This window comes from Phacochoerus africanus, chromosome 1, assembly GCF_016906955.1.
Source record: "Phacochoerus africanus isolate WHEZ1 chromosome 1, ROS_Pafr_v1, whole genome shotgun sequence".
Classification (NCBI taxonomy): domain Eukaryota; kingdom Metazoa; phylum Chordata; class Mammalia; order Artiodactyla; family Suidae; genus Phacochoerus; species Phacochoerus africanus.
Window position 1 is genome coordinate 183,332,468 of NC_062544.1, and position 72,089 is coordinate 183,404,556.

A 72,089-nucleotide genomic window follows, 5' to 3' on the forward strand; every position below is an offset into this window, starting at 1 on the left:
TTTTCTTTTATTTTCAGTGTTATTTTCCATGATTCAGTGAACTTTTTGGTGTTAAAAAGTTGACTTTCTTCAGTTTTCATTATTATTTTGATTATTTTATACCTTTCTGTCCATTCAATTTTGTACTCTGGAACCACATTTATATGTATTTGGATGTTTTGAGTCCTACGTGTCATGCCTTTGCACTCAGTACTTTAATCTCTTCTTTGTGTGTCTTCTACATTCCACTAGACTACCTAAAGTTGTTCTTCCAATTCAGTCAGGATTTAATATTATCCATTTATTTCTCTGAATTTTCCCCATTATTGCGACCACTATACATTTTATTTCTCAAATAATTTACATTCTCCAAATTTCTGTATTAATTGCTTGCTGAGAAAAGTGGTTGGAGTTGTTTTTTATCACTAAGCTTTATCATTTTTTCTGTATTCATCTTTTTAAAAAATATATCGCTAATTGTCCTAATTAATCCACTTAAATAACAGCTCTTCAAAAAATTTCTGGTTTTCCTTATATTCCTGGTTATTCATTTTTCAAATCAATCTCCTTTAGGAAAAAAAAATGCCTGGAATGATATATACTGGTAGCTTGTTTAGCATCCTTTAAGAATCATGTCACTGTGTTCTGAGGGACAGGAATAACTTTTCCATTTCAATTGGTTCATACGTAAGCTGAAAAAATAGTGAATGGATCTTATTTTTATCTTCCTAAATCCTTTAGCACAAAGTAAATAGAATATAATTTACATAAGACAATCAATAACTATGATTAAACCTATTAATTGCTGATGACAAAGTAAACAAATCTGTTGTAGTAAACATTTAGTGGGCTGGTGTCACCCTCTTGTCTTTAAGGCAGGATGTTCTCATTGTCCTGGCATTTTTTTATTGGAATAATTGAGGCTGTCAACAATTAGAAGGTTAATTGCACATTTTGGACCATATATGCTGATATTATTTTGCAAATGTGTTTGTTCCAAGAAAGTAAAAGTGACACACTAATTCTAAAGGACATCATCAAGATGAACAGAATGTTCAATAATCCAATCCCACCCTTACTGGTCATTTTTTAAATATTTTTCTTCTGAAACAAGTGTTTTCTTCTCAGATATTTTATCTATTCTGTTATGCACACCTGAACTATTGTCTGACTGCCTTATATACCTTAATTAAAAGGAAGTTAAATAAATGTTACTGGATTTATGTAATATACAAAATTTTACATTATCCTTTTAAAAATCATATTGACAACTTAAAAAATATATGTAAACTAGATATTTTACCTATTTCATCATCCTCCTAAGCTAATCTATGAAAAAGATCACTTTCCTATCCATTCTGATTATCTACTTTCAGCTACTGAATTGTTACGAGCTTTGTCCAACAGTACTTTTTATGTGTGTTCTGGTTGATTTTATGATTAGCATGAGAGTAGCCTACTTGGAAGATTTCCAGCATATGGGAACTTCTTTTTTCAAACAGGATATTGGCTATGGAGTTCTTTAAATGATATGATTCCTTTTACTTTGCTTTTCACCCCAAGTGAAACCTGAGTGTATGTAAAGCTTATAGTTAGATGAAGCTTATAATTACATGTCCAATATATTGGTTACTGGAGGAGATCCAAATGTCTTGCATTTGATATCCCTTAGTGTTTTCCAGGCCTCCCAATCTTCCATACTCTGTGAAGTGTTAGAGTTGTTTATGAACAGTTAGTCTTTGTTCCCGGATCCAATAGGAAAGAAAATACCAGATGAATCAGGATATTTTCCAAATATGCTAAATCAATTTTTTCCAAGTTTTATTAATGGTATCCAAATGTCTGCAGTAATACATCTCTTCCTCTCTTTGTCTCTGATACCCACATTGACAGATTTCAATGACATATCCCTCGGTTCATTTTTAAACTGTCCTTGGCAAATGGGAGGGTACCAGATAACTTGCATGGGAATAGCTAGCTCAAAATCAAATCCTTTCTCTTTCTGCCTTATTACCCAGCTTTCCTTTTTTCCAAACCCTCCTACTATGAGCTTTGATTGTTTTCAGGTCTCAGTTTAGAAAATCTGCTCACTTATTCCTCCAGGTTTTCCCCTTCTGCCAGTTTTGAATCAAAGGCTGTTCTACACTGATCAGCTTTGTTCTCCATCTGTTCCCATCTGCTTCACGTCTTCCAGAAATTCCTCAAAATTCTGGTTTATTGAAGACAGCTTTTCCTGTGTCCAAGTGATATTAAGATTTTTATTATTTCCAAATTTAAGAGGACAAAAATATGTGTGCTAAGTAAACTTTTAAAAGATAGTTGAATTTCTCTCTCATGTCCATGTTTCTGTATCTATTTTGATTTATTTTCTCCTCTATTTTTGTTTCTATATCTACTCTATAGTGTTTTACATAAGAAGACAGTGATGAGAAATCTCAAATGCTGTTGTTCAGAATTTTTCCTGAGGAAAATATCTCCATTATTCCCAAATTAAAGGGTATGCCATTGAAAAATATGGAATTTTTCATTTAATATTGGTCTTCCTCTGCACTTTTAATTTTATTATACAAAGAAATAATATAACCTTTTCTTTTTCAATATTCCTGTTTGCTAATTATGCTTTATGAGGTAGATTTTCCTCATATTTAAAATCTCACAATAATCTGTATTTTTAATAACATAAGGAAGTGATCCCAGAAGCCAATAAGAATGGTTTTCGTGATGACTATTTGTATATTTTTAGATTATTTAAAATATTTATGGGTTTTCTATCAAGGCAGTTTAGAAGCCTATTTGATGAAAATGTGTATGTATGTGTATTTGAGTGTATAGTGTGAGTGTATATGATTTACCACAGAAGTTCTATCAGGGAAGCAGAGGTTGCAGGGTTGTATTCAGTGTGGAAATATTATCTCTAGTATACCCAATTCTAATTGTAGACTACAACTACACTTTAACTAAGAGCCGTTTCCCTGCTAGATCTTATTGTATTGACTTAAATATTAAAAAAAACCCTAGAAATATTGAAGAACAGTATGTACAAGTTTATTTACTTATTTTCTACCCTCCTACTTAATTGAAAGTGCCATAGATACTGATCTTTGATACACTTTGAGAGGAGAAAATTAAAATCTGGAAAAATAAAACTATTTATTTAGACTAATATGATGTACAAGTGACAGAGCTAAGACTCATAAACAGGATATTTTTACCCTTAGTTTTCAATATTCTTTTCATTACTAAAAATAAAAATAATTTCAACTGAATCTTAAAAAACTGAAAATCTAATAAGTAATAAATATCTACTTGGAGTCCACAGAAATAATAGAGCTTAAAGGTGATCAATCTATAGAAAAGTTTGGGTGGTAGGAATGAAGAAGAAAAGACCATAAGAGAAACCAAAAATCTTGGCTAAAATATCTAACTAAGGAAATTGAAGTGTAGTATTCAGCATGAAAAATAGAATTCCCCCAACCTGTGCCAGGTAAATGTTTACTTGTTCAGGATTTATTCCCCGAGGTCTGCCCTCCTGGAAATCTCTATGGTAATGGTTACATGTAATGCATAAAACTATTGGATTTAGTAGATTGACAAGAAATCCATTCAGGCCATAGGTCATTTTGGTATGAACAGGTCAATATGCCATCTGGATTCCAAATTCCAGTTGATTCCAGAGAGAGTGAGACTCCTGGGACATAAAAGCTAAGTGGCTGAACATAAATGCTAAGGAGGCAATTTTCTGCTACATGACACTGATAATGGATATTAGCCTCTGATCTCACATAGAAGGAGGTCCTGGTAGTTCCTTCAATATGCAATATAAACTTCCATAGTCCAAGTGTTCTTTCCATACTATATCTCATTGTAATGACTTAAAAACAACAACAACAACAAAATAACTGGGGGATCTACACATCCAATCATTGATACTCAGTATATTAACTTTCCTTAATGATTATGTACCCTCTGGGCTCGGTGTGGATGCAGGCAGGTTATTTCCCTATATCTGTTCAACATTATCACAAAGCAGAGTTGAGTGTTATGTGGGAGAAAATGTTGATATACATAAACCTGAAGTTGGAAATGAAAAATTAAAATTCTTATCTAACTGAAAATGAAGATTTTGGATTTAACAATTTTGATTATCTATTTGTTGCTTCCCAGCTCTAAATTTACCCCATTCTGCTCGCTTTGTAAAAATGAATCTTGATCTTTTAAATATTTTCCTTTTCCTAGCTGGCATTGAACCTTTCCTAATTGAAAGTACTGGGGAGACATTGCAGGAGGAAAGGGTTTTACTTCTGTTTTGAGCACGCTCATTTTGCAGCTTCCTGCAGCATGTTGCTTTCTTTAGTACCAGACTCCTGAAATGCTCTCAGCTTTTCTATTGTTTGGCTTTGACAGGGAATGGTGGCCAGCAGCACACAAGTCAGTAGCAGCCAGGTAGCACCCACTGAGGGCAGTTTCCTAGAGGAGTACCTGCAGATTGTACACAATTTCCACCTTTTCTTGCTGCAGTGTCCATCCTGCTACACTGATAGCTACTCCAGTGCCTAGCTCCTGCAGTGCATAAGTCTACAGCAGCACCCAGTAGTCAGTAGCTTTCTCCATCTCCCTCTCAAACAGTTTTGTAGCAGAGTTTATTTGGTAATAGACTACTTCTTAAACATCTTTCTTAAGCACCATGGAAAACATATTTCCAGCAAATTCCAGATGTACTTTTTCTTCAAGATCTACTGACATGGTACCACAGTGACTCTCTCTAGCATTTACTGAGCCACAAATTCCCTCTCTAATAACATCTGGCTCTTCATCCAGGGGGTCTTTTCCTTGAGTTCTATCGTAGCTATGGGGTAGTAATTGCTCTTTATATTTCTATACTTTTAAATTTTTCTTCAATTCTATTAGCCAAGTCCTTATCACCTTAATCTCTTATTGGGGATATGATTCTTTATATTAAATTTTTCCTATTCAAAGTATTACTTGGTTTCTCATTCATGGTTGAACTGTGACTGATATACATCAAAACCTAAATTAAATACACAGCTCTGCTTGGGCTAAATGCATTAAAATTTCTGAGTATATTTACTCTTATTCAATATGTATGAAAATAATAAAACCTCCTATAAGGACTAAGGTAATATTATATACATTAAGGTTTAAAGTAAGTGTTCAATAAATGTTACATGAACGATGAATTAAATCTGGATCTGAATTAAATGCTTGTATTTAGAAAGGTACTGAACCTGAATTTAAGAAGTTAAGGAAATTAGCTTTAAGAAATTTGTCAACTAAAGACTAGGAATATTTGACAAAATTATCAGCTAGGTTAAATGATTTTGTATTTTGTTTTATTATAGTTAAGAACAGTAAATAGGGAGGTCCCCTCAGTGGTTAACAAACCCAACTAGGAACCATGAGGATGTGGGTTCTATCTCTAGCCTTGCTCAGTGGGTTAAGGATCCGGTGTTGCTGTGAGCTGTGGTATAGGCTGCAGACAAGGCTTGGATACCACAAGGCATAGGCTGGCAGCTGTAGCTCCAATTAGACCCCTAGCCTGGAATCTTCCACATTCTGCAGGTGCAGTCCCTCTCACCCCCCCAAAAAGGAACAGTAAATAGAAATAGTAAATAGAATGCAGAAGGGAAGAATCCAGTTAAAAAAGAGACTCTAAGGATTTCCAAAAGAATATATAGCATATGGATAAGTGTTCTCTAGATAATGTATTTGAAACTGACTATAAAGATCATATTAATTATGTGATATATACCAAGCAGATAAAATTTAATAAATAAAAACCCATGACAAAAGATAATAAGGTAAATATTAATATGTCAACAGTATCTATGTCTTTTAATCAATATTCAAAGTTTTTTATTCTGATATAACCAGAGGCATTTAAAACATTAACAATTTTCTATTAACAGCCTAAGGGTATTTCAAGCAATAATAATGAAAGCTAATATTATGTGCCCTCATTTTATGATAATTCTTACAGTATTTGTTTTTAAAATAATTAACTTAATGTTTATAATCAAAGATAAAAAGGAGATTGTTATACATCATAATTTTCATTAAAATTTTTTAGTAAAAATTATGAAGCATTCTACAAACATTAAATATTATTTATAAACTAGATTTCTATTATTAATACATGTGTGAAGGTCAAAGTTTGACTTAACATGGTTGTAGCTTTTGGTCTAAATTTGCCCAATTCACAGCCAGACCATCCTTCTGGAGTCAGAGGATCAAAGAAAACAGAACAAAATAAAAAATGAAATAAAACTATAGACAAAAATAAAAAACTACACTTGTTTCATCTCCTTAATTTCTTGCTTTAACATCACAGATCACATCCATCAGATCAATCAATAAGGTAATCTTTAGAGTTCCCCTGTGACTCAGTAGGATTGGGGAGCTGAGCGCAGGTTCCATCCCCAGGTTTGATCCCTGGCCCAGCACAGTGGTCTGGGGATTGGACATTGCTGAAGCAGCAGCTTGGGTTACAGCTATGGCTCAGATCTGATCCCTGGCCCAGGAAACCCATATGCTGTGGGACAGCCAAAAAGGAAAAAAAAAATAATCTTCATTATTCAATTTGATTATTTTTCACTGCTTCCACAATTAACATTCTATTTTAACCTTATTATCTCTCTCTAGAAAACGGCAATAAACTGTTAATTGCTCAATCTTTTTCCTCCCTTTTTCACCTTAGTCTTTTCTCAGTATAATAGAATTAGTTTCATTGAAACATATCAGAGGATACCACTGCTCAGGACAAAAGTGTCTAATCGGTTCCCATCTCATTTTGATTTAAATTTTATTTAAATTTAAATTAGTTGATTTAAAATTAAATATGCTTATAATATCTTACAAGGTCCAACATAATCTAGCTTTTGTCATTTATAATCTGAGACTTGAGAAGAAATAGATTCAATGTGGCTTTAGGTGTAGCTAAATTTTCACATCTAAAATATACATTTCAGTATTTTAATTTCTTTAATAAGATTAGGGTTTATTAGAATATGTTATATTAATTTATATCAAATTCTGTACTTTTCTGTGTATTAAAAATAATTCAAAATTATAAATAAATTTTGAAAGAAAAACATCATCTCTAAATTTGGTGGAAAAATCAATTCCAGCTATGTACTTTAAAACCAAGTAAATATTTTGTTAAAGGGAAACTGAAGTATTTATATGGACAGGTCAATTGACTTAAATACAGTTAAAAGCACAAAACTAAGGTGAAAACTGAGCAAGATACTATAGTAAATCATTAATAGTTATGACTATATAAAAATAAAATTAGTTGGTAATCACTGCTGGTATAATGCAAAGCAAAGGAACATTTCTTTACAAATATTCTGTTAAAACTTAAATCTGACTATTCATTTGTACATGTTTTCATGGATGTCTAACATCACTAAACTTCTGTTGACTAGGTTATAAAATAGACACTGGCCCAATGGTCAATTGTTGTAGTTTCTGGCTTATATACTTAAGGTGCTAGACACATGGTAGGAATTAATTAATGGTATAAATCATTGCATATGCACATTTTGTTTTATTTCCTCAATAATACCTCTACTTAAATGTTAAAAAAATTTTCCCTTATGTTCTAAATAAGAAAGAAGTCATTCTTTTAGTAGTGGGGAAGAAAATAATTAGTGTAAAATAAATGTGATTTTGACTTTTAAGAAAAAAAATTTTCCCTTATGTTCTAAATAAGAAAGAAGTCATTCTTTTAGTAGTGGGGAAGAAAATAATTAGTGTAAAATAAATGTGATTTTGACTTTTAAGAAGTACTATTTCAGTCACTAGTTGAGAATTATTGATAGATACTGAAGGAGCTGATCAATTATTTCTTTGAGTTATGCCTTACTACTCAAATAGTTCTACATGACTTATTTGGGTAGCATATCAAGCATAAAGCGTTAGGTAGCAATTTATGTTGATGTAAACCTTTTGTGTGACCTTTGGTAAGTTATTTGAACTTTTTATATGACAAATCTTATAACACATGCAAGAGGATTATATTTATTTCATGTTTTGTTGTGAGGATTAAAATAGATAATGTGGTGATTCCATTTCCCCCAAATAAAGTAGTTTTTTTTTTTTTAATTTCTATTTCAGTTTGAAGCAATCATCTTCAATTAGCCACATTTCTTCCTGAGGAATTCTTTTCTCAGTGATTTTTTTTCACTTGTAGTCTTAATATATGATGCCACTTGACATATCTTACTTTTAAAAATTAACACTCAGATATGTCTACATCATTAGGACTCAGAAATTAGATGTAACTAATAGAAATTCAATGGATACCTATACAAGATTGTTTCATCATCTTACAACTTCTAGCATCCTTGCATTGCCTTGAAGAAACACTAAATATTTTGATAAATTAATCTCTTCCTCTTTGTTTCCAGAAATTTTATCTTTTATATTTCTGTATTAGAAACAGGTTGTATACTCTCAATTCATATCTTTATACTTTATGACATAACTGTATATCATATATTTGAAGTCACTTTTTTTAACTGATTTTGCAACTATGATTTCTTCTAGTCAAACACTCTTATGGAAGAATTTTTTTGAATTCCAGTTTATGATTTCTGTTGGTTTTAATTACACTGTTTAAATTGTTGTCAAAGTCCAACCAGGATATATCTTCTAAATGTCAAATAATTAAATTTTTAGTGAATTAATTTGTAAACATTACCTGCAAGCATTGAATATTCAGATCCTCTTATATACTATGGAAAGGGCTATAAAATTTTAATGTATCTTTTAGTAAAATTTTAAAACATAATATTATTTAAATTATAATTAACATCTATTTTGTAATTACTCTTTGTCAGGCCATGATTTACACATAGTTAAATGGATAATCCTTACAATGCTATGAAGTAGACACTGATGTCATCTTAATTTTACAGATGAAGAATCTGAGACCTAGAAGGGTTAAAAAATATGTGCGAGGAGTTTCCACTGTGGCACAGTGCGTTAATGATTCAGTGTTGCTGCATCTGTAGCATAGGTCATAACTCTAGCTTGGATTTGTTCCCTGGCCTGAGAACTTTCATATGCCATGGATGCAACTGAGAAAGAAAAAAAAATGTGTACAATGTTATGAGGTGTTGACCTGAAACAAATAGACTTCCACATATTTTTCCAGTGAATATATGTTCATTTGGAATCAGAGGAGAATTGCAATTAAGTATCTACAACCATGGCAAGCCAGGTGCAAGTCCCCACAGGGCAAGGGAAGGAGGAATGCTTTTATAGAAAGGAAAAGGAAGTTGGGAGGGCTATGATAAGAGTCCTCTGGCTTTTCATTGGCTGATTCCTTGACCGGAAGTAAAAGGAGTCTTTCTTCTTCTTGGGTTCCTGTTATCATCACAGAATATGAGGGTTCTCCTTTATTTCACTTAATTAGGCTTTTGTTTATTAATTTTTTGTAGATATTATTAAGTGACAAATCAGGAATCTGAAACAAGATCATATGGTTCTAAGTTAATAACTCTAAATAAACAGACATTTTTGTTGCTAAAAAGGATAAAGAGTTTTAATATTTAACAATTTATTCCATGCTATAACATTTAATATAAATATAACATTCAGAGTTAATATTAACATATTTTAAATTCAGCTCAGTTGCGTATCCAAAGAACACTAGTTATAGAAGGGTTTTTTTATCACCTAGTATTCTTACTAATTATAACAATCATTCGGTAAGCATGTGTAACATGAAAGCCATTGGCCAAAGAATTTTATGTATTTTAACTCATTTAATATATGTACTTACCTCATATGATATGTGATATATTTTCTTCTTCTAAGATACTGAAAATTATCAAGAATAAAAATATGGTACCTGATTAAATTAATTATAGACCAAAAGTAACAGTGTATCTCAGTTATTTTACCTTGCATTCTTGCATTTGTATACTCATAATTTGTAAACACTTTTGTAATTTTATATTTTGCTAACATTTGTAACATTTGAAACACTGAAAATATTTTTGTACCAAATAAAAAGCACTGTCTTTTGCAGAGGATCCAAGAAATATGAATATGGATAGCTATGTCTAAGGCTATTAATTATAAAAAGATACAAAACAGTATATATCAAAACATATGGTTCAATCATCATGCTTAAAACGGTAAATCTGTATGAAGAAATAGTATTTGATTTCTATCAATGTTGGCTTCACATTCCTGATTCCACACCACCCTCTTTATCTACAAATCATTCAGTCAATTGTCAGTTTATCTAGAATCCCTCTTTATGGCTTCTAGTTTTCCAAGAGAGTTTGGCCTACAGGATGTCCACCCACCCACCATCTGCCATGTCAAGTTTCCTCTATTCGTTACTTAAGAAAAACAACTTGTACAATTAAAAACAAAGTGTTCTGTTCAAATTAGGATGTTTTGACACATGGTGTTTACTTGAATTTATGAATATGAGATCATAGATTACCCATATTTTAGAATTTGAATAAAATTAAAATTCAAAGTAAATTATCTTAAAACCACATAAATCAAATATAAGCTTAAAATATATGTAAATAAAGCATGAGCAAGTGGAAATTTAAAATATTCTTGAAAATAGAGATGATGCACAAGAGTTTTTAAAACCAGAAACACAACTCTTGACCATTTTTACAAAAGTGACCTAGATATTTACACATAAATTCATATAAAATTTTATTTTAAATATCCTACATAAAGAGTCACAGATGTTTAAAAAATAAACCGGTAGAAACAAAAGTATAACAATAACATACTGAGCTTATGCCTGATGTGTCACATGAGTTATTTTAATTTGAAGTTATGTATCAATGTAGCAAGGGCTTTACAGACAGAAAACCATAAGTATTGTTAAATTGTGCTCCTGTTTTGTGCACATTTTAAAGTATTTGACCAAGCAAAATACTTAACATTGAAAATCACAGTTTCCTCGTTTCTCAGTGAGAACAGGACTCTTTCTATCATTTAAATATCAAAATTTAAGAATATTTGTCCCAAGATCTGAAGCCAAGTAAAGATCTACTGAATATGAAGGCACACAAAAGATCATCCTTGAATTTTATTCCTCAAAGCTGGTGTAAGACTGATACGATTCCATCTGCCAGCTTCCTTCTGGGCACAATTGCAAGCAAGGATCTTGCTTGGCAGTGAGACCCATAAATATAAACAGGACAGATCCCTGGCCTCCAGTGTATCAAATATAAATAATGCTAACCCTAAATAGACAGTGAGAACCACATTACTTGGTGGAGAAACAAAAGATGATAATATAAAGCTTTCAAGTACTGACTCTGGTTCAGAATATGGTTATCTTTAAATAGTGATGTGTTATTTATTTTAATTGAGATTTTTTGGATAAATGAATTTATAATGGGCCAAAATGGGGAGAAATGCAGGGAAAGCATGTTCCCCAAGAAAAGAACTGAATTGCAGGGACAGAGTAAGATTTCAGGATAATTAAACTAGTGATGACATTTTTCAAAGAACTAGAACAAATAACCCTAAAATTCATATGCATCCATAAAAGACTCTGAATTGTCCAAGCAAACTTGAGAAAAAAGAACAAAGATGTAGGCATCACATTCCCTTACTTCAGGCTATGCTATAAAGCTACAGTAATCAAAACATCATGGTTTGGCACAAAAATAGACACATAGATCAATAATGGAACAGAATGGAGAGCCCAGATATAAATCCATGCATCTATGTTCAATTAATTTATGACAAATAAGGAAGGAATATACAGTGGAGAAAAGACAGTCTCCTCAATAAATAGTGCTGGGTAAACTGGACAGCTACATGTGAAACAATTAGCATAGAACATTCTCTAATACTATATAAAAAAATAAACTCAAAAACTTTGAGACTAAAGACATAAATATAAGACCTGATAAGATAAAACACCTATAACAGAATATAAGCATAACACTTTTTGACATAAATTATAGCAATTTTTTGGAGGATGGGCCTCCTCAGGAAATGGAAATAAAAGCAAAAATAAACAAGTAAGACCTAACTAAACTTAAAAGCTTTTGCATTAGTAAAGGAAACCATCCTCTAAACAAAAAGACAACTTAATGCGTGGGAGAAAGTATTTACAAATGATATGACTGACCAAGAATTAATATACAAGATATATAAATACCTCATACAACTCAATATAAAAAATCCAATTAAAAAGTGGGCAAAAGACCTGAATAGACATGATTCCAGAGAAAACATACAGGTTAACATCGAAAAGATCACAAACAAAGATTGGTGAGGATGTGAAGAAAAGGGAACTGTTGTACACTGTGGCGTGAATGAAAATTGCTTCAGCTACTGTGAAAAACAGTATGGAGATTCCTCAAAAATACTAAAAGTAGAACTACATTATGACCTAGCATTTCCACTCCTAAAGCCATATCCAAAAAATGAAAATACTAATTCAAAAAAATACATGCACCACAATGTTCATAGCAATATAATAGTATTATTTATAATAATAAGATATGAAAGCAACCATAGTACCCATCAACAGAAGAATGGATAAACAAGATGTGGAATAAAAATACAGTGGAATATTAATCAGGCATAAAAATAATGAAATTCTGCCATTTGTAACTACTTGGGCAGACCTAAGCACTGTATGTTATCACATGTTTGTGAAATCTAAAATCAAAAATAAATGAATGTATATAACAAAGCAGAAACATACTCAGATATAGAAAACAATCACCTTTAATATCATGTTGCTACTCTGGATCTTTGGCCTATCTGTATAAACTTTGGAATACATTTGTCACTTTCTACAAAGTAGCTTGCTGGAATTTTGATTGGGATTGAATTGAAACAAGTTTGAGATTACGAATATCTTAATACTGACTTTTTCTATCCTTGTACATGAAATACCTCTCCATTTATTTAGACATTTATTTTTATCAGATTTTGTAGTTTTTCTCATATAAATATTATACTTTTTCCCTGGTTTACAATTATTTAATGAACTAATAATATACAGTATAAAAAACATTTTACTTTCTTTTTATCCTTCATGATTACTCTTCCTTTCTTCATGTAGATTTGCATTTCTGACCTATTTTATTTTCCTTTAAAAAGAATTTAACACTTCCTACAGGTGTGACTTTGGAGTCTGTTTAAGAATTGTATTTCTTCAGATGTTAGGCATTTCTTTGTAGTAAGTTGCTCGCCTACCAAAAAAAGCTTATTTAACTTTTTTGTTGAATATTGGCTGTTCAAAATTTCTATTTCTTCTTAGATCATTTATTAATTTCAAATTGCATATTGCATATAAGCTGTCAAATTTTCTGGCATAAATTTTTTTAATTTCAATTTTTATTTCTTTATATATATATTTTTTATACTGTGCAGCATGGGGACCCAGTTACACATACATGTATCCATTATTTTTTCTCACATTAGGTGTTCCATTATAATTGACTAGGCAGAGTTCCCAGTGATACACAGTAGGATCCCATTGCTAATCCATCCCAAAGGCAACATTCTGCATCTATTTACCCCAAGCTCCCAGTCACTCCCACTCCCTCCCCTTCTCCCTTAGCAAACACAAGTCTATTCTCCAAGTCCATGATTTTCTTTTCTGTGGAAAAGTCCCTTTGTGCCATACATTAGATTCCAGATATAAGTGATGTGATATGGTATTTGTCTTTCTCTTTCAAACTTACTTTACTCAGGATGAGAGTCTCCAGTTCCTTCCACATTGCTGCAAATGACATTATTTCATTCTTTTTTTATGGCTGAGTAGTATTCCATTGTGTGTATATACCACCTCTTCCTAATCCAATCATCTGTCAACGGACATTTGGGTTGTTTCCATGTCTTGGCTGTTGTGAATAGAGCTGCAATGAACATACAGGTGCATATGTCTTTTTTAAGGGAAGTTTTGTCTGGATATATGCTCAAGAGTGGAATTGCTGGGTCATATGGTAGTTCTACGTATAGTTTTCTAAGATAATTCCATACTCTTCTCCATAGTGGTTGTACCTGCTTATATTCCCACCAACAGTTCAGGAGGGTTCCCTTTTCTCCACACCCCCTATAGCATTTGTTATTTATGGACTTATTAATGATGGTCATTCTGACTGGTGTGAGGTGGTATCTCATGGTAGTTTTGATTTGCATTTCTCTTATAATCAGTGATGTTGAGCATTTTTTCATGTGCTTGTTGGCCATCTGTATATATCTTCCTTGGAGAAAGGTCTACTCAGGTCTTTTGCCCATCTTTCAATTGGGTTGTTGGCTTTTTTGCTGTTGAACTTTATAAGTTGTTTGTATATTTTAGAGACTAGGCCCTTGTCAGTTGCATCATTTGAAACTATTTTCTCCCATGCTGTAAGTTGTCTTTTTGTTTTCTTTTTGGTTCCCTTTGCTGTATAAAATTTTAATAGCATTGTTTTATTATTCTTTTATTACCTTTAATAACTGTAGAAATTACCGCCATTTTTGATACTGTTTAATTTTGTGATCACTCTTGTGTTTGTTTATTCGCCTAGCTAGAAGTTTATCATTTTGTTGATATTATCAAATAAGTAATTTTTGGTTTTATTAATTTTCTGTATTGTTTTTATTTTTATTACATGATTTATGTTTTTTTTATTTCTATTTTCTTCCTTCTGCTTACTTTATATAATTTGATCCTCTTTTTACATGTTTTAACTACAAACCTCAGTCCATTGATTTTATTTATCTTCTCTGATATTATAATATAGGTCTATCAGTTACCTTATAAGCACTAATTTATCTGTGTTTCACCCATTTTGATGGTTGTATTTTCATTATCACTTCTCTTGGACCAGTTTATGTTCCTTGTGATTTACTGTTTGATTCACAAAGTGTTTAGAAATATGTTCATAAATTTCCAAATGGTTTTTCTCATTTTTGACATATTTTTACAGTTAATTTATAATTTAATTCCATTTTAGTGAGAAAACAAGATATACTCTTCCACAAGTTTAAGGTTTAGGCTTCACTTGATTCAAAGGAGAACTCATAGGCTATTGTTTAGAATGACTTAGGAAAGAAATGAATTAAATTATCTGAGAAACTCTCTTGAAGACCTAAGCAAAGTGTACACTTCTGTTTGAAATGAAGTGTAGCCCTGAGAACAATATAGAAATGCCAGTCTTTGGAGGTGACTGAGAAGTTCAAAGAAGGATCATGATAAAAGAATTATTTCTTTTTTAAAGGCTGCTTGAAGACTGGAGATGGAATACAATGTGACTTGACCTTGGACTATATAACAAATATCTGCATGACTAGCTCTAAGCTATGCATATGCAGAATTGATAGTACCAGCAGAATAATATCAGAAGCCCTTTCTTAATTTTTCTGATTTGGTAAGAGAAGGTTCTTGTTTATTATGTGGGAAGAACAGGGAAAGGAACATTTAGGTAATTTTTTTCCTATTCTAGCCTGGGTCAATTTTAGCAAGATTATGTCCATTTAGAACAGTAAACATTGTGATATTGCCTGCTTCCAAATCTCGAGAAGCAATATTCACCAGATTTTGCAAACAAAACCAATGATGCTTAAAAATAACCATACTGAAAATTACTTAAAGGATTAATTTCAGGCTCTGCAGGTTAACTCAATTAATTATGACATATCATCTCTAACCCTTTGAGCAAACTGATGTAGAGAGGTGAGAAACTGCTAAAAGTCACTATTGATTTGGGGCATGCTTCTAATATGAAGAATTAAAATTATCCTGTGGAATGTTTTACAATTCTGAGGCAGATAAAATGCAGGCAAATTTTGGTTCTCAAAAAAAGAGCAATAAATGAAGATTTCTTAGAGGTTGCTGATAATATCAGTATTTTCCTCCAATTCCAGGGATAATTCTGAGAAAAGGAAGTTCCAGGACAATGATATTAAAGCCCTCTACTTCAGATACAGATTTATTTTACACAGTGGATAACTTTATGGAAATAAGAGGCCCAAAGAAAATTTTAACAACATCCTGAATTATGATTCTCCCACAGCATGGTTGATATCATATTCCCCCCAGTAATATGTTATTGAATCAGATTAAATTTGAACAAAACAAATTTTTGATTTTTCTTATACCCATGGTAACGTGGTGAATTCAGTACAATGCATTAGTTTTATAATAAGAAGCTGTAAGATCCAAGATTCAGTGATTAGAACTCTAAACCTATGTTGCTGTGGTATCCAAACCCTTTCAGTTGCAAAAGTCTAAATGGTCTTATGGCACAGAGATGGCTGTGGATCTGGACTGCAGAGGAGGAAATCGTGGCATGATCATTATAACTGGTCTGCTAACCACTAAAGGCATTTTACTTTATGATCTTTGTCATAATGTTCCCCTATTTACTCAGCTCCTTCAAAAACTGGAATATCACACACTTCATACATATTATGAATGTTCAGTAGACTTGGAATTAGTAACTTTGAATACCCATAAATAGGAGATAGATTGGAGTAATTTTTTTCTGCCATTAAAGGGGAAAATAGGGGATGGACACTCCAGTTTTATACACAGTGCTCACTGAACAAGAGAAAACATCCTTTTTCACCTGAGTAAATTAATTCAAGCCTTAGTTAACAAGAGTATATTTTACAAGATTTTTTTTTATTTCTTTTGTCTTTCTTTTTGTTTTTTATGGCCACACCTGGGACAAATGGGAGTTCCCAGGCTAGTGGTCAAATTGGAGCCACAGCTGCCAGCCAACATCACAGCCACAGCAATGACAGATCTGAGCTGTGTCTGTGACCTGCACCACAGCTCAAGGCAATGCCGGATCCTTAACCCACTGAACAAGGCCAAGAATCAAGCCCAGATCCTCATGGATTCTAGTTGGGTTTGTAACCTGCTGAACCACAATGGAAACTCCAAGACCTGTTAAGATTAGAGTAGAATATCATGTCAACTATAATGTTTCCCTGGATCAAATACCCAGTAATACTTTCTACATGTTTCCAAAAGATTGTCTCCCACTCAACACTTTACCTCTTACTCATTTCTAAAACCACTTATGCTGCTCTAGGCAAATAAAACTTTCCTATACTTCTTTATGTTTCTTGTAAAAGCCCCTAATTTCCTGTGCCATAGAAACATATGTGCTATAAAGCTAGAGAACAGTGGCTTTAACCTAAGAAATGTTTGCACAAAAAGTCCAGTTGTTCAATACTTGTTTTATCTCTCAAAGTGAAATGGTTACATCCCAGGACAGGGATGTTAGCCAGGCTAGACTGTAGACATATCCCCCTAAGAATTTACATTTTAAGGAAAATTAGCCACATAATTTGGAGACATAAGTAGTAAATATAAAAGCAATGAGGCCAATTAGCCCTTGGAGAGATTATTTTCCTACAAAAGTGTTAAATTAGGATTCAGGCACATTACAGTGGAGAGGACAAATGCCTCCTTCATCTTAGAATCAGAAGTACAGTCTATTTTTCTAATCTCTTGCCTACTACTCATGTAGAAAAATTGACCTGGATGCTCTTGGAGTAAGAACTAGGGCAACACATAACTACATTCTTATTATTTACTATAAGATATTTAATAAAAATTTGTCTCATATGCAATACTCTATGTATACATTCAGGATGAAATTAATAAGGATTAATATTAAAATCAAATAGATAGTATATTTTCACATCACTTTTAATGTTATTTCTCCTATTTTCTTCTGGTTCAAAACTCCAAAGAGAATTATTTTATATTTAGAAAAGAATTTTACATTTTAATGTAGTATTTAAAATATATAAGCCAATTTACATTTTATACAGTTTTTTATTTTTTAACAATAAAATGTATTATAGGAATATTTCTTCTATGGTATTGAGGAATCTTGTACTTTGGTGTCACATCCACAAACAGTTTACTATTGATTCTGCATATCATGAATTGTGTGACACAAAAAAATATTTAATCCCTCCTCTTAAGAAGCGATATTGATCTTAATTTCCTTTAGATTGGTATAATAACAAAATTATAAAAATTTACTCATAAATTCACCAAATAATTCATAGCATATATTTAGAATTCACTAAGTGGGAGAACCTTCTTATTTTCTAATAGAAACTATTAATATTTGGAATTAAAATTTGGAATCAAAGGAATACATCACTTACTGATGAATAGATACATATATAGAGCATGTCTCTAAATATCAGTGTTCTTATTTCTTTACTACGCAGATCCAATATCTACAGTGATATCTTCTATAAATCTCAAAACAGGGACTTTAAAGGAAGAATATGGAGCTGTGTCATACTACTTTATTAACATCGTTATGGTTTGCTCTTCATGAGTTGCTGCTGCTGTCTCTTGACCACTGCCTTTGATGCTTCTCTCTGACTATCTGAACTCCTCCTTTTAATAATCTGCTTGCACAGGGGTTTATGGGTTCCTGAAGTAGCACTGCTGCCCTCTTAGGAAAGGGATTCTGTATCTTGGCCACATCACTCTTTTTGTCAGGGAACACAAGCAATGAAATGGTGTGCAAGATCTAATGCTGGAAAAGCAAAGTCCCACAGGGCCCTTTTGCTTGTGTATGTCTCACTCTGCGAGACATATTCACACATGATAACTTCCAAAAGTGCCTGAAATGCAATGTAGAACAGATTCCTTTTTTTTCCACAAGAATCCCAGTTTTCCCATAAATTAAAGGCATGAGTTCTCAATAGTGATATTCAATGTCTCTGAATATTGGAAAAAACTAGAAGCTGAACTGCCTGGAATAAAGAGATCTAACAAATATAGTGACCTAACTTGTGAGCTTATTTTTACAGTGAATCTCAGTTTTTACAAACAATATCTTCTGTGGCACTAGCATGTTAAAATAACTATTTTTTCCCTAAACCGGGATAAACTTTTTGTATTTGATATAGAGGGCCACTTTTATTTGAGGAAATAAAATAGTGGAAAAAAGAAGAGGAATTTAAAGTTTAGGCTAAAAAATGAATGAGTTTAAAGGAAAGAAGAGAGAATGGAATTATTTATTGATCTGTGAAGAAGGCTACAAGTTTAACTGTATTTACAAAAGGACATAGACTCTGTCCAGAAGTTAGCATGGGCTCAGTAAAGATTACATAACGAAGACTAAGTTTCAAAGCTCTCTCTTTTCTCAGGTCAAAATCATGAGAAAAGTTTTTTTTTTTTTTTTTGTCAAACATGTAAGTAATTCTCTGTACTTGGAAACATAATTATTACTGATAAGCGGGTCATAAATTTTAACTACTATCAATAGAATGGCATTCATCTTAAAATAATTCACCAGTGAGAAATAAATTATAATTAAAAAGTCTCCAAAAATTTTCTCAAATGTAATAAATGATGAATGACTATATCTTCTATAATGTCATATTTGTACTAAAATAACATGGGTTAGGTATTACTGACTATCTATTTTAAATATCCCATTGTATTTATCCATTTTAGGGAACAAATACATACTTTTAAAAATTGTAGATTAACAGATATTTTCCTCCTAACTTATTAAACTTAAAAACCACAAACTCATCTCCTACAAAAATAAGAAGATATCTTATCTTTATCATTGTGGACAGATATTGTATATGTTTGCTCTCTATGATAATAATTAACAAATTTGTATGTTTTTCCCAAAGAACACATTGCCAATCTAGGAGCTAGAAGGCAGATGCTTTAATTTTCATTCAAGGCATTATTTATCTAAAATGTATTTGGTAGGAGTTCCCGTCCTGGCGCAGTGGTTAACGAATCCGACTAGGAACCATGAGGTTGCGGGTTCGGTCCCTGCCCTTGGTTAGTGGGTTAATGATCCAGCATTGCCGTGAGCTGTGGTGTAGGTTTCAGACGCGGCTCGGATCCCGTGTTGCTGTGGCTCTGGCGTAGGCCAGAGGCTACAGTTCTGGTTCGACTCCTAGCCTGGGAACCTCCATATGCCGCGGGAGCGGCCCAAGAAATAGCAAAAAGACAAAATAAGTAAATAAATAAATAAATAAAATGTATTTGGTAATCTATTTTTAAGGCAATGAGGTTATATTTTTGTATAGGAACCATTCAAAGTTTATATTAATGAATTAATTATAGTCTAATTAATTCACTAATCTGAAGCAATAAATGTGTTACTCCATATAAAATAAAATAACAAAGGTTTATTATTTTTAGCTTAAAAATATGAAATAATGAAATTCAGTTAATACATGTGAGATGATATTTTAGAAGAATAATTGTAAGGTGATATGGGAGAAAAATAAAGTAGAATTTGTTTTCAGCTTTTACTAAATTACATAATTGATGTATCATAAGCCAAAGCCATTTTTTAATGATTATTAACCTATATCCACATTTGGGAATGTCTGTGTCTAAGTGCCTATATATTGTTTACCTCTCAGCATTATTATAATGCTAGTGGTGTAATTTCAATACTAAGAAATTAAAATGGGTAAACTCTTAACTAAAAGATTCTCTATTATTTTTAATCAACAGAGGCTAAAGAATCAATATTGTAACAGAAAATATAAAAAAGAATATATTATATCCCTAATATACTACTAGTATAATTTGTGTATCCTCACAGCTATAACAGAGCATAGTAAAGTATAAAAAAGAGGGGACATATTTTTTTCTAAAAAAGTTTAAATATATGCAATTTAAGACCATAGATTCCTCATTTTTCACAGTGCAATCCATTTGCCAACCCTTTTAGCCTTTCCCTTTTCAGAACCTAAACAACCCAGGTACATCTTACTGTGAACAAATTAGTTTTGACACCTTGAGACATTTAATTATTTGCAACAGTGAGTCAGATGAAGGTGAAGTTGAGAGAAATTTTCAAGCTCCTAGAAGATATATATGCTCAAAATGTCACTTTGGGATATTTTAAACCTGACAAGCCAATTGATAAGCATGACAGAAATGTATAAATAAATAAAGTTTGTACATTTTTAGGAAATTAACATATTACAAAATAAGTAGAAATGTAAGATTCAATAATTAATCATATTTTTTACATCCTACTATTCAAAACAGTAAATTTCAGAGAGGGAAATAAATGTAATGTTCATTAGGCACAGCCATTCATTTTACCATTGAGGGAACTGAGGTTCAGAGAGGTTAAGTGATTTGCCAAGATCACTTGCCAGTCGCTATTAAACTCAGAGAAAAACAAAATCTAAGTTTCTTACTTTCTCATTATTATTTTTTTAATTTCATTTCCAATAACAGTAGCAATTTAGGGGCATCCAAAATCTGTTTCTGTGGATAACATTTTTAATGAGAAACTTGTGCTAATTAAATTTACATAATTATAAAAATGGTATAATTTTGTGTAGTAAGCCTATGGCTATACCCATTTATATGGCTATAATTAAAGATTATCTGAGAATTTTTAATCTATTATTCATTTATTAATTAAAAATTATTTACTTTTTATTAAATGATCTATTTCATAAATATGTGTGTGTGTTTAAATTTTGTTTTTCTTCACAGTTTTTAAAGCATTTAAAAAATTTCTGAGAGGGATAATTAGTTGAATTTGGTGCATAAAATAAATATTTCAGTTGATATTTATTCATATTCATCAAGTAAGGTAAAATATTTTAAATATGCATCATACAATGCAAAATATAACATGAAAACACAATCATTTTGTAGTTTAGCCTGTTTAATATACAATGTGAGATTTAATAAATATACTTGATTAAACTTTTAAAGTGAATGAAAGATATTTAGCACTTCATTTTTATCATTTTTATAAGTGTAAATATATTCAGTTTGAAGTTATCAGTTTGATAAAGATAAGTGTACGCTAGAAAGAAATGTAAATAAAAAGCATAAGTAGAAATACAAAGTATTTTATATACAATAAGATGATATAAATCTAGAGAGAAATATGTTCCTTATGTTTGCTATCTTTCTCTCTATAATTCACCCATGAATATTTTGCATGAATTATATTTCTCAATTTTGAAATACTTGGAAGTTTTTCTTTAAATGTGTTCAAATTGAAAGTTACTAATTGTTTTAATGAATGTTCTCTATTTTCTAAATGACAATGGAAGATTGTTATTTTAGAAATTGTTCAGATTTTTTTCCTATCTAATAATTGGCCTGGCTTAATTATCTGTCATTTTCATTTTCCCATTTTATTAATGTATTACAAAATTAATAAATTCTCCCACTGTGATAAAAAGATAGCTATCTATTTATCACATTCATATTTTATTGCTCAGTAAAATGATAAATGCCAGTATCTACTTGCTGAAAAAGATAATATTTATTTATATATCATTTGCACATTTACTTTTTTGTATTTGCATTTTAATATATTTTTATGTTAATATTAAAGAGTACCTGTTTCCAGGAGGAAAATTCTTTATTTGAAATTATTATTTACAAGAGATCAAATTCTTTCCTAGAATAATCCATTTTTAAAAAAAAATTATTGAGTTATAGTTATACAGCAAAGTGGATCAATTATACGTATCTCTTCTTTTATCCCATATGGATTATTGCAGAACATTGAGTAGACCTCCCAGTCCTATTCAGTGTGTCCCTGTTAGTTACCTACCTCTAATATGGCAGTGTGCAAGTGCAAACCCCATCCTCCCCATTTATTCCCCCCTCCCCTCAGCTTCCCCTTTGGTAATGCTAAGTTTGACCTTAAAATCTTTAAGTCTGTTTCTTACCAAAACAATATCTTTTGTATCATTTTATTAGACTTCACATATTAGTGATCTCATATGATAGTTGTCTTTCTCTGCCTAGCTTACTTCGCTTATTATTATTATCTCTAGATCTAACAGTGTTGCTGCAAATGGCATTATTTTGTTCTCAATGGCATTAATTTTTTCTTTCCACCACACTGCTCCTCCAGCCGCGCTGGAGGTTAAACCTTGGGAAGAAGCTTGGAGGGTGACCAGGAGGCCCAGGCTTCCCAGTAGGCCTCCTCTGCCAAACACAGAACAGAACAAGATCACCGCTCTGGTCCTTGGGCCCCAGCTCTAGGGACTTCCAGTGTTCAACAGCCATCTGCCAGGGGCTCGGCCCAGCTCCAGGCACAACCCCCTGCTCCTGTGAGTCCAGCTTCCGGCCAGGGCCTCTCCCACCCCCAGCTGAGGGCACGTCAAACCGATTGATTACCCAGCCCTGCCTGTCCCCACCGGGCAAGAAACAAAATGTACGAAAATACTTTAATTATTTCTTTGAAACGGTTAGGAATAAGGTCGCCTTATTTGTCTTTTAACAGTCCTGTTAAAAAAAAAAAAAACAAAAAAAAACAAAAAAAAAAACGTTCACATTAGTGCTGGGGCCCATCTGTGAGCCTCAGGCCGGCCCCTCAGTAGAAACGCTTGTTCCGCTCCTGCCACTTCTGAAACACCAGGGCCCCCACCACGGCACGCACGATGATGCCCAGGAGCACACACAGCAGGAGCAGGAACACCCGCCACCCTGTCAGGGGCCCGCTGTGGAAGTTCCCCCTCCGGTCGTCCACATTGTCTTTGGGCGACTTGAGGAAGTTGATGCTGGGCTCGATCTTGGTCTGGTCCATATTCTCCTCAGCGAGCGTGTGCTCCACCATGAGCTGGAACAGTTTCATGGAGATGATGTCCTGATTTTCAGACAGGTCGCCAGTGCCAGCCAAGGCTCCAAAGTAGTAGCCAGTGGGGAGGCGAACACCCATGATGTCGATGCAGTTCTTCCACTCATTCTTGTCCTCCAGGTCAGTCATCACCATAAGGCGGCCCCAGTAGTAGTGCAGGGCCAGGAAGGTATCATGGTTGCGGTTGCGTAAGTCAGCAGTGCATCCCGCCAGCTCAGTCCAGCGTCGGTCCTTGCTGTGGTCATAGGACAGGGAGCGGTTGTTCACCATCACAGAGATGTACCAAACACCTGCTCCGTGGTCTCATCATTGGGATACATGTCCAGGAAGATGGCTAAGCCATGGAAGTTGTCTTTGCTTCCAAGCACAGACCCTGGCACCATGCGGTCCCAGGTGTACCACAAGGCAATGCCATCCCCATTTTTTTTTTTTTTTAATGAGAAGTGGACCTTTTATTGAAATCAAAATATAATCCTTATACTCTTTCAATGTGAGGACCCAGTAACATGAGATGAAGGTATTCCTAAGAATGATACTAAATGAATCCCTATTTGAGCCAGTACTAACTAGGCACTCTAATGTCAGCAAACTTAACTGGGAGGAGTGAGAGCATCAGTTAAATAGAGCAGTTGGACTAGAAAGGGATAAATCCAATTTCTTTGTCTAGAGAGATGTCACAAGTATAGGTCTCTGTGTGACTGTGGGTGTTTAGATCCAGCTGGTCTGACAAGGAATCCAACCTGCCTGGGATGTTGGAAGACTGAGCCCACCCAGCGTGACCTTCCTGCTTCCTGGGGAACCTGATGAGCGAGGGGATCCCCTGGGACTTGCGGGCACCTGTGGGCCCTGTATGGAACAACAGGCACCAAAGCCCTGCTTGAGAAAGGCTGAAGCTCAAACTGGAGGTGGGTCAGCTTTTCTCTCATGTAAGCGTTTTCCCTTACTTATGGCTGAGTAGGATTCTACTGCATGTATGTACAACATCTTTTTTATCTAATCCTCTGTAGATAGATATTTAGATTGTTTTCGTATCTTACCCATTGTATGTAGTGATGCAATGAACATTATGGTTCATGTCCTTTATCTTTCTTTTTTTTCTTTTAATGACTTCTCCTGTGGCATGTGGAAGACCCCAGGCTGGTGGTCAAATAACGGGGGTAGCTGCAGGCTTATGCCACAGCCATGGCAATGCTGGATCCAAGCCATATCTGCAGTCTAGACCACAGCTTGCAGCAAAACAGGATCCTTCACCCACTGAGTGAGATCAGGAATTGAACCCACATCCTCATAGATATTATGTTGTGTTCTTAACCCACTGAGCCACATGGTACTATGCATATATCTTTTCTGGTTAAACTTTTCTTCAGATAGATGCCCAGGAGTGGGACTGCTGGGTCATAGGGCAGTTCTATATTTAGGTTTTTTTTTTGGAATTTATTTTTATTGTTATTTCCCCCAACACACTTTTTTCCCCCCACTGTACAGCATGGGGACACAGTTACACATATATGTATACAAAATTTTTCTTCCATTGTCATGCTATGTTTTAAGTATTTAGACATAGTTCTCAGTGCTACACAGCAGGATTCATTGTTAGTCCGTTCCAAAAGCAATAGTTTTCATAAATTAACCCCAAGCTCCCAATCCCTCCCACTCCCTCCCTCCTGTCCCCGGGCAACCAAAAGTCTATTCTCCAAGTCCATGATTTTCTTTTCTATGGAAAGGTTCATTTGTGCCATTTATTAGGTTCCAGATATGAGTGATACCATATGGTATTTGTCTTTCTCTTTCTGACTTCACTCAGTAGGAGAGGGTCTAGTTCCATCCACATTGCTGCAAATGGCATAATTTCATTGTTTTTTATGGCTAGTAGTATTCCATTGGGTATACATATCACATCTTCCTAATCCAATTGTCTATTAATGGACATTTGGATCATTTCCATGTCTTGGCTATTGCGAATAGAGATGTAATGAACATGTGCATGTGTCTTTTTTAAGGAAAGTCTTGTCTGGATATATGCCCAAGCATGGGATTGCTGGATCATATGGTAGTTGTATGTATAGATTTATAAGGTACCTCCATATTTAGTTTTTTAAGGAAACACCGCACTGTTCATACAGTGACTGCACAAATTTATATTCCCACCAATAGTGTAGGTGGGTTCCCTTTTCTCCATGCCCTCTCCAGCATTTACTGTTATAGATTTTTTTGATGATGGCCGTTTGGACAAGTGTGAGGTGATACCCTTGTTGTAATTTTAATTTGCATTTCTCTGATAATTAGCAATGTGGAGCATCTTTTCATGTACTTTTTGGCCATCTGTCTTATTTTGAGAACTCTCTATTTATCTGCCCATTGTTTGATTGGGCTTTGTTTATATAATGCTATGTAAGATATTTGTATATTTGGGAAATTAATCCCTTGTCTGTTACTTCATTTGCAAAGATTTTTCTCCCATTCTATTGATTGTCTTTTCATTTTTTTTTAATGATTTCCTGTGCCGTGAAGAAGATTTTAAATTTAATTAGATCCCATTTGTTTTTGTTTTTATTTTTATTCCTCTAGGAGGTGGATCAAAAAAGATATTGCTAACAAGTGCTGGAGGGGGTGTGGAGAAAAGGGAACTCTCCTACACTGTTGGTGGGAATGTAAACTGGTACAGCCACTATGGAGAACACTTTGGCGATACCTTAGAAATCTATACATAGAACTTCCATATGACCCCGCAATCCCACTCTTGGGCATCTATCCGGACAAAACTCTCCTTAAAAGAGACACGTGCACCCGCATGTTCATTGCAGCACTATTCACAAGAGCCAGGACATGGAAACAACCCAAATGTCCATCGACAGAGGATTGGATTCGGAAGAAGTGGTATATATACACAATGGAATACTACTCAGCCATAAAAAGAATGACATAATGCCATTTGCAGCAACATGGATGGAGCTAGAGAATCTCATCCTGAGTGAAATGAGCCATAAAGACAAAGACAAATACCATATGATATCACTTATAACTGGAATCTAATATCCAGCACAAATGAACATCTCCTTAGAAAAGAAAATCATGGACTTGGAGAAGAGACTTGTGGCTGCCCGATGGGAGGGGGAGGGAGTGGGAGGGATTGGGAGCTTGGGCTTATCAGACACAACTTAGAACAGATTTACAAGGAGATCCTGCTGAATAGCATTGAGAACTTTGTCTAGATACTCATGTTGCAACAGAAGAAATGGTGGGGGAAAAATGTAATTGTAATGTATACATGTAAGGATAACCTGACCCCCTTGCTGTACAGTGGGAAAAAAAAAAAAAAAGATATTGCTGTGATTTATGTTAAAGCATGTTTTGCCTGTGTTTTCCTCTAGGAGGTTTATTTATGTATTTATTTACTTATTTGCTTTAGCACTACACCAGTGGCATAAGGAAGCTCCTTGGCTAGGGGTCAAATCAGAGCTTCCACTGCTGGCCTATAACACAGCCACAGAAAAAATGGATCTAGGCCACATCTGAGACCTATGCCACAGTGCCGCAATGCCATGTCCTTATCCCACTGAGGGAGGCCAAGGATCAATCCTGCATCCACAGGGACAATATGTTGGGTTCTTAGCCCACTGAGTCACAATGGAAACTCCTCTAGGGGTTTTATAGTATCTGGCCTTACATTTAGGTCTCTAATTTATTTTGAGTTTATTTTCATGCATGGTGTTAGAGAATGTTCTACCTTAATTATTTTACATGTAGCTGTCCAGTTTTCTTTTTTCCATTGTATATTCTTGCCTCCTTTGTCTTAGATAAACTGACCATAGGTGCATAATTTATTTGTGGGCTTTCTGTCCTGTTTCACTGATCTGTATTTCTGTTTTTGTGCCAATATCATAGTGTTTGATAAAAGCAGCTTTGTGGTATAATCTGAAGTCTGGGAGCCTTATTCCTCTTGTTCTTTTTTTCTATGTCAATATTGCTTTGTCTCTTTGTCTTCTGTGTTTCCATACAAATTAAAAAAAAATTTGTTCTGGTTCTGTGAAAAACACCATTGGTAATATGATAGAGATTGCATTAAATCCATAAATTGTCTTGGGTAGTATAGTCATTTTGACAATATTGTTTCTTCTAATCTTTCCAACAATTTGTGTCCTCTTTGATTTCTTTCATCAACATGTTGTAGTTTTCAGAGTATAGGTCTTTTGTCTCTTTTGATAGGTTTATTCCTAGGTATTTTATTTTTTTTGTACAATGGCAAATGTTATTGTTTTTTTAATTTCTTTTTCTGATCTTATGTTGTCAGTGTATAGGAACACAAGAGATTCCTGTGCATTAATTTTGTATCCTGAAACTTTACCAAATTCATTGATGATCTCTAATAGTATTCTGGCATCTTTATGGTTTTCCATGTGTATTATCATGTCATCTGCAAACAGTGACAGTTTTAATTCTTCTTTTACAATTTGGATTACTTTTATTTATTTTTCTTCACTGATTACTGTGGTTAGGACTTTCAAAGCTATGTTGAATAACAGTGGTGAAAGTGGACATCCTCGTCTTGGTCCTCACCTAAGTGTGAATTCTTTCAGCTTTTCACCATTGAGAATAATGTTACCTGTGGATTTGTTATATATGGCTTTTATTATGTTGAGGTGGATTCCCTCTAAATCCACTTTCAAGAGATTTTTTTTATCAAAAATTTGTGTTGAATTTTGTGAAAAGCTTTTTTTCTGCATCTATTGAGATGACCATATGGTATTTATTCTTCAGCTTGTTAATGTAGTATATAACACTGATTGATTTGTGAATATTGAAGAATCCATGCATCCCTTAGATAAATCCCACTTGATCTTGGTGTATGATCTTTCCAATATATTGTTGAATTTTGTTTGCTAATATTTTGTTGAGAATTTTTGCATCTGTATTCATCAGTGATATTTGCCTGTACTTCGTGTGTGTGTGTGTGTGTGTGTGTGTGTGTGTGTGTGTGTGTGTGTGTGTGTGGTATCTCTGGTTTTGGTATGAGGTGGGTCATAGCCTCATAGAATGAGCTTGGGAATGTTGCTTCTTCTGAAAATTTTTGGAGGAGTTTCAGGAGAAGAGATGTTAATTCTTCTCTAAATGTTTGATCAGATTAACCTGTGAAATCTGCAAAAGATTTTTTAATGCCTCTACATTTTATACTGAATGATGGACTTGTAGAATAAGTAACACATCCAGGAAGTTTTACATTATCTCTGTATCTATGTATACATGTCTATTTATTGCATTATTGATTTATTTTTACCAAAAAAAAACTTTTAAGAAGATTACAATTAAAATTACTTTGATTTTTGAAGTATAAATCTTTTCCTGATTAATGATATACAAAATTCTGCTCAAAGTTTCCTAAACTTTCATACGTTGCCATAGAATTTTAAGAAAGGATGAAGCTAAGACCTTCCACAAAAAGCATTTACATTTCTCCCAGCATTAGGGCTTTCACTGCAAACTTGTTGCAATTTGTCCTCCACACCAAGTTCCCAGAAGGTGAATCCTTCACCTAATGAGTTTGAAATCGCTGTTCTATTTCACAGAAGTGGAAACTACAAGGATTTGTGCAGGCCTAGAGAAAGGAAATTGAATGTGGAGGTTAGGGCCTTCAGTTCTTTCATTAAGAATTATGATCATATGTTATATTTAGAATGTATAATAAAAATCACATATCAACTATATATTATAATGATATATATACAAATAGTATTTTAAAATACATATCTTTTCTAATATATATTGGAAGTGCATATTAGAATATTTTTAGAATAATATTGTATTAATATATCCATATATAAAATAAATATAATTATAAATTGTATTCTATTACATATGGGTCCTTAGATTTCTAAATTAAAGATCTCTACCTAAAAGTGTTATCATGGTAGTTATTCAGGTTTGGGGGCATAAATTAAGTTTGCAGAGTTTATCGAAATAAATATAGTAATTAAAGCATAACAATTATTTTATGATAAGTAGTCTCCATAAAGATGTTTATAACGGTTGCCAATTGATTCTTATAGTCTCAGCAAGATAGAGTTGAATCTACTATTGCTATTTCAGTCTTAAAAATATATGACTGTGAAGAAGACTCATTTATTTATTCTCAACCATTATTAATTTAGTACATCCTTTGTTTGCATTTTGTGAATGGTCCCAAGGAGCAAAGAGTGGGGGAAGACACAATTGAGGACTTAAAAATTTAGTAGAAGAGCCAAGACATGGAGAGCTTCCAAATAGCAAGACAATCAGACATGTGAATGGTACCACACTCAAATCTGTAATAGGATAATAAAAGATAAATTGGAGAAATTTAAGAGTTTGCCTTATCTACCTGCATAACCTGTGGCAGATATCTGAAAAGTTTGAAATTTTTGCACAAAAAAAATTCTTATTGTTTTCAAAATAAATTTATTTTGTTTTCCTTTTATGGCCACACTTGCAGCATATGTAAGTTCCCAGGCAAGAGGTCAAATCAGAGCCACAGCTACAGGCCTACTCTAGAGCCACAGAAACACTGGTTCCATGCTACATCTGCAATCTAAACTGAAGCTCGTGGCAAGTGAGATTCTTAACCTGCTGATCAAGGCCTGGGATCAAATCTGCATCCTAAGGGAGAAAATGTCAGGTCCTTAACCCACTGAGCCACAGTGGGAATTCCTAAAGGGATCTTCTTGCAAATGAGTCTGTACATAAAGAATCATTTTAGTTCTTTAGTCACTTTGATTTTCATGTGTGGGTGTGAGAATATAGGTTCTAGGTTTTTGGTGTTTCTTATTCCTCAATATATTCAATAAAAGTGTGCATTGTCTGGAGTTCTCATCATGGCGCAGTGGAAATGAATTGGACTAGGAACCATGAGGTTGTGGGTTTGATCCCTTGCCTTGCTCAGTGGGTTAAGCATCTGGTGTTACTGTGCGCTATGGTGTAGGTTGCAGATGTGGCTCAGATCTGGCCTTGCTGTGGCTGTAGCATAGGCCAGCAGCTATAGCTCTGATTCAACACCTAGCCTGGGAACCTCCATATGACACAGATATGGCCCTAAAAAGCAAAAAAAAAAAAAAAAGAAAGAAACTATGCATTGTCTTTCATGCGTAGGAGTGGTAACAAGCAGAATGAAATGAAGGCATAAAGTGAGGTATAATGAATGTTGATTATATGGCAGAGAAAAGAATAACTATATCTAATATGGGTCAGAGTTTCGAAAAATTATCTAATAATATACACTTTATGTTGCATTTTCATAAGATAAGAGAGAGATGGAAAGTGACAGATTGATAGAGATGGATGAAGGAAGAGTCTAAATTTTAAAAATAAAAAGCATCGGCAAGTGCAATTGAATTTCTAAACCATAGATGCTTATAAAAAGTTCAGAAAATGCTTAATATATTTGATGAGTCCATAGTAGAAGACACATAGGAGGCATCCTAAATTGATTAATTGGACCAAATAATTTTCTCCTTTCTGTGTATATGCCCTTTGTCATGTAAACCTGCATTCTTTCCCATTCAGAGGTCATTTTTATATCCTTGGTCTTTGGGCTACACCATCCTTGCTATCCTTGGTTCAACTGATGCTAGAAGACTGTCAAACACAGGCTTAAAATGGGCTTGTACAGTTGGACTTTCCTTTGAGCAGTTCTTACACTGCCACAAAAAGACGATTGTTTCTGCTAGCCTGCCAGTATATACAAAATGGGAGAGGGATCAGACTTGCAATCTCCAGCTTGAATCCAAGCCCATATGACCTCACCCTAAATAAACTTACCTACAAATGCATGAATGAATAATTTTCATCTAAACATACATCATTTTGTGGAAAGAATAATTATGTACGATGACTTTGGTTGAGTGTGATGTTTGCATGTCACATTATTTCCTCATTTATCAGAAATCTTCACTAAAACTGAGATGCTAAACATGTATAAACATTCATTTTCCATGGTTCAGAGTTGTCTCATTCCTTGCCTGCCAACTACAAAAAAAAAGAGAATTGTAATTTCTCAGTAGAATGTTACCTTCAAATTATTTACACAAAATATTATTATATTTTATCAGCTATATTTTAACATTAAACAAAGGACCTATATAAAATTACATAAATAATTTCTTCCTCAAGGATTGATTTGGTGTGTAAGTGATTTTAATTGTATCTGGTAGGAATTAGAAAGTTCTTTCTGGAGTTCCCATCATAGCTCAGTGGTTAACTAATCTGACTAGGAACCATGAAGTTGTGGGTTTGATCCCTGACCTCGCTCAGTGGGTTAAGGATCCGACGTTGCCATGAGCTGTGGTGTAAGTTGCAGATACGGCTCGGATCCTGTGTTGCTGTGGCTCTGGTGTAGGCCGGCAGCTGTAGGTCTGATTGGACCCCTAGCCTGGGAACCTCCATATGCCGCAGGCGCGGCTCTAGAAAAAGGCAAAAAGACCAAAATAAATAAATAAATAAATAAATCGAAAGTTCTTTCTGTTTAATTGATAATAACTTTATTAGATGCTATTTGCCATAAGTAAACTTTCATTTATTATAATAAATGAGCATAATTCTGCAAGACATGAAGTTTTGTATTAGGAAATATTGAACTTCTTTTAAATAGAGACACTGTGATTTATGATATGATTAATATATAAATGCACCCACATGTTTATCATAGTAATTTCCTTCTTTTATCTGAATTCTTAGGGTCATAATTAAACCAGAAAGTGATTCACAACATTACATTTCTGTAGGTTTAGCCATTTGTTAAGAAACTGTCAGTGGGATAAATTTCTCTTTAAATTTTTAACAATTTGGAGTGTTTATCTATGCACTGCAGGTATAGAGATACATGAAATTGAATCGTTGATTGCCAGTGTTGGTATTGACACTTTCAATCAAAATCAGTAAAAAAAAAATCTACTGATATTGATACATGAGATTGATTATATAACAATTATTAATCACATATAGTTTCAAGAAATTTTTCTCAGCCTATTCTTATAAGGTAACAAGTATTAGAAAATGTGTATTCAATTATCCCTGTCCAATGCCATGGCAGATGTCTGACTTTGTATTAAATTAATTACCAAATGCCTTTGCTTTTTGACAGTTGGATATTTCAGACTTCAAAGGCAAATAGATGTTGAAGCAATATAATAACAAGCTTAGCAGTGTGAAGTGCAACAGAGCTGAAAAGGGAAAAATTGACAGACTGGGCTGTCAATATCTTTCAGAAGAGTTAATCAGTCACAGTGTGACAACAGCAAAATGTACAAGTCATATGTAGTATAAATATAATTCACTTTAAATCAGATTTTTGTTTGAATGTAACATTAATAAAATGAATTTTCAGGATGGAACCTTATTTTCCAAATTAAGTTTCAGTTAAGTTTGTTGTAGTTCTGAATACCCTCCTAGAAAGGCATCATATTTCTATAATTTTTGGTTGTAGTTAGCAGTAAACATATAACAACTGCATCTTATAGAAGTTTTATCACTATTTACCAGAGACATTTCCAACTACACTATCACTGCTGCCAAAATTTAATTATTTTGTTGTCAGTTCAAAATTAATAGAACATTTAAAAATCATTCACGAAATTGTGTTAGATACAAATCTGATGTAGTGTCATATGAATTATTTTTCATAAATATTAGAATGAATTTATCTACATATTAAAGTTTATTATTTCTGAATGAAGTATAACTCTGTTTTTGGGGTTTTTTTTTTGTCTTTTCTAGGGCCTCTTCCGCGGCATATGGAGATTCCCAAGCTAGGCTAGGGGTTTAATCGGAGCCATAGCCACCAGCCTACGCCAGAGCCACAGCAATGCAGGATCCGGGCCGCATCTGAAACCTACACCACAGCTCACGGCAATGCTGGATCCTTAACCCACTGAGCAAGGCCAGGGATCAAACCAGCAACCTCAAGGTTCCTAGTTGGATTCGTTAACCACTGCGCCACAATGGGAACTCCTGAAGTATAACTTTGAAACTCATCTATAAGCTTACTTAGTGAGGTTGATTTTTTGACTTACCATGAAAATTAGAACAAAAACTAGGAAACAACTATTTTTACATCTATAAATACAGCCTATTGTAACATAAATATACTTTACTCACTTCCAAAATATATAAATGCTTGCTCATAGTTACAGTAAACATTTATCACAGAAACTTTTAAATAATTTATGTACTTTTTACAAAATAATATTTATAGGAAAAATTTTAATAAAAAATGAGAAATATTTGCAGCATTTGTGATTAATTTGTTGTTATTCAATTACTATTTATTTAAATGTGTAGTTGAACATCGCTAAATATAAATTATTTCTGGTTAAGCTAATATTAATCGTTCTCTAATCCTTGAGGCCATAGATTTTAAAAATACTTCATTTGTGTATTCAGTATAGCATTTGATGTTTGCATTTATATTTTCCTTTTTTAAGTTTTTTTTTCTCTTTCCTGTAGCACCAGGCCCTTTTCCTTTGTAATGGTATAGTAAGCTCAGTTAATCAAAATATATTAATTCAAAGAAAAATATGTTTAACAAATAATCTAACATTTTTAAAGGTATTAACTTATTAATCATTACAACTTCAGTTAAAATTTAATAAATGCGTGTCAAATAGTTTATTTTTTAAGATATAAAATATATGAAGGATATAATATATAAAATTTATGCAATGAAATAAGTGGTCATTTCTTGTAATTCTCCTAACTTATTTTTGGACAAATACACATAGCAGGGATCAATTTTGAACTTTATGTTTATTAAATAACTTAAATATTATCCAAGTAAACACAAAATGACTTTCAAGAATTTGTTGAATAACTTTCTATAGGACCATAGAATCTTGGATCTTATTTAACGTATACATTTACTATAAACAAAACAAAGAGTAAAATTAGTTACGGTCAGACATAATTATCTTTTAAGACTGCTTTATACTATAATTTCTAGTCACATTGTCACTCTTTGTGAAAGTTAAGGGCAAGAGACATGTTGGAGAAAATGAAGTTCACATAAACTCAAAAATTAAGGCCAAAAAGTTAATAAGCTTCAAGACAACATATTTTCATGCCATGTCATTTGAATTAAAATGTGATTTCTCATTTGCAAGATAAAGTAAGTCACATTCAGTGATCTATATGATATTACCAAAAGTAGTAATGGGTATTTGTGAAACAGAGTAATAAATTTTTGAAAAGTGAATAGAAAGCAACAGATGTGAGTTAATAAATTATTTTGAAATTTGCAGTTCTTCTGTAAAGGTAAGATGGAAAGGACAACTACAGACTTCTAGAAGGCACAAATTATATATACTATACCTATACCATATATACTATGTATATACACATATTATCACACATTTAATATATGATATAGGAATATAGCCAAATGTACTAAAAACAGATTCAAACCCTTAAGTGTATACTAATGTTAATTGCATTATTTACAATAACCAAAAAGTGGAAACAACCTATCCACATATAAATCAAATTTTAAATGTGGTATAATATTAATGAAATACTATTCAGCTATAAAAAGAACAAAGTATTTATACATGCTACAGTTTGTATGACTTGAAAATATTTTGCTAAGTGAAGTAAGCCACATACAAAAGGACAAATATCGTATGATGTCACTTTTTCTAATTGTTTAGGAAAGGCAAATTGATAAAGACAGAAAATAGAATAGAAATTACCAGGGTCTGGAGAGAGGAGAGAATTAGTAATTATTGCTTAGTGCATGTAGAGCAATATTGTGAATATAATTAAAGGTGAAGTTGTTTCAGCCTTTTAATTTCATGACATCAGCTTCTTGTGAACTCAGAATAATTATAATAAAATATGCAGTTTCCTAACAGCCCCCTCCCTCAGCCAAGCCATGCTAAAAGCTAGACTTCCCATAGATAAGGCTGACTAAGAAGACTAGCAGCTTTGCCTCAAGAGGGAGTGGGTATGATTTTTTTTTTGTCTTTTTGTTGTTGTTGTTATTGTTGTTGTTGTTGCTATTTCTTGGGCCGCTCCTGTGGCATATGGAGGTTCCCAGGCTAGGGGTTGAATCGCAGCTGTAGCCACCGGCCTACGCCAGAGCCACAGCAACGCGGGATCCGAGCCGCGTCTGCAACTTACACCACAGCTCACGGCAACGCCGGATCATTAACCCACTGAGCAAGGGCAGGGACCGAACCCGCAACCTCATGGTTCCTAGTCGGATTCGTTAACCACTGCGCCACGACGGGAACTCCGAGAGTGGGTATGATTTTTAGGAGGGAGATGGGACAGGAAAAATAAATGATTTGTCAGATAAAAGTGTTAGATTTGGTGTGAAAAGTCAAGGGAAACTTGCAGCTTTGTGACACTGAGGATGTGGTTAGCTTGGGTGGAGCAGGAAACCAGCCAAAATTTCATCAGGGTTTTCTTGGATGAAAGGATAAAGAACGGCTAGATAAAATCTCCCCAGGTTCTTGCCTGCTGGGACCTTATATGCATGCACATGGAAGCCGGGTTAGCATATTGGTAAGAAAAACCAAGGAAGTCACCAACTTAACTTGGAATGTGCTTTCAAATGCCTACAAAAGTGTTTGTCAGAGAATGGAAGGAAGGCTTCTGAGGTGTTTGAGCAGAATCTATGCTCACAGCATTGTCTGAACACAAAGCTTTAAAGATACAGTGAAAGATCTGTAGACAACCAGGCAACTGTAGCCTTGTGAAATGTATTTCTCACAGAATAAGACTTGAAAGTCAGAATTACTCCTTGATCCATCAGCTGAAGAATGGATATTGTGTTAGCAGACATGAAAACAACATTAATCTCATTTTACATCTTCATCAGAGCCCTTTGGTGATCAAAAGCTTTGTCAATGAGCGGTGATATTTTAAAAGGAAATGTTTTATTCTGAGAAGAGGTTCTCAACAGTGAGTTTACAATGTTAAGTAAGCCATATTGTAAAGAGATGTGCTGTCTTCAAGGCTGTGTTATATCATATATAGATCATAGGCATAATTCTTAAGGGCCCTAGGATTTGAGGAATGGTAAATGAACACTGGCTTCAATTTAAAGTCACCAGCTGCATTATCTTGTAACAAGAGTCAGCTTGTTCTTTGAATCTTTAAAACCAGGCGTTGACTTATCTTCTCAAGCTATCGAAGTCCAAGATGGCAACTTCTTCCATTGTAAGGCTGTTTTGTCTACATTGAATGTGTTGTTTACTGTAGCCACCTTCATTAAGTATCTTAGCTAGATCTTCTGGATAACTTGCTGCAGCTTTTACACCAGCATTTGCAACTTCGTGTTGTATGTATATTTTATGGAGAATGCTTCTTTTCTTAAACCACTGCTAGCTTTCAACTTCTGCCAGCTTTCTCACATCTCAGATGCCATAGAATTGAAAGGAGGTTTTGTTCTGTATTAGGCTTTGACTAAAGAGAATGGAGTGGCTAGTTTGATCTATCCAGACTACTATTTCTCCATATCAGAAATAAGACAGCTTTGCTTTCTTTGCTTTTTTTTTTTTTATTGTTATTTCCAACACTTTTTTTTTTCCCACTGTACAGCATGGGGACACAGTTACACATATAGGTATACATAATTTTTTCTCCCATTGTCGTGCTGCATTGTAAGTATCTAGACATAGTTCTCAGTGCTACACAGCAGGATCTTATTGTTAGTCCATTCTAAAAGCAATAGTTTGCATCAGTTAACTCCAAGCTTCCAATCCCTCCAACTCCCTCCCCCTCCTCCCAGGCAACTACAAGTCTATTCTCCAGGTCCATGATTTTTTTCCTGTGGAAAGGTTCATTTGTGCTGTATATTAGATACCAGATATCAGCAACAGAAATAAAAACAAAAATAAACCAGTGGGACCTAATCAAACTGACAAGCTTTACACAGCAAAGGCAACCAAAAAGAAAACAAGCCAACTTACAGAAGGGGAGAAAATACTTTGAAATGATGCAACTGTCAAGGGCTTAATCTTAGAATATACAAGCAATTTACACAACTCAACAGCAAAAAAGCCAACAAAAATTGGCAAAAGACCTGAATAGACATTTCTCCAAAGAAGATATACAGATGGCCAGCAAGCACATGAAAAATGCTTTCTTATCATTTGTGCATTTACTAGAGTGGCAGTTTTAATTCCCTTCAAGAACTTTTCCTTGGCATTCACACTTTGGCTAACTGTTTGGTACAAGAGGACTAGCTTTCTGCCCATCATGGCATTTTACATGCCTTTGTCATTAAGCTTAATCATTTCTAGCTTTTAAAGTGAGAGACATTTGACTTTCTTTCACTTAAACACTCATAGGCATTGGAGGGTCATTAATTGGCCTAACTTCAATATTAGTCTGTCTCAGGCAATAGGGATGCACAGTAGAGAGAGATGAGGAAATGGCTGGTCTGTGGAGCAGTCAAAACACACAGAACATATATCAATTAAGTTCACAGTCTTATATGGATGTGGTTCCAAGCCTTCTGCTGTTAAGGCAATGAAAAGACAAGCTACAGACTATAGGAAAATATTTACAAAAAACATATCTGGTAAGGATTGTTATCCAATTTATATGAAATCTTTAATACTCCACAAAGTGGTCAAGTTATTAATTTAGGTAGTTTTACTTATGGATGATAGTAGAAAATACTAAAATTTTCAAATTTCTTAACACACCTGTGTGTGTATACACACACACGAATATATGTACACATGTACAAATATATTGCAAATTATATTTCAAGATTTGAAAAGCTCAAAATTATCTACACCAAAAATCATTTGCCCTTATTTGTTCAAATTAGGAATTGGTAGGTTAAGATCTTCAGTCTACATGTCTCATAATCATCACCAATGCCATGTAATACCAAGCACTTGCTCTTTTAAGTGTTTTTCATAGGAAACTATAATTATAAAACTATAAACCAACTTACTTAATCATAAAACTGATTTAATTTCATTCAGGGGGAAAATGATATATTGGATGTACATGTAAATAACATATAGCATGACGTATTCTTAGCCCCTTTAATTTTTCTCACCTATGATATAACAGAATTAAATACCAAAATTCAGACAATCATCTTATTATATTTTTTTATTAACCAAATCTCTGTGTAAAACTCCTACTCTTCTTTTTTGCTCTTAGTAGTTGTTTTATAATTTCTTAATATAAATCCTATTAGGATTTAAAATTTTAAAAATATAGTCGATATATCTTAGAATTTCTTAAGAAATTATTAAGAAAGATCTTAGCTATTTCTTAATTAAAACATATTATTTTGAGGGTCTTTGTTTTGGGTGGGGACACAATCTACAGGAGTTACAAACTTACTTTATTTGGTGTTTAAAAGGCTGTTGTTTTCAAACAATCCAGAGAATTTCTTAATACCATTATCCAAACAGTGTGACACTATTTTATTTAAGAATCAGTTGGTTGTTGGCCTTTGTTGGTTTTTATATAAAGCAAAAACCTCAGGAGTTCTTTCTGCACTTAATAACTAAAAATGAGGCCTGATGAGAAGCCTTTCCTGAGAAGGAACTTCCTAGTCAGAATACTGCAGGTCTTTTTCTCTCAGACCAAAACATTCTTCAAAACTCACTGGGAATGTAACATTTCTTTCGGTGGCAGAAGGTGAAAATCAGATATGTGTATTCCATGCTGAGTTTAAAAGTATTCTACTGATCCAGAATAGTCATAGTAAAATGACTTATACAGTGGTAGAAAATTCCTTGAGAATTTGTATAGTTTAAGTGGAATTGACTGAGATTTTCTTCAGCCATGTTTGTATTTCAGCTGCTAAAGATTTGAAAGTGTAAAAGTACTTGAGTTGCATTTTTTATTCTTAGCTTTTGGCTAAAAGGAAGTTACGTGGATTACAATAAAGATTGAATTATTGGAAAGGTTGAGACACAAGTTTAAGGAAAGAAGCCCAGCAATAAAAATGTGATCATCAGAGAAAGAAGCTGAGTAATTGTCCTAGGGAAAGATGAAGGCAAAGTAACTAACAACAGAGACATTTACTATATACTTGCTATCCAGGTCTCAGAAGAATTTGCTTGGAAAATTAAAATTGGAATGAAATACTGTATTTCAGGATATAATACTATAGGGGAAAACAGCAACAAAAGCAATACCTTTCCCACACCCTAAAAAAATGTACCAGTGGTTTTTTTAAAACACAAAAGCAATATCTTCTTTGTGTTACATAGGTCAACAAGTGGGCTGTATTCTAGCCTCCTTGGAACCTGAGGCAAGGTTAACAGAGGATTTTCCTCTAATAATAGTGCCAGGCCAACACATGCCTTGAGCATTTCCTTTGCAAGAGAAGAGAATATGAAAAATAACACAATGCTTTTGAATACTTCAATTCTAAAGTGACATACAACTAATATCCAGAAAATACACAAACAATAATTTTTAAATATGTCTTTGAAAGACATTTTATTTATTTATTTTAGATTTTAGTTTTTGCTTTTTACTTTTTTTTGGCCATCCTCTGGCATGTGGAGTTCCCAGGCCATGGATCATATCCAAGCCAGGCTTGCGACATACATGGCAGCTATAGCAACACTGGATCCTTTAATCCACTGGTGCCTACAGGGGACTGAACCTGTGTCCTGGCGCTACAGAGACACAGCCAATCCTCACTGCATCACAGCAGGAACTCTGCAAGACATTGTAGTAACATTAAAAAATCAGGCAAAATTCTAGCAAATTATTTCAATGTGTTTCTGGTAAAGGATTTATATTTTTAATATTAAACAATTCTTATAAATAATAAAAACCAAATAATAATTGGCAAACATTTGAAGAGACATTATGCACAAGAAGATATAGAAATGGAATAAGTCCATGAAGAGGTGTTCAATATTATCATCATTAGAGCAATAGAAGCTAAATTAAAATAAAAACTACTGCATATCCAGTAGAAGAGCTAAAATTAGAAGAACTGAAAATACCAGCTTTTGAGAATATGGAAGAACTTTAACACTCATATGTTGCTAGTAAGAGTGTTAAATGGTCAAATCAATTTGAGAAAAATTTGGCAGTTTCTTATAAAATTAAATACACATTTGCCAGGTGACCTAGTGTATCCATTTTTAGATATTTACTCCAGAAAAAAGTGAAATATGCATGCAGTTGAAGACTTGTCCTAGAGTGTTCATAACATATTATCCATACTAGCTAAAACTTGGACACAACCCATATATCCATTCATAGGAGAATAGAATATAAACTATAGTGTATCCACAAAATGGAATACACTCTATCAATAAAATGGAATAACATACCAATAACCCAACAATATGGAAGGAATTCACATTATAATACAATGCAAAAGAAGCCAGAAATATGATTGTATGATGTATGATATAATGAATGTAAAATTCTAATATAGAGATATCTAATTTTCAGTGTTGCGAAGCACATCTGATAGTGTCTGGGACTAGGGAAAGAGCAAAGGGGATTTTCTACAAGGTAGGATAAGGGATATATTTGGAGTGATGGAAATGTCCTATATTCTAATTGTGGTTATGATGAACTGGCCATTTACATTTGTCAAAATCCATCCACCTATACACTTAAAATAAATGCAGTTTACCATAGATAAATTATGTTTCAATAGATAACAAAATCATAAGTTAACTTACTGATACACCTATAGGCAGAAAAAAATGGTAATTGACTCAAATTGAACAAATATGTGTTATCATCAATTTGTGAAAATGCATACTTCTTAAAAAATTTTTAGGGCTGCACCCACAGGATATGGAGGTTCCCAAGCTAGGAGTCGAATAGGAGCTACAGCTTCCAGCCTACACCACAGTCACAGCAATGCAGTATCTAAGCCACGTTTGTGACCTACACTATAGCTTAGAGTAATGCTGGATTCTTAACCTACTGAGTGAGGCCAGGAATTGAACCTGCCACCTCTTGGTTACTAGTCAGTCATTTCTTCTGTGCCACAACGGGAACTCCAAAAATGCATACCATTTTAAAAATTAAGTTTACATTCAAATTTTACCAGGTTAAAGTAAAAAAAAAATAGATTTTACTTTTTTTTTAAAATCTCAATGCTCAGAATATCTGTTTTATTGAGATATAATTTATGTCTATAAGTTATACAAAATAACTGATTTTATATATAGATATATATGTTATGTATTGATTACTACAATAAGTCTAGTTAGCATCTATCACCTTACATGGTTACAATTTTTTTCTTGTGATGAGAACTTTTCAGATCTACTGTCTTAGCAAGAGAAAAATATATTTTTGAGAGCAGCATTTTTGTGTGTATGAAAAGTGGAAATTAGATCTTGGATTTTAAATATTTTTAAGATAAGTTTTCTACCTACTAGGACATTCCTTTCTGGTTTTTGTGGACTAGGTTCTCTGGAATAAGCCTCTTGCCCCAAAACACTAGAAAAACCAAAAGAAATATTTTTAATCTGTTTAAACCTATTAGATTGGTAACAAGATATTAAATTATTTTATTTATATTTATTTTTTTAAGGTATAGTTGATGTAAATGTTTAGTTTCAGGTGTATAGCAGAGATTTAGTTATATATATATATGTATATATTCTTTTTCATCTTTTCCATTATGGTTTATTACAGGATATTGAATATATTTGCTTGTGCTATACATTAGCACATTGTTGTTTATCCATTCTATATATAATAGTTTGCAACTGCTAATTCCAAACTCCCAATCCATACCTCCCCTTCTCTCCTTACACCTTGGAAACCACAAGTCTATTCTCTATGTCTCTGAAGATAATTTCATTTGGGTTGTATTTTAGATTCCACATGTAAGTGATATCATATAGCATTTGTCTTTCTGACTTAATTTACTTAGTGTGATAATCTCTATGTCCATCCATGTTGCTAAAAATGACATTGTTTCATTCTTTATGTTATTCCATTGTATGCATATACCACATCATCTTTATCCGTTCCTCTGTCAGTGGACATTTAGGTTGCTTCCATGTCCTGTCTATTATTATAACAGTGATGCTATGAACTCTGGGGCACATGTAACTTTTTGAATTATAGTTTTACCCATATATATGTCCAGGAGTGGGATTGCCAGATCATATGCTAACTCTATTTTTAGTTTTTTGAAGAACCTCAATACTGTTTTTCATAGCAGCTATACCAATTTACATTCTCACCAACAGTGTAGGAGGATTCCCTTTTCTCCACACACCCTCTATCATTTATTTTTTTGAACTTCTTAAGGATGGCCATTTTGACTAGTGAGAGGTGGTGCCTCATTGTAGTTTTGATTTGCATTTTTTAAAATTAGCAATGTTGAACATTTTTCATGTACCTATTGACCATCTGTAAAACATTAAATAATTTAGAGAAGAGATCTTAAAGTGGAAATAATTTAGAAGAGAGATCTTAAAGTGGATGACAAAAACAGTTTGTGCTTAATTTCCCATTAAATTAAGTTAGGCAGAATAGTGGAACTTCAAAAATGTCCACCTCTCAGTGCTAAAAACACACAGAAATATTACATGGCAAAACGGACTTCTCATCTATCATAAAGAGAACAATCTTGAGCTGGAGATATCCTGGATTATCTGAGTGTGTCTAATGTTATCACGAAGGTCATTATAAGCAATAGAGGGAAGCAGGAGAGTTAACGTCAGAGAAGATGAGTTGTCAGAGTGGAGGAAAATTTGAAGATGCTCTGCTGCTGGCTTTCAAGTTTGAGGAAGGGCTTCCACAAATAAGGACTGCAGGTGACCTGAGGAAGCTAGAATAGGAAAACAAATTCTTCCTTGGAGCCATTGATAGGAAATTACCCTGCTGATAACTTGATTTTAGCCCAGTGAGACATATTTTGGACTTCTGAGCTCTAAAACTGTTACATTGTACACCAAATTTGTGGTAATGTGTTACAGCACTAAATACAAAATTAATACAATGGGTCTCTTCTAATCCAGAACAGGTATCTAATAATCTAATCAAATCTATTAATGGTCTTTTGGGTATGTTGATTAAACAATGTTAGAAAACAGAATTTGGGAGAGATGAGGATAAACAACATATTCTAGCAGTAAGAGTAAACACTAATTGAAGATTACTCTATTGCCATTACTGAAAAGTCCAACCTTAAATTATTCCAGTCTCTAGAACTGGATTAAGGATATCATCAAAATTTGCTAATTGCCTTGATTCCTACCAGAGAGAAATCCAGATCTCTCCAACAGAAGGTGACAGCATCTTTAGCTTCACTTTTTTCTCTAATTCTTTATATAAAGAATCCTCAGCACATACTCAAATATAACTAGACACAAGGTGCCAAATGACACAAAAGAAAACAGAGAAACATCAAACCATACACACAAGTCCACAGGAATAACCTATGTAGGAGTAATCAGGCACAGACTTGAAATAATTCTACTTATTATAATAGAGATACACAAAATGTAATATATAATAAATTTGGAAGAAATCTGAAAATAGTAAAATGGAGCCAAATACTAACTGTAAAATAGTAGATTAAAATATCGACTATTAAGAACTGAATGGATGGATTTATCAGCAAACTAGACAGAATCTAAAATAGGGCTAGTGAATTGATAATATGAAAAAAAAAAGTAGAAATCAAGTTAAACAAAATACGTAAAATACAGAAGAGAGTTAAAAATATAGGAAATAGAGTGATAACACCTAAATGTCTGTAACTGGAATCACAGATGAAAGTAAACAAGTAAGGAAAGCAGAGTATTTGAAATTAAAATATCAAAGGAAATTTTATCAAAGGAAAATAATCAAGGACCAAAGGAAATAAACCAAGGTTTCAAAAAACTATAAGAACCCCAACCATGTTCATGAATAGTACTCTATCAGGTGTTGGTGAGGATGTGGAATGACTGGAATGTTCACATGCTGCTGAGAGAGGTTTGAGGGATATGCTATATACATTGGTGAAACAATTTGGGGAAATTTGTCATAAATGTTTTTAATATTCATGTAATCCATGACCAAGTCATTCCACTCCTAGGCAGACACCAAGGAGAAATATAAGTGTATTCACATCAAGAGACTATACAAGAATAATCATAAAATACTATTTATATTAGCCCAAACAAAAAGTAACATAAAATCTAACATTATAGAATGTTTAAATAAATTATGGTGCATTTATTATATAAATGCTGTACAGAAATAAAATTCACAAATATTAATGAACCTCATAAACTTAATGTTTAATAAAAGCCAAACATAGTAATATATTTTTATTCTTCTGTTTATAGAGAGATTAAAACAAACAAGAGGAAGCTATATTCATTGCAGCTGTAATAATTGTTACCTTAAAAAATGAGTAAGAGAGAAATGATCTCAGATAAAGGCACTAGTTGACTTTCTAACTTTATCGATGATTCGCAGGCATTTGTTTCTTGATAATTAAGACACACATTCATATTTTCTTCTCATTTTGAGCATTCATATTTTACCTAAAAATGTTAAAGTCAGGTTCTTCCCAAGAAGTGAAGATTAGAATTTAGATATCTTACATTGACCTCACAGTCATTCACTAATATGTCATCATAGTTAGATCATTTAATAGATGTCTTTGCTAAAGAAATATAGAATCAGAGTGCACCACTTAAAAATTAACATGGGCATTTTAATTCCTAACATGACTATATCATTTTCTGTCACATTAATTGTTCTAGCATATATCTTCATGATAATTATTTAGTTGCTGGCTTAATCAATAAAACATGTTCATAAATAATTTTGTAACTGTCATGATTTATCAGAAAATGCTGAAGTGGGAGTAGCTTTTCCCTGAAAAAATGTTGATTTGCATTCTAGTTGGATATAAATGATATATTTATTTAATATCTTCACTGACTTCATCAGCGTGATCTGAATGTAGAATCAAATTTACTTGAATTGAGTCTTTGGAACATAACCAATATAAGAACACACTACATTTGGGGAAAAAATAAGATCACAAAGTATCATTTTTAAGTGTTATGAAATTAAATTTAAAAGGAATACACTTAATATTTCAAAACCTAATTAAATGCAATATTCAGTATTTTGGTAAGCTTGTGAAGATAATTTAATGAGATATTTTAGCAAAATTAGTAAATTAGTTTGGTCAATTGGTCAATATATCCTGTAGCTTCGGTAACAACCTATCACTAATGGTGATTTAAAACAACAAAAATATATTCTTTCACAGTTCTGGAGGGCACATGTACAAAATTACTTTCACTGGATTGAAATCAAGGTGCCAACAGGGCCATATTTCTCTAGAAGGTTTTAAGATACAATGCATTTCTTTCCTCTTTCAGTATCTTGTGGTTCTCTGCATTTCCTGATTGTGGCTATGACCACATCATTCATTACAATCTGCCTCTCTTATCACAGTGCCTTCCCCTCTTCTACAGAATGTGTTTTAACTCCCCTACTTTTGATTGCATTTAGGGTCCCTCCAGAAAATCCAGGGAAAATTACAATCTCAATATCTTCATCTAATCATATGTACAGAAACATTTTTCCTCATAAAATTATTTTCTTAATACACATATTCAGACCTAATACATTTAGGGGTGTGACATTATTGGGAAGAAAAAGCCACTTGAGAATATTTTCTAATTGCATCAATATTCCCATGGGAAGGGGGTCAGGCTCCTGGAGGAGCACAACATTGTTTTTTAGTATGTCCTGTCTTGTCACAATTAAAACATTTTTTCTGAAAATTTGTCTTTAACCTTTAAATTAGCCATTGCTTGGGCTAGAATTGAGGCCTTAAAGGACTCTCTCCCCACTCTCTAACAGGTTTTAATATATTCAGCAATGTTAGTTTTTCCTTTTGAAAATCCTATGGCCTTTTTGCAATTAGTATTTGCATTTTCATATGCTAACAATTGAAAAATAGTATCAGACACTTCAGAGTTAGCAATTTGTCATTTTAATGCCTCTTGTAAATGAGCTAGAAATTCAGTATAAGGTTACTTAGGGCCTTGTAGTATCTTTTGAAAATAAGTATTTATTTGATCCTTAGATTCAATTTTATCCCATTCCGTTCAGCAACATTGTCTAATCTGTTCAATAGCCAAATTGTTTATTCTCATTTGATCTTGAAGATTACTCCAAGGACCAATCCCTAACAATTGTTCCATTGTAATTGGAAGATTTTGACCCTGATTATGATTAGCAGTAATTTGGGCATGATCTTGCCACCAAGACTTAAATTGCAAATATTCACTAGGTGATAGCACAGCAAGGGTTAAGCTATGCCAATCAGCAGGAATCATACGATTTCCTTCAGTTACTCCCTGCATGATTCCTTTTGTAAAGGGAAAATTAACACCATAGTTTTGAATGGCCTGTTTTAATTCTTTAAGAATTTTAAAAGGAAAGGGCTCATGAATGAACTCTTAAACTCCATCAGGGTTGGCAGGATCAATGCCTGGAGCCACTGTCTCCCTGACAGTTACTGGAAAGTCTAAATGTATGGCGTCCAAATCACCTTCCCTTCGAGCCTGTAAAATTCCCTCTTGAATGGATGATAGATGGTGTTCAGGGATAGCACTCATTTTCTTTACAACCGTAGAAGTAGAGGCTTGACGAGTCCTCATCACCTCCCTCCTAATAGGAGGCAATGGAGGAATATCAAAATCAAAATTTGGAGCTGAAGGCTCAGGAGCCAAATATTCTCTATGATAATTTTGTTCAGGGACTGCATGTTTAGATTCCTCCAACAAAGGTGTAAACTCCCCTTCTTCTTCCTCCTCTAAGTCCTCCGTGGTCTGTAGAGGGTCTAAAACTGATTTAATTAAGCTCCAAGTACTCCAAATGGACACAGGAATTGGAATGCCCTCATCATGTAATATCTTAAGTTCCCTTCCTACCGTTTCCCATATCCTTAAATCTAACGTTTCTAATGTAAGAAACCAATCATGATGTTTCCCAATAGTCTGAAAAAGTTCCAAAAGCTTTCTTTCACTTGTTTTTGCACCCCCTTTTTTAAGGAGTTGTCCTAACAAACAAATGTAAGGGCTATAGTTTCCTGCAATTACCTTATTTTCCATGTTACCCTGTAAATACCTGAGAGAGGGAACGTATCCACAGGATTTCTTTAGCATGGCCACACAAAATTCCTCCCTTCTTCTCAGGGTTCTACAGTACTTCCGGTGAATAAAAATTCCGCTGTAGTCGATGTCCTTGGTTTTTAGCTGCGGTCCTTGGTTCTTCGTGCCTGCCTGTCTGCCCCACGTTGGGCGCCACTTGCTGAGACCAGCTCAGCAGGATGGGGCTGAAGAAAGGGAGCTGTGAAACTTAAGGAAAAAAGTTAACATAAAACAAGACACAGAGACATTTATCTTAAGTAAATGTGGGAACCTGGGAACTCAAGGTCTCAGGGACCAAGAGCACCACCTTAAGAAAGCACACAGCTTTTATTGTGCTCTTTAGGATTATGTCACATGAGAAGGGGGTTGTAGGTGCAGGATATAGGTTTTTTTTAAGTTATTGTAAAAGTCACAGAGCTGGTTGCTGATTAAGCTTTTACTCTGACCTTTAGGCATTTAACACTCATTAGCATTTGAGGAAGCTTGGCCTCAGCTATCTATGCATAGCATCTAGAGAATCACCATTGTGCTTCTGCAGAAAGCATGCCTATCTGCAGCAACCCAGCCTGCCTAGGTTTGCACCTTGGTTCTTCTTTGCTAATGCATATCCAGCTAACTACCCCTCATAAACCCCTTGGGGCTATGGGGCTCCTCTTTTATTCTTTTTTTTTTTGCTATTTCTTTGGGCCGCTCCAGCGGCATATGGAGGTTCCCTGGCTAGGGGTCCAATCGGAGCTGTAGCCACCGGCCTACGCCAGAGCCACAGCAACAAAGGATCCGATCCGCGTCTGCAACCTACACCACAGCTCACAGCAACGCCTGATCGTTAACCCACTGAGCAAGGGCAGGGACCGAACCCGCAACCTCATGATTCCTAGTCGGATTTGTTAACCACTGCGCCACGATGGGAACTCCTCCTCTTTTATTCTTAAGAGGACATATCCTGCTGTGCAAACAGCGTGCCAATCTGCACAGGTCTGGCGTGCCTAGACCAAAGCATTAAGTCCTCATTCAGCTGACCCTATGAATAACTTATGCCTTTAGGTCTTTGTTTTTAAGCTGAAGTCATTTACCTTCACTGCAACTGTTTTTCAAGCAGGAAGATGGGGTAAAGTAAAGCAGGACAAGATAGAGTTTTCAGCAAAGAGGCTAAGAAAATATTGTAGAAACATGTCTCCCGACAAGGGGGCAATTTCTCTGGTTATTACATTTGGTAAAAATTTTAACAGAGGGCTATAACATATTTTTTGTATCTTTCAGATAGGAAGAGTTATAGTCCTTGGTTTTCTTCATGGAGATTTCCTATTTTCTTCCTTTAAAGTACATAATACATTTGCCTTTCCCCAGTGTTCTATAGCTAGACCTGTTTAAATGATGTTGATCAAAGTCATGTGTGTCACTTTTATGATTCATTTCATTTCCTATCATCTACTATAATGAACAGTGAGTTTAAATGAAAGAGGCTCAGCCAGCCTGGGACCATCAGGGACAATGTCAGAACCCTGTTTTACTGTTCAGCAATAGACATATAGCATAATTCATATTAACTCCTTCATTAGCTTTTACCCTACACCTCTTCACATTGAATTGAATTAAAATTTATTTTATTTTATCTATGGATCTCAATATTAAAATGCTGAGGGGAAAATAACAGTGGATATTCTGGAGTTCCTGTCGTGGCGCAGTGGTTAATGAATCTGACTAGGAACCATGAGCCCTTGCTCGGTGGGTTAAGGATCCAGCATTGCTGTGAGCTGTGGTTTAGGTTGCAGACGTGGCTCGGATCCCGAGTTGCTGTGGCTCTGGCGTAGGCCGGTGGCTACAGCTCCAATTCAACCTCTAGCCTGGGAACTTCCATATGCCACAAGAGCGGCCCAAGAAAAATGGCAAAAAGACAAAAAACAAAACAAAACAAAAAAACTGGATATTCTTAGTGCATTCCTGATGGTAGACAGAAAGCATTTAATTAGATCTAGACTTTCATAGTGCCAAGGACAGGAAATTCCCTGTTTCTTGATGGGTGACATATGTATTTTTAAATTTTAAGTAAAGGATGTTGGCTAATGTCATATATTTTTCTGCCTCTATTGAGAAGATCACATGCTTTTTCCTTGTTTCAGTCTGTTGATATTAAGAACTGCATTGGTTGATATTAAATGCAAAAGTAACATAGTATTCCTAGGATAAAATCAATTTGATAATAATGTGTTTATTCTTTTCAATATTATTGGATTAAAAATCCAAGTAAATTATGTTAAGAACACTTGCATCTATATTCATGGGAAATATTGGTCAGTAGTTCCTTACCTTCTAATTTCTTGTCTGAGATTGGTAGCAGAGTAATGTTGCTTCATAAAATGTGTCAGTCATCATCACATTGTCCTCCTCTACATTATTTCTAAATTTCATTTATTTATTTAGCTTTTTAGGGCCTCACTGGCAACATATGGTGGTTCCCAGGCTAGGAGTTGAATTGGAGCTGCAGCCATTGGCCTACACCGCAACCACGGCAATGCGGGATCCAAGCCGCATCTGCGACATACACCACAGTTCATGGCAATGCCGGATCCTTAACCCACTGAGTGAGGCCAGGGATGGAACCCACATCCTCATGGATCCTAGTTGGGTTTGTTAACCACTGAGCCATGAAAGGAAATCCCTGTTTTTTTATTCATTTAACTTATGATATAGTTAAAAGTAACTATGTGAAATAAATGGAGCATGATGTAGCAGTTACTTTATTATTGACTTTTAAGTTAACTCTAAATTATTTTAAAATATGTGTTTAGTTTGTTTGTCATTGAGTACATGGTCAAGTTTTGTAGAAGTTAAAGTGTGCATGTTTATATGCAATTATTAAATATGAATGTGTACATAATATGTATTAACTAATTTGGTATGTCTTCTATATTTATTACCTTATACTGATGTTCATATCTTCTGCATAATATATGATATATAATCATTTGTACCACTGATGAATTTGAAAGTTTCTCTATTATTCAGTTCAATTTTCTACTATATTATTTGAAACAATGTTTTAAAAGGTGTATCAGTTTGAAATTGACACTATTTCTTAACTTGTGAGTACACATTTTTAAAGAATGCAATGTATCTCTCCCTGTAATAATGCTTTTCCTTTGAATGTCATTTTTTCTAATGTAATATACCTACATCTGCATTTTTATTATTATTTTACTTTATTTCATTACTTGCTTTTAGGACTGCCCCATGTGGCATATGGGAGTTCCCAGGCCAGGGATTGAATTGGAGCTACAACCACTGGCCTATGCCACAGCTACCACAACATGGGATCCAAGCCGAGTCTGTGACCTACTCCATAGCTCACGGCAATGTTGGACCCACTGAGCAAGGCCAGGGATCATACCTGCATCCTCATGGATCCTAGTCAGGTTCGTAGCCCACTGAGCTTCAAAAGGAACTCCCTATATCTGCATTTTTTAATGTAACATGTCCACTTTATATTTTCTGATCTTTTTAATTTTAATTTCCATTGAATTAGACTTCTTTCCTTTGAGCTATTTATTGAAAAACATATTGAATATACTTTCCAATAATGTTTTTGTCCCTATCAAATAAAAAAATGCTGTTTTACTCAGTATTTTTGTATGCCTTTATCAGGAGATTTTTCAGTTAATCTAAAACATAATATTTCATTTTCTCAATTTGTACACACTTCAACATATTCTAGGAAATTGTCCAAAATTAGGTGTTTGGATTTTTTTTCACTTGAAACTTTTCTTTATTTATAATTGAAAATTTAGTGAATAAAATTTTTTTATGTTTTACATTTCTATAGTTCTTATTGAAGTTTCTTTTAAAGTCACAACTTCTAGAAGTTCACCTATGGTGCAGTAGGTTAAGGATCTGGTGTTGTTGCTGTAGTGGCTCAGGCTGCTACTGTGGCATGGGCTCAGCTTGTGCCCTGGTAACTTCCACATGATGTGGGCATGGCCAAAAAGTAAAGTCACAATTTCTACCTAATTTTTTTTTTTTTGGTTTTTTGGTGTTTTAGGGCCACGTTTGTGGCCTATGGAAGTTCCAAATCAGAGCTTAGCTGCTGGCCTACACCACAGGCATGGCAATGATGGATCTGAGCTGCATCTGTGACCTACACCACAGCTCATGGCAATGCCGGATCCTTAACCCACTGAGTGAGGCCAGGGATCGGACCCACAGCCTCATGGATATGAGTCGGGTTTATTAACCACTGATCCACAATGGGAACTCCCTACTTGATTCTTGTATCATTAAAATATTAATTTCATATTATATTTATGAGTTTTTATCTAGTATAGAGTCTTAACTGTCTACCTTGTAAGCACATTTAACACAAATATGCACACACACAAGAATTAAGCATATGATAAACAATGTTTATATTTTGTTTTCACAAGTAAACAATTTTTTGTGTCATAATTACTCTACAATGCAAAAAGTTTCATTTTAAGTACCGAATACCTAATATACTCTGCATACTTGATAAGAGTTAATTTGAAAATTTTGAAAAGGAAAATTGACAATTCCAATAGTGATATTATGGGCTGAATTGTGCCCACCCCCCCCTAAATTCATAATGTTCCGGATTTTCAAAGTGTAGAAGTAGAATTCAGTTTAAAGTGTAAAAGAATCCATGTAAGGAAGTAATTTTTTTAAATTTTTAATTATTTTTATTTTTTCCGTTATAGTTGGTTTACAGTGTTGTCAATTTTCTACTGTACAGAAAAGTGAGCTAGTCACACCGGAAGTAATTTTAATTATTCTTCTAATGTTTCCCTATTGCCTTTAGGCTGGAAAGAATGGTAAATGAAAATACTAAACAGAAACATAAAAAGTGTTTAAAAAATAGGTAAAAGTCTTAGTAAGGTGAAAGTTTTTTTCGAATCAGGGTATACTGATTTAAGAACAATTTGAACTTTAGAAGTTTTTAGTAAACATTCGAATGCTGGAAATCAAACTGATGAAGAGGGTGATATTTTAGGAAATAATAATGTGTGATCATATACGTGAGTAGGTCTGAGATTAAATGTTGGAGAGTATTTGGAAGAGAGAAGGTAACAGAAATGAAGCAGCAGTTCTTGAAAGCACTATCTTTGTGGATATTGAAAACCCCAAGATTAGTAACAGGAGTAATGCTGAAAGTAGTATAGAGAAACCTTCAAGGAGTTACAGGTAGTAATTTAGGAATCAATAGATAACTGCAATAAGGAAAGACGGTTGTATAATCTTATGAGAATTGAATCAGAATGTTCTGGGATGTTTGGACAGAAAATTACATAGAAAGATTAGTTAGGAGTAGAAATGAGGATACTTCCATACAAGAACCACCACTAAGAGAGAGAGATGGGCCAGAATATTAACTTGTAATTTTGATTCATTTAATAGCAACAAAGCCTCCTTATTTCATAGTTACTTATGTTAAAAACCATTAAAAACTATTTAATAGAAATAAATCGTACCATTTTGTATGGCTTAGAAAATGCTACAATGCAGACTTAAAGTTAATGAGATTTGCATTCTAATATGGTTTGAGGTTTAGCAAATATTCTTCCAATTGATGATATAGACTTTAAAATGAGACATACATAAGATGAAAATTAAATTTTTACTTGAATTTTATATTTTAACATGGTGTCAAATAGAATAGCCCAACAAAAGATCTAATACTCAATGTTCTCAAAGTAACTTTCAAATATTACAAAGTATGATATTTTAAATTTTTCTCAAGAGTTTTACTAATATAATAATATTATAATTGGGATTTTTGGGGGGTTTGTTTTCAGGGTGGTATTTGGTTTCACAATATTTCTGGTAATTGTATTATAACTACAGTTTACGCAGTTATAAAGACACAGTTGAGATTCCAGAGAAAATGATTGTTGACAGATCAATGTTCTTAGTGTGATGAGAGATTTGATGCTATTTGCATCAAAGATTATGTATCTTCTTAGTTGATATTGACTGATTCAAGCAGTGCTTGTTCTAGTTATGAATTGTTTTTTAAAACAATATCTAAGAGAGAAGGAAAAAAAATCACAGCATTTGCTCTAAGACACTAAGATATTGCTCTCTAGTATGTAAATTTTCACAAAATTTCTAACATAAAGTCACTCCTGAAATATCTTTCTGGTCAATATGCATCACAGGCAGATGCTTTCATCCAACTTCTTACTTCCCATATGAAACAGAATCACATCCTGGGGCCCTGAGGTAGGGAACACAGAAAAGCTCATCTTACCTTCAATTATGAGGTAACAAGCCAATTTGTTTCACTTTTGGTTTCAAACCATTTTTCTCTATGAGACCAATTGGATCTGGTTGTTTTCTGGTTGTCTTCCGAACTGCAGTGATATATCTCATCATAACATTTGTTTTAGCGGCTACATTGATTTTCCTAGGAAGTAATGGGCCTGGGTATCAGTAGTCCTGAAGGAGTAACATTTCAAAAGAGAGAGTCAGAGAGAGAAAATGGAAGCATGTATTATAAAGGAACAATTTTGGCTTCAGTTATCAATTTGCAGAAGGGTGTACAACAGAGCAATGGTCATTGATATAAAGATGAATATTTTGAGAATAGAAACTATTCTTTAAAATTTTCTGATACATAGGATTTTCTCAGAATTATTTATTTAATTGAATTACTGGGACTTGAATTTCTGTGGCACTAGTTAAGTAAGTTAGAAAAAAGTTAAAACCATCTCATTATTAAAGAGGAAATGTGATGGCGATGTCTGCAATACAATATAAACCATAATTGTGATTTACCTTAAATAGGTATGACTCTTATGGGATATACATTATAGTTTTTGTGAATTCTTTACATGATAGCATTATCTTTTTATATTTTTTTTGCTAGCATCCATAGTTTTCTTCTATGGGGAATAGAAATGGCTTTTAGAAGTAATACTGAAAACCTCAAAGATCATGTTGTTTCTTAATTTTTGCCTTTGCATAAGCCTCTTTATAACATATATCTTTAAAACAATTACTAAATCTTTAGGAATGTGTAACCAGAGCTATGTTAGTATTGTTTATAAAACTTTAGTTAGGTTCAGTATATGTATGTATACATCTGTATATAGGTATAGGGATTTGCATTTTGTCTTGTAAATTTTATTTGAACAAATTATTCCTGTAGGTAATGGGAAACAATAGTTCATATGCCACTCATAGTATTTCTATATTTGAAGATAGCCCAAGATCAAAACTTCTAATTCTAAAATTAAACCAGCAGCCTATTATAAGCACATTTTTTGATCGAGTCATTGGTTATAAACCTACTAAATGTGGAGAAGACAACCAGTTTAAGGAACTTCTGAGTTGGTGGGACACTGTTGATTAATTAATAATGTACTGTATGAATTAAGTGATGCTTTAACTCTGATTTTATATTTTAAAGTTAAAATATGGGCATTATATCAGCAAACTTAAGGGCATTATGTTAGCAAGCTAAAACATTTTTTTCCTGTTCTTTTAATGTGTCTCATTACATGATCTGAGAGAGGATTCAAGCTTTTAGAGAGAAATAGCTGAGGGAAAGGGGAAACATCCTCTTGGGATGAAGCTTTTCCTTATGGTGATGGTTTAATTACAGACTCAGACATTAGAAGGAAATCTCAGTGGATTAATTGTATAGCTTTTGTAACTACATTTCAAGAAATTACTATTATAACTTGATAAGATATGGTTTATTTTATGTAAACAACATTACAAAGCCAGGTGTAGAAGCTCAGCTAGGTTTATTACCGCTCACGAGAGTAAGTACCTATCTCAAGTATCCTTTTTCCTTTCCAATATAAATTTTGCTGGATGTACAAGAAGAGTTTATCACTTAGGATACAGAATTTTTTTAGGGGTTTGGAGAAGGGGCCCTGTCAGGAAATTAGCTGTAAACAAAGATTGTCTTGATTTGATCTGAAACATAAAACTTGAAGCTATTCTTGAACATGGAAAAATAAAATGGCTATTGTTTTAAAAAAATGATAGAAATATATTGTTGACATAATATGAACTACATTTATTTTCTACAAACTGTTATTGATGAAGACATGGATAATATCTTCATGTTTCTGAAAAGTAATCTGGACATGGGGGAAGGGATAATAAATATTATTTCTAACCAAAGAAAGAATTATTTAATTGAATTAATAAAGTAAGCATTGTGTTACAACACAGTTACACTACAGGCATCCCATTAAAAATAGAAAGTTTAGGTCACTTGAGATTCATTTTGCTATTTGTAATAATGAACTTATTTTAATATTCATGGAGACATATATATGCCTAGCAAATAAGTAAGTGAGCACAGAAAGCTGGTACACAGTCTTAAGTCTAAGGAGAACTGGGTGTCTCCTCAATGTAAATTCAACACAGCAAAATTTTCAGTTCAAAAATAAATCCCATGGAGGAAGAAAACGAATGCCCTCTACAACAGCAAGAAAATCAAAAGAGGACTTTTTCAAATGTGCATTGCTCTAGGGTTAACAATACTGTGTCACATTTTACACAAGAATTCAATATGGTGATTTTCAATGAACTTGCATGCATAGCTGTTATAAATTAGGAAGTTGTCTAAATTATAGAAATGAAAAGAAGTATATGAGTAAACTTTCTTATGGTTCTTGGCATAGGTTTATATTTCTGACTAAATTATAAATTGCTTGAGTTTTTCTTGGACCCAAATATAAATGAAACTACCCCTCTGTAGATATGGCATACAGCATTTATTACTAGTGTTTCAAAAGTATTTGTTGGGAAATATTTTTCCATGGGTTTCTTATGTTTGGTTGGGCTGTGTCTATTGCTAATGTGTCTACTCCTAAGGCATGCCCTTCCACATCATAAAGCAGAGAACTTTATTTCTAATAATTTTTGCCTTGGCTTGGTGAGATTGCTATAATGCCATGATCTGTCTTCCAGAAGATTTTTGCTGTTTTATGCAGGCCATAAAAAATTCATATCTATTCATTTTAGAGTTAGATACCCTTGGTACCGCCACCTCTCCTTTTAAATAATATGAACTTTAATATATACATATATATTTCTTTAATAATCTTTACCACCCTCCACCTTGGCAAACAGAAGTCTGTTCTCTATATGTGAGTCTGTTTCTTAGGCAAATCCATTTGTGTTGTATTTCAGATTCCATGTATAAGGGATATATGATACTTTCCTTTCTTTCTATAACTTACTTCACTCAGAATGATAATCTCTAGGTCCATTTATTTTACTGCAAATGGCATTATTTCCTTTTTATAGCTGAGTAGTTTTCCATTGTGTAAATGTACCATATTTTCTTAATACATTCATTTTTCAATGGACATTTAGGTTGTTTTCATGTCTTGGCTATTGTTATTAGTGCTGCTGTCAACATAAGGATGGATGTATATCCTTTTAAATTATAGTTTTCTTTTGATATATGCCCAAGAGTAGGATTATTAGATCATATGGCAACACTATTTTTAGGTTTTTTTTTCCATTTTCAAAGTTTTATTGAAATAGAATTGATGTACAATATTGTGATAACTTCTGTACAAAAAACTGATTGTTATAGATGTACACACATCTGTTCTTTTTAAAATTATTTTCCAATATAGATTATCACAAAATATTGGGTAGAGTTCCCTGTAATCTATGTAGGAAAAGAATATTAAAGAGAATAGGTGTTTGTACATGTACAATGGCTTGGTTTTTAAAGACCTAACTCTATGTGTGACATAAAATTATATATATATACATATACACATAATATATGGTATATAGTATATATATATAATATTGTCCTATCATCAGATAGAATTTTCTACCTCTTTCTTCTTATCAGGAGTTTTGGCCCTAATTCTGCAATTTTGTATTCTAGCCCCCACCAATATATCTGCATCTTTCCTGATTCCCTAAACCTAGGGGAGGCCCTTTGCATAGAAAAAATATTAGATTCCAGTTCTTATATCTTAGGCTCAGATTGGCAAGTACCCCTGTGAAGAACAAGTTACCTCAGAATATCATTTTCAGCCCTCAGCCATAATCCCCTCACCAAAAATGTGGCTCCTTTCCTAACAGAGGCATTAGTATTTCTCTGACTCAGTCAATGTCTGTTTTCTTTGACTATAGAGAGAAAGTGATGAATTAGTCTTTTTTGCCTGGTATTTGTGAAGTTCTCAGGATGCTGGACTTTCAGTGCTGTAAACCAGAAATATTTTTGGCATATTGAGATGAACTGGTTATCTTAAAGTGGTGGCTTATTATTTCTACTTCACATCAATGCATGTGCCAGAGCAACAAAATGATATTCCAAGGCTCTTACAACTGCTATAAAAAATTACATTCAAATCCATGAAATAACCTCAGTTCTTCTTTCTTCCCATGGAGAACATTACAAATACTGTTTTGGACAAATCTTCAGTTACTTTTTTTGACTTTTTTGCCATTAAATTACTATGAATTTAATAATCTTTTATGCTCTTCTACAGAGTATGGCAAGATGCTGAATTTTTAAACTAGCACCTTCACAGATTAGTTACGAGACTTTGGATAAATTACAAAATCAACTTCTTTCTCAGTAACACATGAATTATATTTGTTTATTATATTATTAAACAAGTTAAAATCTATAGTCACTTAAAAAATGCCTATCATATGGTAAGTGCTATATAATTGTTGATAAAAATAAATTAAATAAAAATAAGCAAATTTTTTTTCTTTTGAATTTTGAAGACTCATTTCCACCATAAATTAAAGGCACAGTTATTTCTCTTGTCTGTATGAATTTAAAGTATTTGATTTTTATATGAAATTTTATATGGCCATAGCTTGTAACAATTTTAGGGTTTTTAAATTTTTTTAATTTTTTTTGCTTTTTAGGGCCACGGGTGCAGCATATGGAAGTTCCAAGGCTAGGGACCAAATTGAAGCTGCATCTGTGACCTACGCTATAACTTTCAGCAATGCCATATCCTTAACCCACTGAGCAGGCCAGTGATCAAACCTGCAACCTCATGGATACTTGTCAGGTTTGTTTCAACTGAGTCACAACAGGAACGCCCAGTTTTAGTTTTCTTAAAGTGTTATTTTTATATGTTCGTATTAAACTAGTATTGTCCAGGTTATTGTGGGAATCACACAGGGATCATTCAAAATTCCACTTGAATGTGTATCTATTTCTATGCTTCTTGAGGGCACCATCATTCATGCTCATGAGTTTTACTACTACATTTATTCTGACATCTTCTAAATCTGCTTTTCAGTATCTGCTGACCCAGTGCTGACTCTCCCTTTGCACCATTGTCTTTATATTTGAGTGTGGAATAGATATCACCTGCAGTAGCTCTCCTAAAAAAAGCATCCAAAATTGCTGCTTGTAGGCATTTTCTGGTACACTGGTGTAATGCTTTCCATGACAGTGGTTTGTCATAGCAATATGAATTTTTGGCTTGCTCTCATTTTACATTTCTATAGAGATATTTTTGAAATAAGCATATTTATTTCTTGATGCAACATTTATTGTTAAGATTTATGACAAATAGTTCAGTCTTTATTGTCATTTAAAATTATATGTTTGCAGAATTATTTTATGATTAATTTTTAAAGTTCTGTTTTCAATTTCATAAAAACATCAGTTTTTGAAAGCAGTTATTCTTGAAAACAAATTCTTTGACCATTTCCTTGATGATGATTCTTAATGAAAAATTGAATATATACATAAATAGCCATTAAAATTATATGCCTAACAATTGGTCATATCCTCTCTACTTAAGCTAATTGTCAAACTCAGGAAAAATTAGTTTCCTTCAAAAATTCAAGCTTTCTATTCAACCAAGCAAATTCATTTGATCCATCTGTTTTCTGAAGTAATATTGTGGAAGTTTACTAACATTGTGTGACATTTTTACATGCCCTTTTTTCCTAACAAGATTCAAATTGTGTCTATTTAGTATCCTTTATCTTAGAGTGCTTAATTAATTTTAACAACCAATAATTAAAAGTTTAAAAATTATTTGAAATAGAACTAGTATTATGGGTTCAGAAAGTGTGCAAGTACAAGCATTCCTACAAATGTTTATTAATCTGTTCCTAAAACAAACAACAAACTACCACTTTTCAGTTCTCTGAAATAATAGTGATGCAAAGACTTCTGCAAAGAAAATAGTATTTTGCTTAGTTGGATGGGCTGGTATTGAACTGTCAAAAATGAAAATTTTCAACAGTGAACATTAATACTTAAAATGTGCCACCAATTTTTATAAAAATTTGAAATTTTTAATAATCTATACTGAGATGACAACATGAAAATCCAAACATAAAACTAGAAAATTTTATTTACATATTACCAATATTTTTACAGAATTAATAATATATTCAATTGAAGAAATATTGCCCAATTAGGATGTGGCAACTGTGTGGACACACAAACATATTTATTTATTTAAGAATTTTTAGTTTTTATTTTTTCTATTATAGTTGATTTACATTCTTCTGTAGATTTCTGCCATATATCAAAGTGACCCATTCTTACATATATATATGTACATGTATGTCTATATATACACATACATTCTTTTTCTCACACTATCCTCCATCATGTTCCATCACAAGTGACTAGACACAGTTCCCTGTGCTATAAATATAAAGCAGGATCTCATTGCTCATCAACACCAAATTCAAGAGTTTGCATCTACTAACTCCAAACTCCCAGTCCATCCCACTCCCTTCCCCTCCCCTCAGCAACCTCAAGTCTGTTCTCCAAGTCAGTAAGTTTGTTTTATTTTTTTTTTCTGCAGAAAGGTTCATTTTTGCCTTAATTATATTAGATTCCAGATATAAGTTATATCATATGGTATTTGTCTTTTTCTGGCTTACTTCACTTAGGATGAAAGTCTCTAGTTCCATCCATGTTGCTGCAAATGGCATTATTTTATTCTTTTTTATGGCTGAGTAGTATACTATTGGGTATATATAAAAAATGTTCTTAATCCATTCATCTGTAAATGGACATTTAGGTTATTTCCATGTCTTGGCTATGGTGAATAGTGCTGCAATTAACATAGGGGTGTAGGAATCTTTTTAAATGTAAGTTTTGTCTGGATATATGCCCAGGAGTGGGACTGCTGCATCATACGGTAGCTCTATATTTAGTTTTCTGAGGATCCTCCATACTGTTTTTCATAGTGGATGTAACAATTTACATTCCCACCAACAGTGTAGGAGGGTTCCCTTTTCTCCACACCCTCTTCTAGCGTTTTTTGCTTGTTGACTTATTAGTGATGGCCATTCTGACCAGGGTGAGGTGGTACCTAATAGTTTGATTTGCATTTCTCTAATAATCAGTAATGTTGAACATTTTTTCATGTGCCTGTTGGTCATCTGTATATCTTCTATGGAGAAATGTTTATTCAGGTCTTTTGGCCATTTTTAAATTGGGTTGTTTGTTTTTTGCTATTGAGTTGTACAAGTTGTTTGTATATTTTAGAGATTAAGCCCTTGTCCATTGCATTGTTTGAAAATATTTTATCTTATTCCATAGGTTGTATTTTTGTGTTTTTGTTTTTTTTTTTATGGTTTCCTTTGCTGTGAAAATACTTGTCAGTTTGATTATGTCCCATTGGTTTATTTTTGCTTTTATCTCTGTTACCTTGGGAGACTGACCTCAGAAAACATTTGTACAGGTGATGTCAGAGAATGTTTTGCCTATGTTCTCTTCCAGGAGTTTTATGGTGTCTTGTCTTATGTTTAAATCTATAAGCTATTTTCAATTTATTTTTGTGCATGGTAGGTGGGTGTGTTCTAGTTTAATTGATTTACATATGCTGTCTGTGCTTATTTTGGTAGATCTTTGTCTGATTTCAGTATTAGGGTGATGGTGGCTTCATAGAATGTCTTTGGGAATGTTCCTTCTGTTCTTTTAACTGGGAATGGTTCTTGAGCTCCTTCATTTTGCTTATATTTTTCTTATTCTGTGAGTTTAGGGAAAACAACTACTGTAGTCTTAGAGGGCTCTTTATATGTGCAAGTGCCTTCGGATATCTTGTTAGGGCTTACTTTTTATTTTTAGAGTGATGCATTGCTTCTAGGGAGATAGAGGCAATGACCAAGGCTAGTAGTCAGTACCTGATTGCTGGGCCCTTGAAAGTGGCAAGGCCCCATAGGAAGGTGTTGCAAGTTACTCCTAGTTGCAGGTACCTGGGAAGTGACAGTGATCAGGCATGTGTAGGCAGTGCCCAGAACATTTGCCAGTATCAGCAGTAGAGTGTATTCCCAGGTGAGTGAGAGCAACAACAGGCAGTGCTCAGTTGAAGTGCCCTCTTCTTTGCTGACCACTGAGTTGATTGGGCCAGAGGTGGTGCCTGTTCATGGACATCTAGTGGTGGTGGGCCATGCCCCCCTCTGGTGTCTGAGATGAGTTATGGGGTTTGTCCTTGCCATCTGTAGATCATGCAAAAAATGCCATGTCATGCTTAGCCCCCCCACTGCCCTTAGCCCAGTTGCCTATAGCCTGAGAAGGTGGCACCTTGCCACCCATAACCTGCACCAGAGGTACCCTGCCCTCTCCTGATATGCACGGGGAAAGATTCCTATGGTGATCTTCCCTTCCTTCTCTCTCCCTCCCCAGAAATGGTGCCTTGCTTCTCCTAAGGGCCCAGACCTCCTCCTGGGTTCCCTATCTGTGCTGTTCAGCTCCCCGGCCCATGGCATTAGGCTCACTAGCCCATAGTGCACCACTCTCTAGCCCCTCAGGCTGTCTTCACACAAAATACCCTAGTCCTCTCCCAAGAACTGACCTCCTGACCTCTGGAGCCTTGAGTCTCCATGTCCAGCCCCTGCCTGAGTGTCTCAGGCTATCGTGTCCATGGGTGGTGGTAAAGATGATCTGTGCGGCTCTCACTCCACTTTGTCATCCTCCGTCCAGCTGCTGTACTTTTCTCCACGACTTTGACGTCCCTCCTTCTCAGCTTATCTCCCCATCAGTTAGGTGGCTTTCCAGGATGTGGGTTCCTTTCTTCTTTAACAGGTCCCTCTCATTAGTGCTAGTCCTATCCTGATTCCTTTTCTCACTCTATTTTTTTTCATTTGTTCTACCCAGCTATGTAGTGTTTCTTCCTCTTTTCAGAGGTTTAAGGTCTTCTGCCAGCACTCAGTAGATGTTCTGTGCAAATCATGAATCATTCTACATGTAGTTTTTTTTTTTGTTTTTTTTTTTTGATGTTTTTGTGGGAGAAGTTGAGCATCTGGTCTTACTCCTCTGCCATCTAGATCCTTCCCTGAACACATAAATTTAAATATAGGATAGGAAATCCATTGTTTGTAAACAGAAATGGAAAACAGTAATGCCCTTAAAAATTAGGAAAAACATTAGTTGATACTTTAGTGATCCCATTTTATTTTCTCTGTGTCCTTTGCTTTATTGGTACTGTTACATTAAAACAGCTCTGAATAACTTAATTTGTTCAGTTAATATGTAATAATTATGAACACAAATTTTTTCTTCTAAATAACAGAAGAAATAAAGTCATGTCCACAGGTCTTATTTTTACCAGCAGATGGCTCTTTTTGATGTTTTAACCTACTAAGAATTGATGTAGGTAGAAATGCCACATCAAAATAATACTAAATATAAATATGAATTGTCTATTTCATGCCAAGATTGATATACATATTCACTTCCATCTAAGGTACTTTTATAAACTTTCTTGAAATGCACTGAACAGCTAATACAATTAGAAACATTTGTCAAATGGAAACACACTTTACAAATAATAATCTGTCTATGAAAAAGCTTTTCACCAGTTGAATAAGACAGATGACAGTTTCCATGCTATTTTTTGTTGTTGTTGTTGAAACATAGCTTATTTATAATGTCGTTTTAATTTCTTCTGTATAGCAAAATTAAATATATATATATTTATTTATTTATATGTATAAAACACCCAGCCTGCTGCTGCAACTACCCTATATAACTCTTTAAATATTATTTTCCATTATGGTTTATCTCAGGATGTTGAATATAATCCACTGAGCTACACAGTAAGATCTGTTGCTTATCCATTCTTTGTGTAATAGTTTTTGTCTGCTAACCCCAAACTCCCAGTCTATCCATCTCCCTCAACCCCTTCCTCTTGGCAACTACAAATCTGTTTTCTATTTTTTTGTCTGTTTCTATTTAATAGATAGGTTCATTTGTGTCCTATTTTAGATTCCACATATAAGTTATATCATATGGTGTTTGTCTTTCACTAACTTCCTTCATTTAGCATGATAATCTCTACTTCCATCCATGTTGCTTAAAATATAATTTCATTCTTTTTATGGTTATTATTCCATTATACACATGTATCACATTATTTTTATTCATTCATCTATTAATGGATATTTAGGTTTTTTCACATCTTGGCTATTGTGAAAAGTGCTGCTATGCCTAGGAGTAGCATTGCTATTTTTAGTTATTTGAAGACTATTCATACTTTTTTCTATTGTGGTCACTTGCATTCCCACCAGGACTGTAGGAGGGTTCCTTTTTCGCCACACCCTCTCCAGCATTTTTTACTTGTAGACTTATTAATGATAGCTATTCTGACCAGAGTGAGATGTTACCTCATTGTAGTTTTGATTTGCATTTCTCTAATAATTAGCAATGTTGAGCATCTTTTCATGTGATTTTTGGTTATCTGTATGTCTTCTTTGGAAAAATATCTTTACAGATCTTCTGCCCATTTTTCAATTGGATTTTTTTTTGTTTGTTTTTGAGTTGTATATGCAATTTGTATTCTTTGGAAATTAAGCCATTGTCAATCATTGTTTTCAAATATTTTTTCCCAGTCTGGTTTTTCTTTTTTTTTTTTTTATGGCTTCCTTTGTTGACCAAAACTTGTAAGTTTGGTTAGGTCTCATTTGTTTATTTTTGTTTTTATTTATATTTCCTTGGGAGATTGACCTAAGAAACATTGGTACGATTTATGTTAGAGAATATTTTGCCTATGTCCTCCTTTAGAAGTTTTAGGGTGTCATGTCATATATTTAAGTCTTTAAGCCATTTTGAATTTACTTTTGTGTGGTGTGGGGGTGTAATTTAACTTCACTGATTTACATGCAGCTGTCCAACTTACCCAGCACCACTTGCTAAAGAGATAGTCTTTTTCCTATTGTGTATTTTTGTCTCCTTTGTTGAAAATTAATTGACTGTATGTGTGAGAATTCCATGTCTGTTTCTAGAGAAACCTTCAGAAAATCTTTCTCTTATAACTGCATCAAATAATTGAAAACTAGACATGGGTGAATCATTGAATTATTCAAAATATTTCTTCTAAAAAGTAATTATTTTAAAATAATACAATGCTTGGGAGTTTCCAGTGTGGCTCAGTGGGTTAAGAATCTGACTAGTATCCATGAGGATGCAGGTTCAATCCCTAACCTCAATCCCTTAGGCAATACCTAAGGATCTGGTATTGCCACATGCTGTGACATAGATCCCACTTTCTGTGGCTGTGGTATGGGCCAGTGGCTATGGCTCCAATTCAACCCCTATCCTGGAGACTTTCATATCCTGCAAGTGTAGCCCTAAATAAAAGAAAAAGAAAACATTATGGAGTTTTCTGGCATTTCCTTGTGGCACAGCTACTTAATCATTCAGTCTTATCATTGCAGTGGCTCAGATCGCTACTGTGGCACAAGTTTGATCCTGGGCCTAGGAACTTCCACATGCCATGGGCCTGTCCAAAAAAAATAATACCATGCTAACCTAAATTTTCAGTATTTTCTATGAATTATTAACATGACTCAATTTTAATATCCTTTGGACTATTTGCTGCAAATAATCTTTATATGAAATAGAGAGAAAACTAAAGATGGCTTATTGCACTTCAATAAAATGTTACCAACAAGGGCCAAAAAGTAAACATGTTATTTTTTAATCCTTATGGTTCCAAAGGGAGTGCTACTCCCTTGAAGATAAAAGGATAATCAAATAATTAATAGACACTGTCAATAAAGTTAATACTTTACCTGTTCTTTGTTAAGCTTTGATGATTTTTAAGAAATAAGTGTACTTTAAATTATCCACTTCTGAATGTTATGGGAAGTTGCTTTGGATTTAGGTATGGATAGTCTTACAAATACTATTCTATCAATACATGTAGTAATTCCTTTTCCTTACCATCTATAGTAAAATTTTTTATTACTAATGTATTTATTCTAATAATTTTTCTTTGTAGAATCTCCATTAATATAGAATATTTTAAAATTAGATTCAGTTTAAATATAGCAATGTTCTAGTCTTTTTTAATCTTATACAATGAAAGAAATTTTCTCCTTATATATTTTAGATAGGTATTTTCTTGTTTTCTTAAAATATTTGACCAAAATCATTGGGTAAGTAATTGATTTAGAAGCCACTGAATTAATTAGTACAATTTAAACTCAGAGAAATTTTTTCTAAAGAGTAAAAGGTAATTCAAATTGAATTATCTAGTTATGAATTCAAATATTCATAATGCACATATATACATGTGTAGAACTAAGAGGCAGCATATTTAAAATGCTAAGATTTTTGGTCATTAAAAATAATACATTATCTGTTACTTATAATATTTTCTCAAATCCAGAAGTGATATTAAATACTTCCTTCTAAAATTCTTATTTAATGCATATTTTATCTAAGCAAATGCCAAATTTTATTTGTATTTTTTGTTTATGCCTAGATTGAACAATATTACATATACTTATATGAATGTATACTTATATGAATGTATAATTACTACTTTCCATTTTTTTTTCCAACAATGATCTGCATTGGAAACATAGAGGAAAAAAATCTATGTCATAATCTATCTAGCATCTATCTTTCAATCACTCCATCTATCTCTATTATATAGTTCTCCTACTTTTCATTTATTCCTTTTTTATTAAAGAGAGTTTATTTACAGTGTTGTGCCAATTTCTGTTGTACAGCATAGAGACCTAGTCATATCTATGTATACATTCTTTTTCTCATAGTATCTTCCATCATGTTCTCTCCCAAGAGATTGACTATATGGGCAGAAGATCATTTATTTATTATATTTCATTCTTAGATTCTACTTTCCAACTTGTTTGGGGTTGATACTTTTAGACAAAGTTTAATCAAATTTTAACATCTTTAATTTTTTAATTTTTAAAGTGGTTATTACCGAAGTACAGTTGGTCTACAATATTGTATTAGTTTTAGGTATATAGCATAGTAATTCAGTATTTTTGCAGACTATACTCCATTAGGTAATTACAAAATAATGCTATAATTCCCCATGCTATAAATTATGTATTTGTGTATATCTATATTATATATTATATATTATATATTATACATAGTAGTTTGTATATGTTAATCCTGTACCCTTAATTTTTAACTCCTCTTTTATCTCTCCCATTTGATATATATTCATTTTACATATACATTCAATTATATAAGCCAAATATCCCAGGTTTTGATATGTTATTTTGAATTATAATTTGTAGAGACCTTAAAATCTTTTTATAAATTTTTAATTTTTAATTTTTAATTTTTTAAATGATTTTTATTTTTTCCATCATAGATGGTTTACAGTGTTCTGTCAATTTTCAACTTCATAGTAAGGTGACCCATTCATGCACATATATATATATATATGATAATGTGAGAAAAGAATGTATATATATATATACATTCTTTTCTCACATTATCATCCTCCATCTTAAGTGACTACATATAGTTCTAAATGCTATACAGCAGGATCCCATTGCTTATCCATTCCAAAGGCAAGAGTTTGCATCTATTAACCACAAGTTCCCAGTCCACCCCACTCACTCCCTTTCCCCCTTGGCAACCAAATGTATATTCTCCAAGGCCATGATTTTCTTTTCTGTGGAAAGGTTCATTTATGCCTTGTATTAGATTCCAGATATGTGATATCATATGGTATTTGTCTTTCTCTTTCAAACTTACTTCACTCGGAGAGTCTCTAGTTCCATCCAAGTTGCTGCAAATGGCATTATTTTGTTTTCTATGGCTGTGTAATATTCCATATGGAAATATATGACATCTTCTTAATCAATTCATTGGTCAATGGACATTTAGGTTGTTTCCATGTCTGGGCTATTGTGAATAGTGCCATAATAAACATGTAGGTGTGTGTGTCTTTCTCAAAGAAAGTTTTTTCCAGATATATGCCCAAGAGAGGGATTGCTGGGTTATATGGTAGTTCTTTATTTAGTTTTCTAAGGTACCCCCATACTGTTCTCCATAGTGGTTGTACCAATTGACATTCCCACCAGCAGTGTAAGACGGTCCCCTTTTCTCCACACCTTCTCCAGCATTTGTTATTTGTGGACTTATTAATGATGGCCAATCTGACTGGTGTGAGGTGGTATCTCATGGTAGTTTTGATTTGCATTTCTCTAATAATCAGCATTGTTGAGTACCTTTTCATGTGCTCATTGGTCATCTGCATATCTTCTTTGGAGAAATGTCTATTCAGGTCTTTTGCCCATTTTTCCATTGGGTTGTTGGCTTTTTTGCTTTTGAGTTGTATAAGTTGCTTGTATATTTTAGAGATTAAACCCTTACCAATTTCATAATTTGAAACTATATTCTCCCATTCTGTAAGTTGCCTTTTTTTTTTTTTAATGTTTTCCTTTGCTGTGCAAAATCTTGTCAGTTTGATTAGGTCCCATTGGTTTATTTTTGCTTTTGCTTCTGTTGTTCCTTGGGAGACTGACCTTAGAAAACATTTGTAAGGGTGATGTCAGAGAATGCTTTGCATATTTTCCCTTCTAGAAGTTTGAAGTTGTCTTGTCTTATGTTTTAAGTCTTTAAGTCTTTAAGCCATTTTGAGTTTATTTTTGTGCATGGTATGTGGGTGTGTTCCAGTTTCACTGATTTACATGTGGCTGTCCAGGTTTCCCAGCAATACTTGCTAAAAAGACTGTCTTTTCCCCATTTTATGTTCTTGCCTCCTTTGTCAAAGATTAATTGACTGTAGGTGTCTGGGTTTATTTCTGGGTTCTCTATTCTATTCCATTCTTCTGTATGTCTGTTTTGGTACCGCTACAACACTGTCTTGATTGCTGTGATTTGTAATATTGTCTGAAATCTGGGAGAGTTATGCCTCATGCTTGGTTGTTTTTCAGGATTGCTTTGGCAATTCTAGGTCTTTTGCGGTTCCATATAAATTTTTGGATTGTTTTTTCTAGTTCTGTGAAAAATGTTATGGGTAATTTGATAGGGATTGCATTGGATCTGTAGATTGCTTTGGGTAGTATGGCCATTTTAAAAATATTAATTTTTCCATTCCAGAAGCATGCAATATCTTTCCACTACTTTGAATCCTCTTAAATTTCCTTGGTTAATGTTTTATAGTCCTCAGCATATAAGTCTTTCACCTCGTTGGTCAAGTTTATTCCTACGTGTTTAATTTTGGGGGTGCAATTTTAAAACATGTATTATTGCATTGCTTTTCTAACATTTCATTGTTAGTATACAGAAGTGTGACTGATTTCTGAATGTTAATCTTGTATTCTGCTACTTTGCTGAATTTGTTGATCAGTTCAAGTAGTTTAGGGGTTGTTTCCTTAGGCTGTTCTATATATAGTATCATGTCATCTGCATACAGGGACAGTTTTACCTCTGCCCTTCCAATTTGGATATCTTTTATTTCCTTTGTTTTTCTGATTGCTGTGGCTAGGACTTCCAATACCATATTGAATAAAATTCATGAGAGTGGGCATTCTTGTCTTGTTCCAGATTTTAGCAGGAAGGCTTTCAGCTTTTCTCATTGAGTATTATATTTGCTGGTGTTTGTCATAAATGTCTTTTATTATATTAAGTTATTTTCCCTCTATACCCACTTTGGTAAGAGCTTTTATCATGAATGGATCTTGTATTTTTCAAATGTTTTCTCTGCATCTATTGAGATGATCATGTGGTGTTTGATTTTTCTTTTGTTAATGTAATGTATAACGTTGATTGATTTGAGTACACAAAACCATCCTTGTGAATCTGGGATGAATCCCACTTAGTTGTGGCATATGATCTTTTTTATATGTTGTTGGATTTGGTTGTCTAAAAATTTGTTGAGAATTTTTGGGGCTATATTCATCAATGATATTGTCCTATAATTTTCTTTTTTTGGTAGTATCTTTGATTTTGGTATTGGGGTGATTGTGAGTCATAGAATGTCTTTTGGAAGACTTTAAGGAGAATGGGTATAATTTCCTATTTGTATGTTTGTCAGAACTTGCCTGTGAATCCATCTGGTCCTGGGCTTATATTTGTATAGAGTGATTTTATTATTCAATTTCATTTCTAGTGGTCAGTCTCTTCAGTTGATCTATTTTCTCCTGTTTCAGTTTTGGAGTGCTGTATATCTCTAGAAAGTTGTCCATTTCTTCTAGGTTGTCAAATTTGTTGGTACGTAATTGTTCATAGTATTCTCCTATTTTTTTTTTTTTTGTATTTCTACAGTATGTTGTGATTTCTCCTTTTTCTTTTCTTAAATTGTTTATTTGGGTTTTTTCCCTCCTCTTCATGGTGAGTCTGGCCAGAGGTTTGTCAATTTTGTTTACCTTTTCAAAGAACCAGCTCTTGGTTTTAATTTTTTATGTTGTTTTTTGAATCTTTATTATTTATTTTTAACATAATTATACTGCTCCAAAAAATACTTTTAAGAAAATAGAGTAGGAATGCTGCAGTCAGGTATAGGGGTAGAAATGCTATACTTCTGGAAGAGAGAAGTGCTCCATCTCTGAGACAGACTCACTAAAATACTGGGAAGTAATCAGAGGAATTATGACACTTCTCCCCCCCCACTTCTACTACTACTACTACTACACCAATAATGCTTCATTGTAACAATGGATTACAACTGAAAGGCATAGATTCTTGCATTGGAGTACATAGGAAAGATTCAAAGTCAAAGTGGAAGATAAAAAACAAAGACACTAGAGGAACTTAATACTCTGGCATATATATCTATGGAAAATATTAAAGACATCTCAACTCAACCATATTAACATGAAGCCTCATACTAAAGGTCTATTTAGCATACTCAATCCCTTCTACTCAATATATGTTGGATTATAAATTTAGAAAAATTAGAAACATACAAAAAGGCAAGACATTATTCCCTATGAAGAGACAAATTATCAGCAAAAGGGATATGAGGCAGATATTGGAATTATTAGAAAATTAATTTAAAATAACTATGATTAATATGTTAAGGGCCATAATGAAAAAAAATGCAAGAATAGATGGTAATGTAACTATAGATATTGAAAAACTCAGAAATATATTTGAAAGTAAATGCTAGAAATGAAAAACTCTGTAATTGAAATATAGAATTCCTTTGAAGAGCTAATTGGTAGACCTGACACAGAAAAGTAAAAATCAGTATACTTGAATAAATGTCAAAAGAACTTTCCAAAACTAAAATGTAAATTGGAAAAAAAAGATTGTAAAAATTACAAGAGTATATTCAAGAAGAGCAAAATATTATTTTCTTCTTTGCTAGGATCCATCATTTCTCTTGATAAAATATATTTTGGCTTTAAATCTTATGTTGTTACATCAAAGATAATGCACTATATTAGTTCATATTTTTTATATATTATGTTTTAATTAACATATTAATATGTTAATATGGAACAGTTCCATCTCTCCCAAAAGACCCTTTGAGCTGTCCCTTTATTTCCAAAGCCATTTCTATAGGTTTTTTTTTTCAACTGTTTCTTTTTTTGTAACTACTGGATTCTCATTAAACTACATGAATGCAATGTCTTTCACCGTGTTTGAAAAATTATCGTCTACTATCTGTTCTAATATTTTAACTGTTTTATTTCTATCTCCTCACATTTTGAGATTCCAATCACATCTATATTTGAGCACTTGATTATTTTCTGCTTCTGTTAGTAGAACTAGGACATTGAATTTCAAACATAGTCTGACTTTGTGGCTACGTTATCCAAATGGTTGACTGGGATTTGGTGAGGGCAGATGCTAACACTTAAGAGGTCAGAGATATTTTAAATAATCTTATCTTCAAGATATTTGCAGCAGGATTGCCTCATATAACAGTTGCCTTAAAAGATTTATTTTTTTCAGAAGCATTTTGCCAAAGCTATATCAACACTACATAAAGTAATTTTATTTATGGTGATTCACATATGATTCAAATTAAACATTTCTTGGCCATGTATGATAAAGATGGCTTAATATATACCTAAATTAAGGCATTGAAGTTTAGAGAAAAATTCTGATATTATAATTAACATTTATATAACCATATTTTGCCCTAAAACACTAGTTGGTTTATTACTTATTTATGTGAAGTTACTAGTGATTGTCATACCAAGGATTAAATATGAAAATGAG

The 72,089-nt window shown here is 33.5% G+C and overlaps 1 protein-coding gene across 1 annotated transcript; it reads right to left on the bottom strand.

Moving 5' to 3' along the window:
* Window positions 1-23,324: 23,324 nt before the first annotated feature.
* On the bottom strand, window positions 23,325-24,514 carry LOC125110859 (vesicular integral-membrane protein VIP36-like). Its single transcript, XM_047752512.1, is given in 3 exon segments — window positions 23,325-23,872; window positions 23,875-24,037; window positions 24,329-24,514. Coding segments are annotated over 3 exon segments (897 nt in total).
* Window positions 24,515-72,089: the final 47,575 nt, after the last annotated feature.